The 72089-nt window shown below is 42.5% G+C and overlaps 3 protein-coding genes across 4 annotated transcripts; 2 read left to right on the forward strand and 1 right to left on the reverse strand.

The window, feature by feature from the left end:
- The first annotated feature begins 24804 nt into the window (after window positions 1–24804).
- Window positions 24805–29839, forward strand: LOC123044695 (uncharacterized). Of its 2 annotated transcripts, none has more exons than XM_044467524.1 (3): window positions 24805–25465; window positions 26156–26224; window positions 28920–29839. In XM_044467524.1, exons 1-3 carry the CDS (start codon window positions 24851–24853, stop codon window positions 28947–28949), a joined length of 714 nt encoding a protein of 237 aa, XP_044323459.1. In that variant the 5' UTR covers window positions 24805–24850; the 3' UTR covers window positions 28950–29839. The 2 variants fall into 2 exon arrangements, with proteins under 2 accessions (XP_044323459.1, XP_044323460.1); XM_044467525.1 differs by having other exon boundaries at window positions 24808–25440.
- On the reverse strand, window positions 26557–29080 carry LOC123044696 (uncharacterized). Its single transcript, XM_044467526.1, has 2 exons — window positions 28884–29080; window positions 26557–27966 (listed from the first exon to the last, which is right to left on the reverse strand). Exons 1-2 carry the CDS (start codon window positions 28969–28971, stop codon window positions 27350–27352), a joined length of 705 nt encoding a protein of 234 aa, XP_044323461.1. The 5' UTR covers window positions 28972–29080; the 3' UTR covers window positions 26557–27349.
- A 376-nt stretch (window positions 29840–30215) lies between the features above and the next one.
- LOC123044697 (formin-like protein 16) lies at window positions 30216–34641 on the forward strand. Its single transcript, XM_044467527.1, has 4 exons — window positions 30216–30754; window positions 30860–30957; window positions 34218–34301; window positions 34395–34641. The coding sequence occupies exons 1-3, from the start codon at window positions 30232–30234 to the stop codon at window positions 34296–34298; spliced, it is 702 nt and encodes a 233-aa protein (XP_044323462.1). The 5' UTR covers window positions 30216–30231; the 3' UTR covers window positions 34299–34301; window positions 34395–34641.
- The last annotated feature ends 37448 nt before the right edge of the window (window positions 34642–72089 follow it).

Here is a 72089-nt window from a genome sequence, read left to right on the forward strand (position 1 = left end):
TCACATGGTTAGTCATAAAATCCTACGTAAAACTTATAGATCACTGAATATGATATGTTTGATTCCTTGCAATAGTTTTGCGATATAAAGATGGTGATATTAGAGTCATGCTAGTGGGTAGTTGTGGATTGTAGAAATACTTGTGTTGGAGTTTGTGATTCTCGTAGCATGCACGTATGGTGAACCGTTATGTTACGAAGTTGGAGCATGAGGTATTTATTGATTGTCTTCCTTATGAGTGGCGGTCGGGGATGAGCGATGGTCTTTTCCTACCAATCTATCCCCCTAGGAGCATGCACGTAGTACTTTGTTTCGATGACTAATAGATTTTTGCAATAAGTATGTGAGTTCTTTATGACTAATGTTGAGTCCATGGATTATACACACTCTCACCCTTCCATCATTGCTAGCCTCTTCGGTACTGTGCATTGTCCTTTCTCACCTCGAGAGTTGGTGCAAACTTCGCCGGTGCATCCAAACCCCGTGATACGATACGCTTTATCACACATAAGCCTCCTTCTATCTTCCTCAAAACAGCCACCATACCTACCTATCATGGCATTTCCATAGCCATTCCGACATATATTGTCATGCAAATTTCATCATCATCATATATATGTCTTGAGCATTTATTGTCATATTGCTTTGCATGATCGTAAGATAGCTAGCATGATGTTTTCATCGCTTGTCCATTTTTTGATGTCATTGCTACACTAGATCATTGCACATCCCGGTACACCGCCGGAGGCATTCATATAGAGTCATATCATTGTTCTAGTATCAAGTTGTAATATTGAGTTGTAAGTAAATAAAAGTGTGATGATCATCATTATTATAACGTTATCCCATGTGAGGTTATCAAAATAAAAGTGGCCAAAGAAGCCCCAAAAGAACAAAAAAGAAGAAAAAGGAAGAAAAAGAAGCAGAAGAAAGAGAGAAAAGAGAGAAGGGACAATGTTACTATCCTTTTACCACACTTGTGCTTCAGAGTAGCACCATGTTCTTCATAAAGAGAGTCTCTTGAGTTATCACTTTCATATACTAGTGGGAATTTTCATTATAGAACTTGGCTTGTATATTCTGATGATGGGCTTCCTCAAATGCCCGAGGTCTTCATGAGCAAGCAAGTTGGATGCACACCCACTTAGTTTCTAGTTTGAGCTTTCATACACTTATAGCTCTAGTGCATCCGTTGCATGGCAATCCCTACTCCTATCCCTACTCCTTGCATTGACATCAATTGATGGGAATCTCCTTAGCTCGTTGATTAGCCTCGTTGATGTGAGACTTTCTTCCTTTTTTGTCTTCCCCACACAACCTCCATTATCATATTGTATTCCACCTATAGTGCTATGTCCATGGCTCACACTCATGTATTGCGTGAAAGTTGAAAAGGTTTGAGGACGTCAAAAGTATGAAACAATTGCTTGGCTTGTCATTGGGGTTGTGCATGATTTGAATATTTTGTGTGGTGAAGATGGAGCATAGCTAGACCATAGATTTTGTAGGGATAACTTTCTTTGGCCATGTTATTTTGAAAAGACATGATTGATTTATTAGTATGCTTGAAGTATTATTGCTTTTATGTCAAAAGACAGACTATTGCCTTGAATCACTCGTGTCTTAATATTCATGCCATGATTAGATTACATGATCAAGATTATGCTAGGTAGCATTCCACATCAAAAATTATCTTTTAATCATTTACCTACTTGAGGACGAGTAGGAATTAAGCTTGGGGATGTTGATATGTCTCCCTCGTATCTATAATTTTTTTTATTGTTCCATGCCAATATTATTCAACTTTCATATACTTTTGGCAACTTTTTATACTATTTTTGGAACTAACATATTAATCTAGTGCCCAGTGCCAGTTCATGTTTGCTGCATGTTTTATGTTTCGCAGAAATCCCATATCAAATGGAGTCCAAACGGGATAAAAACGGACGTAGAATATTTTTGGAATATTTATGAATTTTGGGAAGAAGAATCAACGTGAGACGGTGCCTGAGGGGGCCACAAGGCAGGGGGCGCGCCCCAGGGGGACAGGCGTGCCCCTGACCCTCGTGGGCACCCCGTAAGGCGGTTGCTGCTCTTCTTTTGTCGCAAGAAAGCTAATTTTCAGAAAAAAAATCATCGCGAAGGTTTCAATCCAATCGGAGTTACGGATCTCCGGTTATAAAAGAAACGGCGAAAGGGTAGAATCCAGAACGCAGAAACAGAGAGAGACAGAGAGACAGATCCAATCTCGGAGGGGCTCTCACCCCTCCCACGCCATGGAGAACATGGACCAGAGGGGAAACCCTTCTCCCACCTAGGGAGAAGGTCAAGGAAGAAGAAGAAGAAGGGGGGCTCTCTCCCCCTCTCTTCCGGTGGCGCCGTAACATCGCCGGGGGCCATCATCATCACCGCGATCTACACCAACACCTCCATCATCTTCACCAACATATCCATCACCTTCCCCCATCTATCTACAGCAGTCCACTCTCCCGCAACCCGCTGTACCCTCTACTTGAACATGGAGCTTTATGCTTCATATTATTATCCAATGATGTGTTTCCATCCTATGATGTGTGAGTAGATTTTTGTTGTCCTATCGGTAATTGGTGAACTGCTATGATTGGTTTAATTTGCTTGTGGTTATGTTGTTGTCATTTGGTTCCCATCATATGAGCGCGCGCGTGGATCACACCATAGGGTTAGTTGTATGTTGATAGGACTATGTATTGGAGGGCAAGAGTGACAGAAGCTTCAACCTAGCATAGAAATTGATGCATACGGGATTGAAGGGGGACCAATATATCTTAATGCTATGGTTGGGTTTTACCTTAATGAACGTTAGTAGTTGCGAATGCTTGCTAATAGTTCCAATCATAAGTGCATAGAATTCAAGTCAGGGATGACATGCTAGGAGTGGCCTCTCCCACATAAAACTTGCTATCGGTCTAGTAACGTAGTCAATTTCTTAGGGACAATTTCGCAACTCCTACCACCACTTTTCCACACTCGCTATACTAACTTTATTGCTTCTTTATCTAAACAACCCCTACTTTTTATTTACGCATTCTTTATATTCTTGCAAACCTATCCAAAGACACCTACAAAGTACTTCTAGTTTCATACTTCTTCTAGGTAAAGCGAACGTCAAGCGTGCGTAGAGTTGTATCGGTGGTCGATAGAACTTGAGGGAATATTTGTTCTACCTTTAGGTCCTCGTTGGGTTCGACACTCTTACTTATCGAAAGAGGCCACAATTGATCCCCCATACTTGTGGGTTATCAGGGATGCTTGATACGTCTCCAATGTATCTATAATTTTTTATTATTACATGCTATTATATTATCTGTTTTGGATGTTTAATGGGCTTTATTATGAACTTTTATATTATTTTTGGGAGTAACCAATTAACCGAAGGCCCAGTGCAAATTCCTGTTTTTTTTCCTATTTCAGTGTTTCGCAGAAAAGGAATATCAACCGGGATCCAAACGGAAAGAAACCTTCGGGAGAGTTATTTTTGGAACTAATGCAATCCAGGAGACTTGGAGTGACGTCAAGGAAGCAACGAGGCGGCCACGAGGTAGGGAGGCGCGCCCAGGGGGGTAGGCGCGCCCCCACCCTCGTGGGCCCCTCGTGGCTCCACCGACCTACTTCTTTCGCCTATATGTACTCATATACCCCGAAAACATCCAAGAGCACCACGAAACACTATTTCCACCGCCGCAACCTTCTGTACCCGTGAGATCCCATCTTGGGGCCTTTTTCGGTGGTCCGCCGGAGGGGGAATCGATCACGGAGGGCTTCTACATCAACACCATAGCCTCTCCGATGATGTGTGAGTAGTTTACCACAGACCTTCGGGTCCATAGTTATTAGCTAGATGGCTTATTCTCTCTCTTTGGATCTCAATACAAAGTTCTCCTTGATTAACTTGGAGATCTATTCGATGTAATTCTTTTTGTGGTGTGTTTGTCGAGATCTGATGAATTGTGGGTTTATGATCAAGATTATGTATGAACAATATTTGGTTCTTCTCTGTATTCTTATATGTATGATTTGATACCTTTGCAAGTCTCTTTGAATTATCAGTTTGGTTTGGCCTACTAGATTGATCTTTCTTGCAATGGGAGAAGTGCTTAGCTTTGGGTTCAATCTTGCGGTGTCCTTTCCCAGTGACAGTAGGAGCAGCAAGGCACGTATTGTATTGTTGCCGTCAAGGATAAAAAGATGGGGTTTATATCATATTGCTTGAGTTTATCCCTCTACATCATGTCATCTTGCCTAATGCGTTACTCTGTTCTTATGAACTTAATACTATACATGCATGCTGCATAGTGGTCGATGTGTGGAGTAATAGTAGTAGATGCAGAATCGTTTCGGTCTACTTGTCGCGGACGTGATGCCTATATACATGATCATGCCTAGATATTCTCATAACTATGCATTTTTCTATCAATTGCTCGACAGAAATTTGTTCACCCACCGTAGAATTTGCTATCTTGAGTGAAACCACTGGTGAAACCTATGCCCCCTGGGTCTGGTCTATCTTCCATCATTTTAATCTCCCTTTAAATAGCTATTTCTATCGCAGTTTATTTTGCAATCTTTACTTTCCAATCTATATCATAAAAATACCAAAAATATTTATCTTATTATCTCTATCAGATCTCACTTTTGCAAGTGGTCGTGAAGGGATTGACAACCCCTTTATCGCGTTGGTTGCAAGGTTCTTATTTGTTTGAGTAGGTACGAGGGACTTGTGTGTAGTCTCCTAGTGGATTGATACCTTGGTTCTCAAAAATTGATGGAAATACTTACGCTACTTTGCGGCATTGATAACCCACAAGTATAGGGGATCACAACAATTTTCGAGGGTAGAGTATTCAACCCAAATTTATTTATTCGACACAAGGGGAGCCAAAGAATATTCTCAAGTATAGCAGTTGAGTTGTCAATTCAACCACACGTGGATAACTTAGTATCTGCAGCAAAGTATTTAGTAGCAAAGTAGTATGATAATAATGGTAACAGTGGCAAAAGTAATAATAGCAGTTTTGTAGTAATTGTAACAGTAGCAACGGAAAAGTAAATAAGCAAGGCACAATATGTGAAAAACTCATAGGCATTGGATCAGTGATGGATAATTATGTCGGATGCAATTCATCATGTAATAGTTATAACATAGGGTGACACAGAACTAGTGCGACTTCATCAATGTAATGTAGGCATGTATTCCGAATATAGTCACACGTGCTAATGGAAAAGAACTTGCATGACATCTTTTGTCCTACCCTCCCGTGGCAGCGGGGTCCTAATGAAAACTAAGGAATATTAAGGCCTCCTTTTAATAGAGTACTGGACCAAAGCATTAACACATAGTGAATACATGAACTCCTCAAACTACGGTCATCACTGAGAAGTATCCCGATTATTGTCACTTCGGGGTTGTCGGATCATAACACATAATAGGTGACTATAGACTTGCAAGATAGGATCAAGAACTCACATATATTCATGAAAACATAATAGGTTCAGATCTGAAATCATGGCACTCGGGCCCTAGTGACAAGCATTAAGCATAGCAAAGTCATAGCAACATCAATCTCAGAACATAGTGGATACTAGGGATCAAACCCTAACAAAACTAACTTGATTACATGGTAAATCTCATCCAACCCATCACCGTCCAGCAAGCCTACGATGGAATTACTCACGCACGGCGGTGAGCATCATGAAATTGGTGATGGAGGATGGTTGATGATGACGACGGCGACGAATCCCCCTCTCCGGAGCCCCGAACGGACTCCAGATCAGCCCTCCCGAGAGAGATTAGGGCTTGGCGGCGGCTCCGTATCGTAAAACGCGATGAAACTTTCTCTCTGATTTTTTTCTCCGCGAAACGGAATATATAGAGTTGGAGTTGAGGTCGGTGGAGCATCAGGGGGCCCACGAGACAGGGGGCGCCCAGGGGGAGGGGGCGCGCCCCCACCCTCGTGGACAGGGTGTGGGCCCCTGGTCTTGATTCTTTCGCCAGTATTTTTTATATTTTCCAAAAGTTATCTCCGTGGATTTTCAGGTCATTCCGAGAACTTTTGTTTTCTGCACAATAAACAACACCATGGCAGTTCTGCTGAAAACAGCGTCAGTCCGGGTTAGTTTCATTCAAATCATGCAAGTTAGAGTCCAAAACAAGGGCAAAAGTGTTTGGAAAAGTAGATACGTTGGAGACGTATCAACTCCCCCAAGCTTAAACCTTTGCTTGTCCTCAAGCAATTCAGTTGATAAACTGAAAGTGATAAAGAAAAACTTTTACAAACTCTGTTTGCTCTTGTTGTTGTAAATATGTAAAGCCAACATTCAAGTTTTCAGCAAAGATTATGAACTAACCATATTCACAATAACACTTAGGTCTCATGTTTACTCATATCAATGGCATAATCAACTAGTAAGCAATAATAATAATCTCGGATGACAACACTTTCTCAAAACAATCATAATATGATATAACAAGATGGTATCTCGCTAGCCCTTTCTGAGACCGCAAAACATAAATGCAGAGCACCTTTAAAGATCAAGGACTGACTAAACATTGTAATTCATGGTAAAAGAGATCCAGTCAAGTCATACCCAATATAAACTAATAGTAATGCATGCAAATGACAGTGTGCTCTCGAGCGGGTGCTTTTTAATAAGAGGGTGATGACTCAACATAAAAGTAAATAGATAGGCCCTTTGCAGAGGCAAGCAAGGATTTGTAGAGGTGCCAGAGCTCGATTTTAAAATAGAGATGAATAACATTTTGAGCGGTATACTTTCACTGTCAACGCAACAACTATGAGATCTCGATATCTTCCATGCTACATACATTATAGGCGGTTCCCAAACAGAATGGTAAAGTTTATACTCCCCCACCACCAACAAGCATCAATCCATGGCTTGCTCGAAACAACGAGTGCCTCCAACTAGCAACAGCCCTGGGGGAGTTTTGTTTAATTATTTTGATTTGCTTTGATCTTTTTGATCATGGGACTGGGCATCCCGGTTACCAGCCATTTTCTCGTGAATGAGGAGCGGAGTCCACTCCCCTTGAGAATAACCCACCTAGCATGGAAGATACAGACAACCCTAGTTGAAACATGAGCTGCTCGAGCATACAAAACAGAATTTCATTTGAAGGTTTGGAGTTTGGCACATACAAATTTACTTGGAACGGCAGGTAAATACCGCATATAGGAAGGTATGGTGGACTCATATGGAATAACTTTGGGGTTTATGGAGTTTGGATGCACAAGCAGTATTCCCGCTTAGTACAGGTGAAGGCTAGCAAAAGACTGGGAAGCGACCAACTGAGAGAGCGACAACAGTCATGAACATGCATTAAAATTAATCAACACTGAGTGCAAGCATGAGTAGGATATAATCCACCATGAACATAAATATCGTGAAGGCTATGTTGATTTGTTTCAACTACATGCGTGAACATGTGCCAAGTCAAGTCACTCGAATCATTCAAAGGAGGATACCACCCTATCATACCACATCACAACCATTTTAATAGTATGTTGGCACGCAAGGTAAACCATTATAAGCTCCTAGCTAATTAAACATGGCATAAGCAACTATAATCTCTAATCGTCATTGCAAACATGTTTATTCATAATAGGCTGAATCAGGAACGATGAACTCATCATATTTACAAAAACAAGAGAGGTCGAGTTCATACCAGCTTCTCTCATCTCAATCAGTCCATCATATATCGTCATTATTTCCTTTCACTTGCACGACCGAATGGTGTGTATAATAATAATAGTGCACGTGCATTGGACTAAGCTGGAATCTGCAAGCATTCAATTCAAGGGAGAAGACAAAGTAATATGGGCTCTAAGTTAAATCAACAATCATGTAGATGAGAGCCACTAAACATTTTCAATATGATCTTCTCCTCTGGACCCCCAAAGGAAAGAAAAGAAATAAAACTATTTACACGGGAAAGCTCCCAACAAGCAAAAGAAGAACGAGAAATCTTTTTGGGTTTTCATTTTAATTACTACTACAAGCATGGAAATTAAACAAACTAATTTTTTTGGTTTTCTTAAGGTTTATCAAACACACAAGAAGAAAGCTAGAAAAAGAAATTAAACTAGCATGGATAGTACAATGAAAGAGTATGAGCACCAACAACTAGAATGAGTGTGTGAACATGAATATAAAGTCGGTGAGAAATACGTACTCCCCCAAGCTTAGGCTTTTGGCCTAAGTTGGTCTATGCCCAAGGATCGCGGCTACTCTCCCCGGTGTACTGAGGAGTGCCATCTGGATACCACTGGCTGGCGATCTCCTCCGGATCCCACTAATAACAGGATGGACGATAAGGGTCCAATGGAGGTTCCGGCTCAGGCTCTGGAGCGGATGTCTGGCCTCGATGCGCGTACACAGCCTTCGGCAAGACAAGGTAATGGCCTACAGTTAAATCAAACAAAGAAGGCGCAGGCAGGGTAATAATCTCATTGTGTTTCTTATTAAGTCTCAGGTTATACAGAAGCATCTTATCATCGTTGTCAACAATAAACTCATGCGCTACCATGCTCCTGGAATCTAAAAAGGTAGGGGGCAGCAGTGTCTCCTCTTTCTCATCATGCCTAATAGGTATCTCAAAATGTTTAGCAAGGCGTGCAGACCTCCAAAGATGGGGCCCTTTGTACGGTTTAGGCTTAACCGTTTAGCAATAACGACACCCATACTAAAAGTGTTATCACCGAATAAGACATGGAGCAGAATATAATATCAGGAACACTGAAGTTTCCACTATTTCCACGACCAATTAAGCATCGACTAGCAAATATGGAAAAGTAGCATAAAACAGGAAAATGTATGCTAGTGATTCTCGCATCGGAACCCTTCCTCGATTCCCCTACAGTAATAGTGTCAATAAAACCTTCCACATCTTTACGATGTGGTTCATCTAAGCTGCCCTCAAAGGGTATTCTACAAGCCGCACAAAAATTACGTAATGACATTTCCTTAGCCTCATCATATAAATGAAAAGATACTGAAGGAGGTGAATTCTTAGGAAAATAGTAAAAGTTTTGCACGAAAGTATTGGTAAGTAAGAGATACTGTTCGATCTGGTCGTGGAGGAAGTCGGTGAGGCCCGCATTTTCAGCCAAAGAATAAAAGTCTTCATAAATCCCGGCTGCTCTCAAGAAATTATCACATGGCCACTCACAAGGCCTTACTTCCACTATGCGAGGAAGATTATACTTGGCCTTTTCTTTCTCCTTAGCATGTTTATCCTTAGAGCTTTGACTAGAAGAGCCCCTCAATAATCTCCTCATCATTTTCTAAAAAATTCTGAAATTTTTAGTAACTTCAAAATAAAAGTGAATCAAACTAAACAAGATTGATAGCAACTACTCCCACAAGTGCCTAGAGCCTATATCATGCATTAGAATTACTTGGGACCTCATAAATTTGACATGCAAGCTCAAGAACAGGGTCACCTAGGCAGCAAAAATTTGCAATGAATAAAGCACTAGAACAAAAACTAATTGGACCAATGGAGGAGTCACATACCAAGCTACAATCTCCCAAAGCAGTTTTGTGAATGGAGCTTTGAGCAAGGAGATCGAAAATCGCAGCAAAATGAGCTAGAACTCGTGCTTGAGCTGGATGGGGATTTTTTGGAAGGAAGATGGAGTGTGTGGGTGCAGGAATAAGTGGAGGGGGACCACCATGGGCCCATGAGGCAGGGGGCGCGCCCAGGGGGAGTGGGCGCGCCCTGGACCCTCGTGGCCAGGTGCTTGCCCCCCTGCTGTGTTCTCAGTGCCTAAAATCCTCAAATATTCCATAAAAAATCATACTAAATTTGCAGGGCATTTGGAGCACTTTTATTTTCGGGATATTTTTTATTGCATGGATAATTCAGAAAATAGACAGATAATAATATTTTTGGTTTATTTATTCTAAATAACAGAAAGTAAAAAGAGGGCACAAAAGGTTGTTCCTTCTAGTTTCATCCGTCTCATGATCATCAAAATGAATCCACTAACAAGGTTGATCAAGTCTTGTTAACAAACTCATTCCGAATAACATGGAACCGGAGAAATTTCGAATAACACTAGGTTACCTCAACGGGGATATGAACATCCCCAATAATAAGAATATCATACTTTTTCTTGACAGTAGGAAGAGGAAATTCAAAACCTCCAATAATGATAGTTGGAATTTTTCCAATAGAATTGATACTATGAACTTGAGGTTGTTTCCTTGGAAAGTGTACCGTATGCTCATTACCATTAACATGAAAAGTGACATTGCCTTTGTTGCAATCAATAACAGCCCCTGCAGTATTCAAAAAGGGTCTACCAAGGATAATCGACATACTATCATCCTCGGGAATATCAAGAATAACAAAGTCCGTTAAGATAGTGACATTTGCAACCACAACAGGCACATCCTCACAAATACCGACAGGTATAGCAGTTGATTTATCAGCCATTTACAAAGATATTTCAGGTAGGTGTCAACTTATTCAATTCAAGTCTACGATATAAAGAGAGAGGCATTACACTAACATCGGCTCCAAGATCACATAAAGCAGTTTTAACATAATTTCTTTTAATGGAGAATGGTATAGTTGGTACCCCTGGATCTCCATGTTTCTTTGGTATTCCACCTTTAAAAGTATAATTAGCAAGCATGGTGGAAATTTCAGTTTCCGGTATCTTTCTTCTATTTGTAATGATATCCTTCATATATTTAGCATAAGGATTTACTTTAAGCATATCAGTTAAGTGCATACGTAAGAAGATAGGTCTAATCATTTCAGCAAAGCGCTCGAAATCCTCATCATCCTTTGTCTTGGATGGTTTAGGAGGAAAAGGCATGGGTTTCTGAACCCATGGTTCTCTTTCTTTACCATGCTTCCTAGCAACAAAATCTCTTTTACCATAACGTTGATTCTTTGATTGTGGGTTATCAAGATCAACAGCAGGTTCAATCTCTACCTCATTATTATTGCTAGGTTGAGCATCAACATGAACATTATCATTAACAGTATCACTAGGTTCATGTTCATCACCAGATAGTGTTTCAGCATCGGAAATAGAAATATCATTGGGGTTCCCAGGTGTGTCTACAACAGGTTCACTAGAAGCATGCAAAGTCCTATCATTTTTCTTTTTCTTCTTTTTAGAAGGACTAGGTGCATCTAAATTATTTCTCTGAGAATCTTGCTCGATCCTCTTAGGGTGTCCTTCAGGATACAATGGTTCCTGAGTCATTCTACCAGTTCTAGTAGCCACTCTAACAGCAAAGTCATGTTTATTATTTAATTCATCGAGCAAATCACTTTGAGCTTTAAGTACTTGTTCTGCTTGAGTGGTAACCATAGAAGCATATTTGCTAATGAGTTTAAGTTCACCTTTAACTCTAGACATATAATCACCCAAGCGTCCTATCATGAAAGCAGTACTCTTTAACTCTCTACCAACATAAGCATTAAAACTTTCTTGCCTAGCCATAAAGTCATCAAATTCATCTAAACATTGGCTATGAAATTTAGTAGACGGGATTTCAACTTTATCATATCTATAGAGAGAATTTATCTTTACTACCTGTGTCAGGTTATCTTCAACAGGCGGTATATTAAGACCATGTATTTCTTTAATAGGAGGTAAATTCTTAACATCTTCAGCTTTAATACCTTTTTCTTTCATTGATTTCTTTGCCTCTTGCATATCTTCAGGACTGAGAAATAGAATGCCCCTTTTCTTTGGAGTTGGTTTAGGAATAGGCTCAGGAGTTGGCTCAATTGGCTCAGGAATTGCCTCGGGAATTGGCTTAGGAAGGTCCAATTATTTTCATTAGTCAACATATTATTCAATAACAATTCAGCTTGGTCGACTGTTCTTTCCCTGAAAACACAACCAGCACAACTATCTAAGTGGTCCTTGGAAGCATCGGTAAGCCCATTATAGAAGATATCAAGTATTTCATTTTTCTTAAGAGGATGATCAGGCAAAGTATTAAGTAATCAGAGAAGCCTCCCCAAGCTTGTGGGAGACTCTCTTCTTCGATTTGCACAAAATTATATATTTCCCGCAAGGCAGCTTGTTTCTTATGAGCAGGGAAATATTTAGCAGAGAAGTAATAAATCATATCCTGGGGACTGCGCACACAACCAGGATCAAGAGAATTAAACCAAGTTTTAGCATCACCCTTTAATGAGAATGGAAATATCTTAAGGATATAATAATAGCGAGACTTCTCATCATTAGTGAACAGGGTGGCTATATCATTCAACTTGGTAAGATATGCCACAACATTTTCAGATTCATTGCCATAAAAAGGATCAGATTCAACCAAAGTAATTATCTCAGGATCAATAGAGAATTCATAATCCTTATCAGTAACAAAGATAGGTGAAGTAGCAAAAGCAGGGTCATATTTCATTCTAGCATTCAGAGTTTTCTGGTTAAGTTTAGCTAGTAATTTCTTAAGATCAGATCTATCATTGCAAGCAAAAAGATCTCTAGCAGTTTCTTCATCCATAACATAACCCTCAGGAACAACAGGCAATTCATACTTAGGGAGAGAACCTTCATCATCACTATCATCAATGATTTCATCTTCAATAATTTCATTCTCTCTAACCCTAGCAAGTTGTTCATCAAGAATTCACCTAATGGCAAAGTAGTATCAAGCATAGAAGTAGTTTCATCATAAGTATCATGCATAGCAGAAGTGGCATCATCAATAACATGCGACATATCAGAATTCATAGCAGTAGCAGGTTTAGGTGTCGCAAGCTTACTCAAAACAGAAGGAGAATCTAGTGCAGAGCTAGATGGCAGTTCCTTACCTCCCCTCGTAGTTGAGGGAAAAATCTTAGTTCTTTCGTCTTTCAAGTTCTTCATAGTGATCAGCAGATATAAATCCCAAGTGACTCAAAGAATAGAGCTATGCTCCCCGGCAACGGCGCCAGAAAATAGTCTTGATAACCCACAAGTATAGGGGATCGCAACAGTTTTCGAGGGTAGAGTATTCAACCCAAATTTATTGATTCGACACAAGGGGAGCCAAAGAATATTCTCAAGTATTAGCAGTTGAGTTGTCAATTCAACCACACCTGGATAACTTAGTATCTGCAGCAAAGTATTTAGTAGCAAAGTAGTATGATAGTAATGGTAACAGTGGCAAAGTAAGATAGCAGTTTTGTAGTAATTGTAACAGTAGCAACGGAAAAGTAAATAAGCAAAGCACAATATGTGAAAAGCTCGTAGGCATTGGATCAGTGATGGATAATTATGTCGGATGCGATTCCTCATGTAATAGTTATAACATAGGGTGACACAGAACTAGCTCCAGTTCATCAATGTAATGTAGGCATGTATTCCGAATATAGTCATACGTGCTTATGGAAAAGAACTTGCATGACATCTTTTGTCCTACCCTCCCGTGGCAGCGGGGTCCTAATGGAAACTAAGGGATATTAAGGCCTCCTTTTAATAGAGTACCGGACCAAAGCATTAACACATAGTGAATACATGAACTCCTCAAACTACGGTCATCACCGAGAAGTATCCCGATTATTGTCACTTCGGGGTTGTCGGATCATAACACATAATAGGTGACTATAGACTTGCAAGATAGGATCAAGAACTCACATATATTCATGAAAACATAATAGGTTTAGATCTGAAATCATGGCACTCGGGCCCTAGTGACAAGCATTAAGCATAGCAAAGTCATAGCAACATCAATCACAGAACATAGTGGATACTAGGGATCAAACCATAACAAAACTAACTTGATTACATGGTAAATCTCATCCGACCCATCACCATCCAGCAAGCCTACGATGGAATTACTCACACACGGTGGTGAGCATCATGAAATTGGTGATGGAGGATGGTTGATGATGACGACGGCGACGAATCCCCCATCTCTGGAGCCCCGAATGGACTCCAGATCAGCCCTCTCGAGAGAGATTAGGGCTTGGCGGCAGGTCCATATCGTAAAACACGATGAAACTTTCTCTCTGAATTTTTTCTCCGTGAAAGGAATATATAGAGTTGGATTTGAGGTCGGCGGAGCATCAGGGGGCCCACGAGACAGGGGGCGCACCCAGGGGGAGAGGGCGCGCCCCCCACCCTCGTGGACAGGGTGTGGGCCCCCTGGCCTTGATTCCTTCGCTAGTATTTTTTATATTTTCCAAAAGTTATCTCCGTGGATTTTCAGGTCATTCTGAGAACTTTTGTTTTCTACATAATAAACAACACCATGGCAGTTCTGCTGAAAACAACGTCAGTCCGGGTTCGTTTCATTCAAATCATGCAAGTTAGAGTCCAAAACAAGGGCAAAAGTGTTTGGAAAAGTAGAAATGTTGGAGACGTATCAAGCATCACCCTTTCCTCTTCAAGGGAAAACCAACGGATGCTCAAGAGGTAGCACACCCCGGCACGCTGGACCCTCCACGTTGCTGACCGAATGGAATGCGCTTCGTCTTGCATTTTCACTCGCTTGTGGGACCACAGTTGAGAGCAACCGACGTCCCTCCCCCTCCCCCGCCCGCGTCATTTATACTACCACTCCCTTCGTTTTATGCGGAGTAAATAAAAATAGAGGGAGTATACTACGAATGAGGATCCCCTGATGTGGCCGAACCCGTTGAGTGACTGACATGCGGGGCCTAGCAAGCATGGGGTCCGCCAGTAAGTGAACAAAAGGGAGGGTAAGGCAGGGATACCTACGTCAGAGGATCCACTTCCACTACTACTCCCTCCTTCCATCTACAAGGCCTAATGCGTTTTTTGAGGTTAACTTTGACCAAATGTTAGAGTAATAATATATGACATGCAACTTACACAAAGCATACAGTCAAATTTGTATGTGAAAGGAGCTTCCAATGATATATTTTTCACATTATACATCTCCATTTTCCAACTTATACAACTCTTTGGGGTCCAAAGATACTCGCCAGACATGGAGCTTAAAAAAGTTACTATTGGACTGGCTATATGTGGCGAAATCCTAGTAGGAAGAGCATGCGCGAGAACAAGCACATTCACGTGGTTGAAAACAAATTGGAAACCATGTCTGTTTGAATACAAATCTAGGAGTACGTACGAATCTAACAATATTGATTGGGCGTTGTTGAATGTTGATACTTTTTTTTGTAAGTTTGATCAAAGTAGAGATACTTTGACTACACATAAAACTTATATGTAAACTACTAGAAAGGATCGGAGGGAGTATATTGTATGTTCAAGAGCGAAACGAACATTGAATACCCTTTATATATGATTTGTGGATGCTATGATCACCGGTTCAAAAATTTGAATCCGCCTTACGTATCACACATGCACCCACTCATTCTCTCGATTTCATCTCGGGGTCCAGAGATCGATTGAAAGAGGACTAGGGTGGGTACAATACGTTCGTTTCGCTTATGAACATACAATATACTCCCTCTGATCCCCACAGACACTGCCCCCCCCCCCTCCCCGATCATTTCTATCATAGAAATAGACCAAACCTTTATCTCCTTGCACGACATGCAAATTGATCTCTCAACATCAATCGATCTCGTCAAGATGTGTCGGGGCATGAACCGAATGGGATGTCAAAACTAAGACGGGAAGCGACACGTAGTGGAGGCAAAGTGAAACTTTAAACGAACCATTTGTTTGTATGCATGTCGGATAAATTACAACATTGGAAATATAAGCATGGTCTAGGCCCACATGCGAATGATACTCGGCGGAATGTTCAAATGAGGCATGAGGGAGCGACACGCTCATCGTCGCTTTACACGGTGGGTTTTAGTGTGCTGAGGGTGGTGTTAGTGATGTGGCTCGACCAGCAGATCAACACTCGGCTCGTCAAGGATGCACGGGGCGCCGAAGTGCGCGCGCGCCGCGGCGCGTCCGTGGAGTGGTGTAGCGCGGCCAACTGCATCCCCAAGACCTGAGACCATGCCAGGTCATCTTGCTTTTTGATGACATGTGGGGTCGCATGTGATAAAAGGGTATCTCCAACGTTGCCACGACCGCAACTGACTACCCTGGCACACCAAAAACCCTCGTCCCTCGCGCCGTCACGCGGTGCGTTCCCAGCCAGCGCCAGCTGCCCGCATTCATGTCATCCATCCGTATGCCGTCGTTAAGAGGCTCGGTGCTCGAGGAACCAACTCCGGCGACTTAATGACGCACCCGGACGCTTGGCCTCACCAGAATGCGCTACTTAAAGCGGCAACGCCTAGCTAACCTCCACATCATAGCGCATCATCCTGCTACCTGGCACGACATCCGCCATGACCATGAGCGTGAATGCTCTGCGGGAGAGCTTGTCTTCGGGGATGAAGCCCGAGGTCGCCGCCCTCGCTCAAGTCGCCGCACAAGCGGTGGCCATGCTGGCAGACAACGACGGGAGCACCGTCAGCCACGCGTCCTACTTGCCTCCGTCCAACGCCTGGCACCGCCGAGGTTGGGGACTCCTCCGAGGACGAGTAGGGCATGGGAGGCGACAGGGCATGGTGTGCCAACTAGCCGGTCCGTCTCCCATGTTCTACTTTTCCTCGCCGGAGACCGCACCTTCACTTCACGGGTCTTGAACCCCGCTCCCGTACATGGAGATCACAGATGGAGGACGTCGATCGCCGCCGTAGAATAGGTTTAGGGTCGGGTTTCTTTTATTTTTCTGTTCTATAAAAGTTTGAAATGTAATGAAAATCTGCCATGTTTGCATTAATCTTGGCCGGTGTATATGAACTTTCACAATAATATAGTATATTGTAGGAGTACTATCAAGATGCCCGTGCGTTGCACGGAACATCAAGATCTTGTGGGAGAAAAGGATGAACGAGAGAAGGCCTTATCTGCAAATGTGGAGAGGAGTGTGAGTAAATTGTCATAGTTTCCTTCCTATCCATTAGATATAGATCGGACGGCCTATGTTGCAGGATGGCAGGCACATCATCATCACCAACTTTGCTTTTTATTGAACCGAGACAAAGCTAACATGCAGAGTAAAATAAACATATAGTCTACATACACAATTTATCTTAGGCACTCCAATAGTACGTCCACTACACATTCACGCATTTCACATCTTTCTACATCTACAGGAACCTACAAAAGGGTTAACGTAAATTGCCTCTCTCTCTCCTCCTTGATTTTCATGGTGGTGGGCCCCTCCCTCCCCCAATCTACAATCAGCAGCTCACACGTTTCACATTACGTTAATTACGTAATGGGGATTACGTAGGTGTAGCATTACTCGTCCTAAAAAACCCAACTAAGCCAACCTCCCAGCATATCGCGCGGGAAAAGACCCGGCCGCGCCATTTTAGTCAGGATTACCGGATTACTAGTAGTAGTATCGATGGATCGCGCGAAGCACCAAGTTTTTTTTCTTTAGGGGGCGAAGCACCTAGTTTATTAAAAGGAAAAAAGGCGGTACACTAACAGCACACCTGTCGCGGTCGCATTGCAACCCATACACGTTCGCTCCTGCACACGACTCACGCAAACGGAACGCGCTTCGGCTTGCCTCTTCACTGACACGTGGGACTGCACTTGGAGAAACCGACCATGTGCCAAACTCTCCCCCGCCCACCGCATGGAAATCCCCCCCCCCCGAAAAAATCACCCCCAAATCCCAAATTCAAACCGCCCTTCGGCCAACTAGCTAATAATATTCCCCAAACCCCCCTCCCCCCGTCCCCCTCCACTCCATTCGCTCCGCCAAAGCTGCCCTCCCCGCCGCGCCGATACGTCGGCGCCGCGGTTCGTCGAGGGGACGCACGACGATCCTCTCGCTCCCACAGTACACTCTCATAGACGGCCGTCCTCTAGCCGCACCGCCATCGGTGGCGACGTTCTTGTGGAGGCGCACGACGGTCAGCGTCGCCACCGCTGGCGATGTTCGTGTGGAGACGCACGACGGTCAGCTTCTCCCACGGTACGCGCATTCTAGACTGAGGCCCCGTGCATGTCGGTGTAGCGCTGAATGTTAGCTGATAGACGCTGTTAATCTCACTGTTTGCCGAAGTAGTTTACAGTTGATATGCTCTGCTTAAGAAGATTCCTTGCCCTGTTCTGCACTCAATCTGCTTAGCTGAGATGGCATGCCAAACCCGATTAGTTGCTAAAATATCCTGCCATATATGTATTGTGACGTAGATTGCCATGGTCCAGTACCAATCTATTAGGTGAAATAGTTGTACACCGTTTTATACTCGATCTTTGTTGCTGGATGGCCTTCGATAGTTCGATGGTTGTGTGCTCGGCCTCATTGCCTGCTGAAATAGCCTGCCATAATTTAGCACTCAAATCTGTTTGCTGAATTAGCTTTTACATATATCTCGTTACTTATATCTACTCGTCCAAATATCTTGCCATAGCTTTAGACATCGACCTAGGTATTTTTTTCTGGACTTCATAAAAAAATATGTTTTTCCTGTAATATCTAGTAGAAGAACTAATTTGTATGTCTAATAGATGGACAGGACTTGGATAACTTCTGCTCGAAGATTCTCTGTTGCATATGTCAAGGGGGTTGAAAACTTCATGAGCTTTATCAGAGCTGAGTACGGTGGTCCAAAATCAGATGTGCTCTGCCCGTGTAGCAGTTGTATGGATTCAGTTACAAGACCCCAGTCAACTGTGCAAAATCATCTACACTTGTATGGTATGTCGGTCACATATACTAGGTGGGTTCATCATGGTGAAGCTGTGAATGTCAACGTTACTGACTACGTGGAAGCAGCAGATCACCATCTTGATCTGCCTGATGCTCAGGTGGAAGAGGAGGAGGAGGTGGTGGTGGCAGAGCCAGTGAGTTTGACCAACATTGAAACAATGCTACGAAATGCTCGTGCATTTTGTGAAATTTCACCCGCAGAAGAGAAACTGTGGGCCCGCATGTTGGAATAATGCAACATGGATGTCACCCCAAGAAATAAGTTATCAGTATTCTCAGCTATGGTCACCTTTCTTCAGGTGAAGACATCTGAGTGGATGACCAACAAATCATTCGATGTGATGTTGGCTGCTTTCCGCAAATCTTTCCTAGATGCGTCTGAGCTACCACACACCTACAGTAAAATGAAGAATTTCCTTCGTGCAGTTGGAATTGGATATGATATGATCCATGTTTGTAAGAATAATTGTGTTCTGTTCCGGAAGGATTATGCCAACTTAAGTGAATGCCCAAAATGCAAATCATCAAGATGGAAAGATGGCGATGCTGTGAAGAGGGTTACTCATAATGTTCTGAGACATTTTCCAATTACACCAAGATTGCAGGTTGTTTCATGATGCTGAAACAAGAGAGGATGTATTGTGGCATTCTAGGAACCAAGAGTACAGAGATCAGAATGTAATGAGCCATCCATCTCATGGTAGTGAGTGGCAAAGCTTCAATCAGAAACACAAAAAGTTTGTTGTTGACCTGAGAAACATTAGACTTGGCTTAGCTTCAGATGGATTTAACCCATTTGGCCACCAGAGCGCCACATATAGCATGTGGCCAGTGCTTATTATCCCTTACAACATGCCTCCAAATGTCTGCACCAAAGAATCAAACTACATGATGGCCTTGCTCATCCCAGGTCCAAAAAGTCCTGGAAAGGATTTTGATTTATTCATGGAGCCTCTTGTGGAGGAACTTCAACAGCTATGGAAGGGTGTTCTCACTCCAGACCTATATAGTAGCCCACCAGCTGATTTCTTTTTGTGTGCTGTTATAATTTGGTGCATCCATGATTATCCAGCTTTGGGCACTATGTCAGGGCGAACGACACGTGGTTACAATGCATGTGTTCGCTGTGACAGGAATCCGCTGTCATACGCAATACTTAGCAAGATCTGTTACATTGGACACCGCCGTTTCCTTGCCAAGGACAAGCCGCGTCCTACAAAATACTGAAGACATGTGTTCAATGCAAAGCATGAAAACCGTGATGCGCCAAGGAGGTTCACCGCCAATGAGTTGCAAGTGGAATTAGAGAAGGTCATGCATATTACACCAGGAAACCATCCTGGTAATGGTAGCGGGAAAAGGAAGCGTGGCAAGGCAGAAGAGAGATTATTGTTTACCCGCAGGTCCACTTTGTGGGACTTGGAGTACCGGAAAGATTTGGATCTGCGGCATAATCTTGATGTGATGCACATCTAAAAAAATATATGTGCCAGCATTGTCGGCACACTTCTTAATATTGAAGGCAAGACGAAAGATACCTTAAAATCTAGGATTTATTTGACACATCTGGGTATCAGAAAGGATTTGTAGGTGCAAGATGAAGGTAAACCACGGGATATGGCACCAGCTATGTACGTCTTGGACAAGGTAAAAAGAAAAGAATTCTGCGAGGTCCTGTCATGTGTGGGATTCCCACATGGATTTGCTTCCAACCCTGAAAGGAGAGTCAGTGCAGATGGAAACAAGGTACAAGGGTTGAAAACTCATGACTGCCACGTCCTACTTCAAAGGGTTTTACCTGTTATCCTTAGAGGATTGGGCCGCCCCGACTTATACATAGCAGTTGCAGAGTTGGGACAATTCTTCAAGGAACTCTGCAGTAGAAATATCAGGATAGATGCTTTGGAGCGTCTTAGAGACAAGATACCAACTATCCTATGCGACCTTGAGAAGATATATCCTCCAGCCTTCTTTGATGTGATGGTGCATTTGGCTGTTCATCTACCTGATGAGGCACTACTTAGAGGTCCAGTACAGTATGGCTGGATGTACCCTATTGAAAGGCAGCTAGGCACTTTCAAGGGCTATGTCAGGAACAGAGCTAGACCTGAGGGTTCCATTGCAGAGGCCTACATTGCTACAGAAGCGTTGACATTCTGCTAAAAACACATTGAAACAGTCGATCAGCTTAGCAAAGAGGTGGGTGAAGACAATCCTGGGCTCAATGTTTTCGATTATTCTGTTTGAGTTACAAGGAAGAGGCGACAAGAGGACAAACCTAAAGATTTGGACAAAATGGTTTGGTATGTGTTGAATAACTGTCCTGAGATACTGCCTTATATCAAGTAAGTGCTAAGTACTGCAGCTTATACATCGTAATCTACTAAACTTGCAGCACATTCTTATATATTTAGATGTTTGACGCGATCACTATGTTGTGAAGCATCTACAAAAACGAGTTACTACCGCAAAATCCAAGAAACATTGACAAACTGGTTATGGCAGGATTTGCGAAATGGTTCAAGAGCCATGTAAGCTATTGAATTGCATTGTCAGTTTTTTTAATATATTGAGTACATAAGCTGATCAGCTTGTCTATTTTCTAAACATAGGTTAAGAAGATGCGGGAGGATGGGTAGGCAGTTGATGATGCCCTTTACGCACTAGCAATGGGTCCTGATACTCGGGTAAGACATTATGAATCTTGCGTTGTTGGAGATGTGCGCTACAACACCCTTACACGCGATGAAGGCGGGAAGACACAAAACATTGCCATCATGAGCACGGATACGTATGGCAGAGAGACAACTAAAATGTATGCTAACATAACAGACATTGTTCAGTTGCACTATATCTCCAGTTTCGAGGATCATCGGTGTGTGGTTCTATTGTGCTGTCATTGGTATAACCTGTTTTCTAGGATCGCAAAACCCAGAGCTGATGATTATTTCAAATCCATCAATGTCAAGGCGGCGTGCCAGACCAACGAGCCTTTTATTTTGGCAAATCAAGCAACACAGATATTTTTCTTGGAAGACACATTTGCACGTAGCGATGACTGGAGAGTATTGCAAAGATTTGAGCAGAGGAATTCGTTTAATGAAGTTGCACAACAAGATGATGCTTACACAGCTCTAATGTACAAGATTCCATAGATGCTCCTAATATCTTTGAGAACCATCATGTCAATGACGTTGGCAAAAAGATTGCCTGTCGTGCTGTGGACATACAAGAGTTGATCAAGAAGCCAACGTTCGAGGACATTGAGGATGAAGAAGAAGATGACACTCTGGGGAATTACGATTCAGACTGATACACATGGTGAAGATGTTGATGTTGCCGCTGCGGATGATGATTAGATTGCTTTTGTCGTATTTGCCTGTCAGGAGACATTTTTTATCTACTATGTGAAATTGTGCTTGCTATGACAACTGAAACCTGATGAACATGTTGTTTAGTATTTTGCTGTGAGAAGTCACTTGTTATGTATGTTGATTTGAGTTTGGTGATTGTATGCGAGTAAAACATGATGACATTGTTGTTTAGTTGTACTCATATTTGGCTGTGAAACTTGAATTTGATGACATAGTTTGCCGTTGGACTGCAATTTGCTCGACGTCTTCGAATGGGAACAAAGCTGACCCGACAGGGCATCTTCTAATTTATTTATTTATTACCAAAAGGGCCTCTGCTATTTATTTATTTATGAGCAAAAGGGGATAGCCCCCGATTTCTGTTAATAGAAATCATTAGATGTTCACAACACTACGCCCAACCTGCTACACAAGTTTCATTCATTACTAGTTTCAGCAAAGTGCTCATGTCATAGCCACTGAATACATCACGAGTGCTACATACACTGCAAATAAAGAGACAATCGTCCTATAGAGCACATCGATTTTGCCCATTATCTTCACAAGCTCTTTCATCTCTTCATTGCTGTCAAGCAAGTAAATGATAATGTGTATGAAGGGACCATGAGAGTTTGATGAAGTCTCCCCGGCAATGGCGCCAGGAACTCTTTCTTATATTTGTGAGCTACATTGGGATTTTCCTCGAAGAGGAAGGGTGAAGCAATATAGTAGCGGATAGTATTTCCCTCAGTAGAGAACCAAGGTTATCGAACCAATAGGAGAGTCACGCAAACAACCTTAGTAGTACCTAAACACACAGGAGCAAATACTTGCACTGAACGCGGGCAAGAGGGTTATCAATCCCCTTGTACTCATTAATTGCAATGATTAAATCTGATACTAGTAGATAGATAAATCACAAAGTAAAATAAAAGTAATAAAACTGGAGCAAGGTATTTTTGGTTTTTGTAATATGATTAAAATAGACCCGGGGGGCCATAGTTTTCACTAGAGGCTTCTCTCTCATAAAAATAGCATATGGTGGGTAGACAAATTACCGTTGGACAATTGATAGAAAAGCGCATAGTTATGATGTTATTCATGACATGATCATGTACATAGGCATTATATCCGTGACAAGTAGACCGACTCATGCCTGCATCTACTACTATTACTCCATCAATCGACCCCTATCCAGCATGCATCTGTGATATTAAGTTCATGAAAAATAGAGTAATGCTTTAAGCAAGATGACATAATGTATACAGAATAAAACCAAGCAATATGATTAAAATCCTTCATTTTCTCCATAGTAGCAACAACACAATACTTGCCTCTCTATCCATTCTATCACTGTGTGAGGACACCGCAAGCTTGAACCTACTACTATGCACCACTTCCATTAAAGATCTACAAATCAACTTGGCCAAAGAAAACCCATAGATCGGAAAGTATTACATAGCTATAACAATCATACATAACAAAGTTAAGAAAGACTCAATTACTTTCAATGAATAATCCAATCATAAACCCACAATTCATCGGATCCCAACAAAGACACTGCAAAAGAAAATTACATAGAATAGAACTCTGAGGAGAACATTGCATTGAAGATCAAAGAGAGGGAAGAAGCCATTTAGCTAATCACTATGGACCCGTAGGCCTGTGGTAAACTACTCATACATCATCGGAGGTGCGGCAAGGTTGATCTAGATGCCCTCTATGATCGATCCCCCTCCGACAAAATACCGGAAAATGCATCGAGATGGGATCACGAAAGAACAGAAGCTTGCAGCGGCGGAATAATTGTTTCGTGTGTCTCTCTGGTGGTTTTGGGATTTATGGAAATTTACAGAAGTGGAATTAGGTCAAAGAAGGCACGTGAGGTCCACAAGCTCAGGTGGCACCCACCTCGGGGTGTGCCGTGTGAGCTTGTGGCTCTCCCGTACATCTTCTGGCCTCCTCCCGAATTTTATAGGGTCCCTTCCAGTCTAGAAAAAATCACCGTAAAACTTCATTTTGTTTGGACTTTGTTTGATACTGTTTTTCTGCAAAACAATAAAATAGGTAAAAACAGGAATTGACACGGGCACTGAGTTTATAGGTTAGTTTTAGAATTAATATAAAATTGCATATAAAGCATATAAGATTAATAATATAATAGCATGAAACAATAAAAAAATATAGATACGTTAGAGACATATCAATATATCAAAGGAAGTTGAAGGCACGGGCGGATTGATAGTAGAGATCGAGGGCATTTTGTCTAGTTTAGAATACTTAATTTGTTTTCGGATTTCCTCCCGTTTCGGCATTCTTAATTTGTTCTTCCTTTTGTCCATCCACACTATTCTTCCATACTCTCGAATTTATTTCAAGATTTCCGACGATGCACATTCAGTGGGAGGAGACGTTCCCGTCGATGACGAGGTGCCTACGGTGACTTTGTAAATTTTAAGATGATATGCCGGCTCAGTCTTTCGAAGATGCTCATAGAGATAGGGATGAATGTATGCGCATGTATATGAACGCTTGCGTTTGTACTGTATTAAAAAATATTATCTGTCTTTTATTACCTACTTATTTTCGAGCGCACATATGTGCATGAATCACGACGCGGTTTACTCCAAGCAGAGCATTTCTGCTCAATCACAGTGCACGAGGTCTCGGAAAACGCGGCGTGTTCGCTCGTATGGACCAGCGCGCATTGTTCAATTAATAGTACTCCCTCCGTTCACTTTTGTAAGACACGGAGCGAAATCGTGTGCACACTTGCTCGCTCGCGCACGAAAAGGATGTTTTCCATTTTTACCCCCGTGTCGGCCGGGGACACGGTAGCGAAACATCTGCATCCCTTCCCTCACACGCTCGCCCGCATCCCTCCCTCTCTCACGCTCGCCCGCATCACCGGCGCCGGCGTCCTCTCCCTTGCACCTCTCTCGCCCGCGCCGCCTCTCCCCGAGCTCCTCGCTCGCCCGCGTCGTCGGCACCCTCTCCCTCGCGTGCGTCGCCGGCGCTCTCCAACACCAGCTCCATTGTTAAAAATGCGATTTCCCCCCCTCCGGCCCTCCGATCTGCAGTGGCGGTCCTCGATCTGCTGCGGCGACTATCAAGACGGCACGACGGAGCTGTTACTGCCTGTCGCCTGCCCAGAGCTTCTGTTGCCGGTTGCCTACCCGGAGCTGTTGCTGTCGGTCGTCTGCCTGGATCTGCTTCTTCAGGCGATGCCCACATCGCCGTCTCCCTCCCGCTCCTCTTCCTCCTCCTCGTCGGTTACTTCACCACCTCAGCATCACCGGCGGGGGGCTGGGAGGGGGAGGGGTGGATGGGCCCTTCTTCAAGGCCTACAACCATCACAGAGCAGAGCAGGAAGCTCGTCTTCGAGGCGAGGATTTACTGTAGCCGCTTCAGTTAAATGCATCTGGTTCATCCTCTGTAGTCTGTATTCTGCTCTTCTCACCTCACCTTCAGTTAAATGCATCTGGTCAGTGATATGATTCAGAGCATCAGATTCACAAGCATGATGGATGGAGGGATCTCTCAAATGGTGTGGCTCCTAGTACTACAACGGCAGTGACATGCCGGCCTCCCACACGCGCATAGCATGCACTGATCGACACCTACGATCGAGTTGTGACCAACTGTACAACTGTACATGCATACATGATATATACAGTACCACGAGTAGATAAGCATGCATGATATGTGCAACAAATTTAGAGGAAACGCATGCCAATCATGATACTCCATCAAAATTAAGTTTGGAGTATGTGCAAAAGATTCACGGGAGTAGCTAGCTTTGCATGTATGTGTCAAATGTGTGTGTACTAAGATGAGACAGTTATCAAATTAAGTGCCTTCTGAAAGCAACAAACAATGATGATGATTCAGGGGAGTAACAATTATGGAGTAGTACAAACTTGTAAGCAACAACAAGCTCTGCTTCTGCAAAAAATAGAAAACAACTCTGCCTCTGTTTTGGAGAAAAAAAAGTGAAGGAGAAAGATTGTGTGTGTGGATGGAAATCAAGAAGAGGCAAATAATGTCCAGGCCACTTTAGTGTTCACCACCTAATCCTATCCACCTAATTTGCCTTGCAGATTAACAGGTATGGTGCAGATGTGGTGGAGTATATCTTTTGGAATGGGCATGAACCGGCCAAAGTTCAGGTAATCTACTTACTGCAGTTGGAATAGTTGCCCTTCTATTTACTCAACTGAAAGAAATACTCCATAATTTAAATATCATGTGCCAAATATGCGACCTCGTTAGAAATACTCCATAATTTAACCCAACAGAAAGAGTTGATCAACATGAATTTTTCTGGAGTAGTTCGTCGACAGTACATTGAATCTAAAAAATTCAGTTAAGCAAGCATGCTACTCCTATTTTTGGAGTAAAAATTCAGTTTAATATTCATTAAAAGAGCTTGGCATCTCTGTTTGCATCTAGGAGTACATCTGGATATTCTTTGCTGAAGAGAATATATACTCCTAGAAAACAAGTAAAGAATATACTCCAAGTTCACACATAAACACATACTCCTTTTCTTGTAAACACGGAATACACAAGTACTCCCAACAAACTGGAGTAGAATACACAACAAACTGGAGTAGGATCAGCGTCCAAGCATCTCTAGTGCCATTGCATACACTTCAGGAGGAACTGAGATCCTGGGCGGTAGCAGTTGTAGCCTTTCTAGCCTATCCTTGTTCATGTGCGGGATTTTGTATTTATTGGCTCCACCATTCTTCATTACTTCAACCATGCAAGTCTGCAGAGTTATAATACTCTGTTCAGTTTTGAAACTTCATATCCATCGAACTCCTCTTGAACACCTTTAATCAGCTTTGGAATAGTTTTTGGACTTTTGCAGTCTGTTAGCGACTGAATAGAGCTGAAGAACCCAAGGTCCAGGGCGTTCATGTCCGGAGAATTTGGAGGCTGATACATTATTCTAATGTCCAGGCCACTTTCGTCCACAGCTTCTGCGAATGCTTGATCATTAGGTAGGATATGTGTTCTCGCGTTATCTTGCTGGATAAAAATGGGTCGTCCATCATCATCTGCAGGCCACAATGCTTGAATCGCTGGCACAACCTTCTGTATAATGTACTCTCTCATCACATCCCTCGTCACTATGACAGGCTTTGTTTCCAATGTCCCCTTTTCCCTATTCTTGCTTCTTTTTGCTGCTGCAGTCACTCTCACGAATGGCCATACCCCAATTTTTCCGGAGAATGTCATGTTCCCATCTTCATCAAACCGTGGTCTTGCTACCGCTGTGAGAAACATCACTTTTCCAATAGAGTTTTTGACAGGTCTTTTCGGGTCCTCTTCGTCAGGCAGCAGATAGTAGTTCTTTTTTTCTTGGTCATGGAGAACCATTTCTCATCGATGTGAACAATATTATGCATACTCCTGAAACTTGGGCTTACATCTCCTAATGTTGCCTCATCTAGCATAGAGAGGCAAAAATCCACCCTATCTCTCTTATTTTTCTTTGTCAGTCCCGGCTTAACCCTGTTGGAGTGTTTCCTTATCTTGTTCAACTTGAACTTCTTGTATAGTGTAGTAGGGCTTACACCCAGTGCCTTGGCTAGAGATCGAATAGTTGACCTCTTGTTCAAGGGAATTGTCGGAATGAGAGATAGGATATCATCATAAGATTTTCTTCCACAATTTTCCTTTCTTTTGTTTGAAACATCCACCTCCTGACCAAGGCCTTTCTGTTTCATTGCCGTCTCCCATATTCTTTGAATAACTCGAACATGTGCTCCAAATATTGCAGCCACATCCTTCTTATCAGTTCTCTTGAACTTGCCTCCTCTACTCTTATGGAGGGTTTCCAAGGACATGTAAGCGGCATATCTCTGTGCATCAGTGAGCCAATTCCTTTGCCTTTGTACTCCTACAATAGCAATAGAATAATAAAATTAATTATTGCAAGAATATTACAAATTGGTTGCTGGAAATGTAAACAAGAGGCCAACAATAGCATTAAATTCCATGGGATAGGAGTATTGCTTGCTTTGCTTGCTGTAAATATAAACATAAATGCTGGTTGCTGAAAATATAAATGTAAACTAAATTTGTAAATATAAACTAAACTTTATACTCCATGATTGACCTCTATTGCAGGCAAGCAAGCAAATTACTCCATAATTTGTTTTTGCATTGCTTTTTCTTTTTAATTTGGAGTAGTATGAAAATATTTTGAGGTACACCGCTGTTCTTGCAGCAGTTTCTTTTCCATTCCTAGCTGTCAGAGTATATGTTTATTTACACACATACATGATGTCAGAGTATATGTTGTTTGATGTACACAATGGTTCTTGCGGAGTTTGTTCAGTTTGCCTATAAGCAAATGAGGCAAAAACTGAAATACCCCCGTAGTTGTCCAGGAGACCTCTGTTGCTTGTTGAAAATATAAATGTTGCTTGTTTGCTGAAAATATAAATGTAAATGTTGCTTGCTGAAACTAATGTTGCTTGTGTTATCTCCTTCTTTCTAGTATGCCTTGTGTACCATGACATTTCTTTGTTGTAATTTTAATTACTCCATACAGAAAGAAAGAAAGGCAACACCAAATTTGCTTACTCCACTAAAATGTTAATTACTCCATTCTAGTGGAGTAATCTTTTTCAGCCTTCCATAGAGAAAACTGTGATATCCATTTCATTTGATTTAGCCACTTTACTACTCCATAGCGTAGTAGTGTTGAATAACATGTGAACAAAATGAAGCTTCCTCATATGCACTATTCAATCTTAGCAATCCCTTCTCTGTTACTTCTCTGAGGCATAATTTGATGCAAGATCGGAGTACCTGAATTTTGACCAGCATTGTTGCCTTCTTCTTCAGGTTCTTCGTTGCCTTCTTCGGGTGGAGTGAAATTGAGGTCTAGGACTACCATGCTTGCAATTGGGCCAACGATTTGCTGCTATTGCTGTTGAGGATCTGCTGCCGTTGCTTCTGTTGAGGGCCAGTGATTTGCTACTGTTGATATTGAGGATCTGCTGCTGTTGCTTCTATTGAGGGCCAATGATCTGCTGTTGTTTCTTCTGTTGAGGATCTGCTATCGAAGGGAAGGAGCTACAGTTGAGGATCTGCTACTGTTGCCAGGGGACAAGCCGGCAAGGAGCACCGAGCCTGGAGGTGGTCACGCATGAGAGGAGCTCCTGATCTTCTCCCCTGGCCCCCGGCGAGCTGGACCTTCTGGCGACACGGGGAAGAAGGGAGGTGGTTCTGGGCGAGCTTAAGCTTGCCGGCGAAGTGCTGCTGGGGCCGGCGGCCGGCGAGGTGCCCTCCTGGGGCCGGCAGCGAGGTTCCTGGATGAGCAGGAAGCTGGGCAGGGAGGAGGAGATCCTGGGCGGAGGAGAATCTGGGCGAGGTGGGAAGGGAGGAGATCCTGGCGAGGAGAATCTGGGCGAGGTGGGAAGGGAGAAGCTGGGCGGCGAGGTGTGCGGTGAGCCGGCGACGCGCTGGGAGGCGACGCACTTGGCGAAGCGATCCCGATGGTTTTTGAATTTCAAATTGATCGAAGGGTATTGTTGTCCATTAGCGATTTTTGGGGCTGTCGGAAATCTCCTTCCGCGCCTTACAAAAGTGAACGGAGGGAGACGTTCCCGTCGATGACGAGGTGCCTACGGTGACTTCGTAAATTTTAAGATGATATGCTGGCTCAGTCTTTCGAAGATGCTCATAGAGATAGGGATGAATGTATGCGTATGTATATAAACACTTGTTGTACTGTATTAAAAAATATTATCTGTCTTTTATTACCTACTTATTTTCGAGCGCACATATGTGCATGAATCACGACGCGGTTTACTCCAAGCAGAGCATTTCTGCTCAATCACAGTGCACGAGGTCTCGGAAAACGCGGCGTGTTCGCTCGACCAGCGCGCGTTGTTTAATTAATAGTACTACCTCCGTCTCGGTGAATAAGTCATTCGTGTAATTCTAGATGACGATTTAACTATCTAAATATGTATTATATGTGACAAAAAATATATATTTAGAAATTACATCCGTGTAGAAATATAGTGATATACTTTTTATGACATATAACACATATTTAATTGCTCAAATCGATGATTTAGAACTATGCAAATCACTTATTCCTCCAGACTGTACTAATAATTAATTAGGAGAAAAGGATAAAACAAAAGAGATGCGGGCCAACATTTTACTACTCCCTACTCCACTGCCAACAAAACCTCCACTGCCATTGTCTGCAATGGCGTCTCGGCCTTTCCCACGGGAGTCCCCTCGCTCCCGGCCTCCTAGCTCTAGCTCTCTCTCCGCCTCCGTTCAAATGGGATCCTCGCCTGCGCCTTCGCCTTCGCCTTCGACTTCGCCGCCGATGCCGATGATAGGGAGGGCCGGCAACCTCACCGTCTTCATCACGCCGCCGTCGCCGGCCAGCACCCCGCGCTCCTCGCGCCCGTCCGACTCCCCAAGGCCGGACTTCTCCACCCCTACCTCCCGCACGGGTACGGCACCGCCTCCGCCGCAGAAGAGCGCTAGCCCGCCCGCGCCGCCGGTCAAGTTCTCGCCCCCTGCACCGCCCGTGAAGGTGTCCCTGCCTCCTGTGCAGGTGCCCCCGCCGCAGTACGGAAAGGCTTCTGCGGGGGGCAAGCACGACGGATCGGTGTTCGGCTTCTTATGGGACGCCGTCGCGCGCGTGCAGGAAGGTGATGGGGGAAAACATTTTCGTCAACTCAATTGCATCTCAGTTTTCTCTTCACATTTCCTGGATTGCGTGTTCTGATGCGCGGGATTCTTCTGGGTTGCCGCAGCGCACGCGAGCCTGGACGAGTACGTCGCCAACTGGTTCGGATTGGATCAGTCTAAGTACCAGTGGGCTCTCAACGACTACTACGATACCACCGGCAAGGTTCGTGCTTTTCGATTTCTCCTCTGCAGTTTCCCTCTAGCTTTGAGGAATCGGATTCCATGCGTGTCCACTTGGTTCTCTTTTTCATTCATGTTCTTAACTGGATCTGCGACTGCATGTGAGAACAATTTGAGAGTAGAGTTTCATACTCCCTCCGTTCGGAATTACTTGTCTCGGGAATGGATGTATATAGAACTAAAATACGTCTAGATACATCCATTTTCACGACAAGTAATTCCGAACGGAGGGAGTACGTACTAATTTTGCAGTCTTTATAATTATGATAATTATTGTGATGAAGATTTGGTGGGTGAATTGCATCTGTGGTTGCGCTGCTCTTGTTATCAGTTGAGGTTCAAGTGTTGATTAGGCAGTACTGGTTCCTAGTGCTTACTGCAAAACTAAAGTCAATCTCATCTTGTTATAGTATCTGTAAAGCTGGAAAAGGAAGATAGAAACACAAGGCAAGAATAGATGCCTAATCACACCTTTTAGCTCCTATAGAAATGATGAAGAATTTCCCTGGGCACAAAATGTGCACTAGGCTTGTCATATGTCTAGAGTAGCATACTTTCACTTTGAAGCTTTTGTAAAGTTGTTCCCTTGTTCTAGCTTTGAGTGCACCGGCTGTTTGAATTGATTATAGCCTCTCAACATACTTGTGTCCGCCTTATGTTTATTCTTGACAATCATCACTGGCAAGCAGGTGAAATAACAGACCTTGTCTTTGCTGTTATGTTATTTGCATCATTCAAGTGCTCATGTCATTAATCTAATTCTACCCTTTAACCTTTAACCATATGTTCAAACGCAGAAATGGCACTAGAGTGATAGGAGGTTTGATTGGGGATTGGAGAGAAACAAGCATAATACTACTAGCGTGTTGCTACAGTTGAAAATAGTTGTCTTTGGTACCATACTTGATGTGTAATTAGTGTATCTATACTTGCGTCATTTCATACTTTGGCCTATATATTGCATAATTTCACATTCATAATACAATTTGGGGTTGAAGGTGGTTGGCGTTAGATTTTGTAATGGTTGGAGTATTTCTAATTGTAGGAGATGTCATCATGTTACAATAATGATATAGCGAATTGGTAGAAGCCTTAGGTCGTTACAAATATAATATTCAGAAAGGATTTGTTGAACCTTTTACCATGGAGATAGTGTTACTATGCCCTCCAGTTCAAAAGGGTAAGTTGTAATGTAATATACTTAAAGTCTCCGTTACTATAATACTTTGAAGGCAAGACACGATATAAATGTTTAAAAAGATATCGATAGCCAGAGTGCACATAATCTAAGAGCATCTACATCCGGATCCCTCAAATTCCCCTATAGGTCCGGGCGGACGGCCCTGTCACTGCCCGGTCACGAAATTGCCACCCAACTGGACCACTCAAAACCCCCCATACGCCCAGGCTGTCCGGCACCCCCCAAACCCAGCCCGTATGTGGGACGGATATGGGGAGACCCTGTCGCGTTCGCCACGTCAGACTGGCCCACCCTAAACCCACAAATATGCGCCCCTAGCCGCATCCCGGACCAAACCCTAGCCACTCGACTCCACTTCCAATCCGCTTCCCCCAGCTCCTCTCCAGCATGGCGGGCATCGGATCTGAGTCCGGCAACTCTGGATCCGACGGGTGACGGATCTGAGTCTGGCAACTCCGGATCCATCGACTGGGACCTCGTCCCATGCAAGGAAGAGGAGTTGGCTGTCCAGCTGGTTGTCCGCTGTTCTAGGGAGGAAACCCGTGCTCCGCCATCAGAGTCACTTGGTGGGAATCCATTGCATCCGCGCAAGTGGGGCCTGTATCCGGCAGCTTGGGGCGCATGACCGCGGCAGAACCGGAGGCGACGAGCAGCGGCTGGAGGTACCCGCGCGCCTAACCGGACGGCTCCGGGCTGGCAACACAACCCTTGTGGTGGAGCCTCGCCCCCGTGACGTCGGGCTCTAAGTCCAAGGTCAACGCCGTCATACGGCACGACCACTGATGCGTCAAGGAGCGGCGTGCCCGCCGTACGAGGGAGAAGTTGCGCCATGCTGCAAAGGACAAGAGCGTTGATGCCCTCCATGCCTGCATCCTGGCAAAGCGGCAAGCCCAGACGGCGTGCTCTCGCACTGGAGCAAACCCGGGCACTCCATGCCCTCGGCGGCCTCCCCCCCAAAGAGTAGATTTAACTTGACCCATAGTGCATCTTCGACCGCTACTTATGCGACGAAGAGGGCAAGGGCAAGGGAAGGGCGGCCGTGGGTGAACTTCCTCCATAGCCATAGTTTATAGCTAGTAGAACATGCCAATTTTTGGTAGTCCGATGGCATGTATGAGAACTCTCCAATGCTATGTGTGTTAATCTAGATGAAATGCGTATGCTGGTTTGAACTTTGCATGAAGATTGTTGGAATTGGGGGTTTTCGTGTGAGGGGGACGGCTGTGGACGCGGACATTTGAGGGGTGGCCGGGCGCTGTCCGCGGACGCATCCGGGCACTTGTGACGTATGGGGGGGGGGGGGGTCACATTTGTGAGTTGCGGTTGTAGATGCTGTAAACTATTTATTTCTGTGGATGGGAGGGAATATGGTGCAGCATTTCTGTTTCAAAATAAAATCATCCTCAAACCTAGCTATTTTAATATTGTCAAGGCTTAAAGAAAATTGTTGCTTAGATTAGCGGAAATGGGTATATGAAAATATATTCAATGGTGCCCTTTATTGTATCTCTTGGCACTTAGAGCATTGTAAGGCATGGTATGCAAACACATTCTTATGGCTTCTGCAACTGGATTAGCTATATCTAGTGATGAATGCATGTGTGCATTCAGTTCCAGTGATCCGGTCTAACTTCCATTGTCACACACCCCATGCCCCACGGTTCTATCTGCCCCATTGAACTTGGGTTCTGTAGCTGCAATTTAGAAGAATGCTGGATATGATTTACAGTGTAAATATTATTTGATATAAGAATAGGGTTACTAGTTTCCCATCTAGGATTCTTTTTTTTTTTTATCGACTTGATGAATGCGTTCTTCAGGGTTATCAGCCCTTGTGTCTCCAAATCATACCTCCATGCATATGCGGAAGCAATTTCTCAAGGGGTGTCACTCAGACGCCCTGTGGCTGTGGAGTTGTATTTTTTAACCCACTTGTTGCTCCATTCAGTAAAATCTGATCATTTATTACTTGGACCAAATCAGTGAGATGCTTATTTCAATGGACAAAGGTTACATGTTGCATCTTTCTGATGTCGCTGTAGGAAGTGGAATATGGCAAAGCTGGGAAGCCAAAGGAGCTTACTACTACTACTACTACTACTAATAAAGTGCAGAAAGTTTAGAAGGTTGGTCCATATGGTTAAACATTCACTCCTTTTTGTTTCTCATCCTTCTTTTTTCTTTTTGCTGATCGGCTGCATGTTTAATCCTGTTGGCAGCAAACTTCATTCCAGGTTGTGTGTGTAGTGAAGCGAAGTTCTATTTGTTAGATCTTGTCATTGGGGCTTCAAGAGTTTTTGCCTCTTTATCTACCTGATGAAGTAGGGTCTACATTTGACACAAGGGGCACTTGGATCATCGAGAGTCTGAAGTTATTGTTTTTTGTTGGCTCCTTTCAGGGTCTGCTGTAATCTGAGACGCAAATTGCGTATTTGCAGTGGCTAAATGTTGCAGTTCAACATCTTATCACATTGTCTTGCATTGCATATCGATTGCACGGCATAAATTTCCCTCATCATTTCACTTTACCCCTGCTGGGTCTGGATCCCCTCGGCGAGTGATCATATCTCATTGCATATACTTGTCCTAAATGACCCTTTTTAGTGCTCACTTTACTTCTCTCTCTCAAAACTTATTGAGCTCCTTTTCGGTACACCCCCTCACTAAACACGTATAATAAGGGCAGTATGGCCTTTCCACAAGAACGTATACCCACTTCTCTTTATTTTTTTTTTGAGAAGGAAAAACGTATACCCACTTCTGTATGGTCTTCCGGGACGAGCGGTATGTACATGTAGAAGTTTGCCCACCTGATCCGCCGGCACCACCTTGTCTATGAAGATGTTTCTATTCGTTCACAGAAAAAGTGTCCCGATGGCTGGCCCCATAGGGCGGCCGTGCCAGAACACAAGGGGTAAGAGCAACTCCCATGGGGTGGGGTGACCCATTTCGTCCGCTTGGCGTCCGTTTGGGTCGGCGCGGACACAAAAGTCGGCCCAACGCGCCGACCCAAACGGACGCGCGTCCGCCTGCCGACCCGTCCCCAGTCCATTTTTGAGCGGATTTGCGTCGGCGCGGACACGAGAGGGACGCGCGCGCTCGTCTACTCCTCTCCCCAGACCCGTCGGTCGGTGGCAGCCACTACCATTTCTCCTCATTTTCCTCCAAAAACCCTCCCGCCCGCGCTCTCCCGCCCCACACCCCGCCATGAAGGACACCATCGACCTCGACGCCGCCGCCGGCCTCGCCTCCCTCGCCTCGTCCGGTGCCCCCGCCCCCGTCGGGAAAGGCAAGCCTCGTGCCCCTTGCAAGACCGCTGCCGCGGCCAAGCCAAAGAAGCCGCTGACGCCCGCACAACGGGCAAGGGAGTCGACCAAGAGGAAGGACCGGAGGCACGCCGCAGACGCGAGGGATGAGGCTGCCGCGCAGGCCGCCGTTGCCGCCGCCGCGCAGCAGGAGGTCACCAACGCCCACGTCACGGCGGCAACGAGGGAGGCGCTCTACATGCTAGGGTTAAACCCTGGCTAGCACGGCCTCCTCAACGCCACCGTCGCCGCGACCAGCACCGGCTCATCGGTGTTTCCTCGGATGATGCTGCCCGACTCGCCCCGCGCATCGGCTTGCAACCCGGTGCCCGGCTTCCACGTATACCCGCAGGCCTCCCGCCTCTCCGGGGAGTGCTCGCCCGATGTGAGCATGGTCGCCCCTTCCACGCCCGCGCCCGCGCCCATCGACCTCAACGCCACCCCGGTGGCCGGTGGCTCGTCATCCGGTGGCGCGAGGTGATACGTCTCCAACGTATCTATAATTTTTATTGTTTCATGCTATTATATTAACTGTTTTGGATACTTAATGGGCTTTAATATGCTCTTTTATATTATTTTTGAGACTAACCTATTAACCGGAGGCCCAGTGCTAGTTTCTGTTCTTTTTGCCTATTTTAGAGTTATGCAGAAAAGGAATACCAAACGGAATAAAACCTTCGTGAGGATCTTTCTTTGACCGAAAGCAATCAAGAAGACTTGGAGTCGAAGTTTGGAACTCCACGAGGAAGCCACGAGGCAGGAGGGCACGCCCAGGAGGGGTAGGCGTGCCCCCATCCCCGTGGGCCCCTCGTAGCTCCACCGACGTACTTCTTTCGCCTATATATACCCTTCTACCCTAGAACATCAGGGAGTGCCACGAAACCACTTTTCCACCGCCGCAACCTTCTATAGCCATGAGATACCATCTGGGGGCCTTTTTTGGCGATCTGCCGGAGGGGGAATCGATCACGGAGGGCTTCTACATCAACACCATTGCCTCTCCGATGAAGCGTGAGTAGTTTACCACAGACCTTCGGGTCCATAGTTATTAGTTAGATGGCTTCTTCTCTCTCTTTGGTTCTCAATACAAAGTTCTCCTCGATGTTCTTGGAGATCTATTCGATGTAATACTCTTTTGCGGTGTGTTTGCCAAGATCCGATGAATTGTGGATTTATGAACAAGATTATCTATGAATATTATTTGGTTCTTCTCTGAATTCTTATATGCATGATTTGATATCTTTGCAAAGTCTCTTCGAATTATCGGTTTAGTTTGGCCTACTAGATTGATCCTTCTTGCATTGGGAGAAGTGCTTAGCTTTGGGTTCAATCTTACGGTGTCCTTTCCCAGTGACAATAGGAGTAGCAAGGCACGTATTGTATTGTTGCCATCAAGGATAAAAAGATGGGGTTTATATCATATTGCTTGAGTTTATCCCTCTACATCATATCATCTTGCTTAATGCGTCACTCCGTTCTTATGAACTTAATACTCTAGATGCATGCTGGATAGCGGTCGATGTGTGGAGTAATAGTAGTAGATGCAGAATCGTTTCGATCTACTTGACATAGACGTGATGCCTATATTCATGATCATTGCCTTAGATATCTTCATAACCATGCGCTTTTATATCAATTGCTTGGCAGTAATTTATTCACCCACCGTAATACATGCTATCTTGAGAGAAGCCACTAGTGAAACCTATGACCCCCGAGTCTCTTTCCTATTATATTACATCTCTTTTGTTTACATCGCATCTCGCTTAGTATTTTGCAATCTTTACTTTCCAATCTATACAACAAAAATACCAAAAATATTTACTTTACTATCTCTATTAGATCTCACTTTTGCGAGTGACCATGAACGGATTGACAACCCCTTTATCGCGTTGGTTGCAAGGTTCTTGATTGTTTGTGCAGGTACTAGGTGACTTGTGCGTTGTCTCCTACTGGATTGATACCTTGGTTCTCAAAACTGAGGGAAATAATTACGCTACTTTGCTGCATCACCCTTTCCTCTTCAAGGGGAAACCAACGCATGCTAAAGAGGTAGCAAGAAGGATTTCTGGCACCGTTGCCGGTGAGATCTACGCCAAGTCAAGACATACCAAGTACCCATCATAAACTCTTCTCCCTCGCATTACATTATTTGCCATTCACCTCTCGTTTTCCTCTCCCCCACTTCTAAAACGATTTTCGAAAACCTTTGCCTTTTCCTCGCCCCTCTTCCGTTCGCCTCTTTTCGCTTGCTTCTTGTGCGTCCGTGTGTTAGATCGTTTGTTTCGCCTTCATGGCTAGTCCTCCTATCATTGTTAATACTCCCGATAATGAAGTTCATAATTTATAACAAAGGGAAGGAGAAAATCTAAAAGATGCTTGGTATAGAATTTGCAATGCTCAAAATAGATCTACTAGAAAGCAATCCACTTCTGTTCTTCTTCGCGATTTTTACGTAGGCATCACTCCTTGGAATAAATATGTTCTTGACACCATTACCGGAGGGAATTTCTTGGAAAGCCATACTTTTGATTCTTATAATGCTATGATAGATTTGTTAGTCCCACCACCTCTTTTGGTCAATGGAACTATTTTAACTTTGGAACATGTGATGCAAAGGCTTGATATTATTGAAAATAAAATTGCCACTGTAGAGTTAATCAAAAATTTGGATAAAAACATCCACAACCAAACCAATATGGATCTAAGGTAGGAGTTACTCTGAAAATCTTATGGAGAAGAAACCCATAGTTAATGAGAAGATAGATCAAGATTCCACTAGAATTGAGAAACTCGAAGATATTATTACCAACTTGGGGTCCGCTTTTTCTGCCGTTAAAAATACCTCAAATCCTCCTCCTACCAAAGTTGCCAAGTTTATCTACGTTCCTAAAAACATGGGTGAATCTTCTAGTAAGGAAAATGAAGACCTCAAATCAATAAGTGTTCACCCCAACTTTTTTGATATCGTTAAGGAACCTTTTGCTACAAATGAATTTCTTGATTTCTTGCCTACGAGTTTGATCATTAACAAAACCAAAGAACCTCCTAAGGGTTATGTGTGTGTTCAATTGAAGAATTTCATACCAAAGATGGCAATACCTAGATCTATTCTTGTTTTTATGCCTAGCTAGGGGCGTTAAACGATAGCGCTTGTTGGGAGGCAACCCAATTTTATTTTTGTTCTTTGCTTTTTGCTCCTGTTTAGTAATAAATAATTCATCTAGCTTCTGTTTAGATGTGGTTTTTTGTTTTTATTAGTGTTTGTGCCAAGTAGAACCTTTGGGAAGACTTGGGTGAAGTCTTTGCAATCTTGCTGTAAAAAACAGAAACTTTTGTGCTCACGAGATTAGCTGCCATTTTTTTTACTGGAAAGTGCTTTTAGGTTGATTCTTTTTGCAGATGATTAATAGACAAATTCCTCACGTCCACCAATGTATTTAAGAATTTTTGGAGTTACATAAGTACTCGAACAAATCAGATTGCTACAGACTGTTCTGTTTTTGACAGATTCTGTTTTTCGTGTGTTGTTTGCTTATTTATATGAATCTGTGAGTAGTATCGGGGGGTATGAACCATAGAGAAGTTGGAATATAGTAGGTTTAACACCAATATAAATAAAGAATGAGTTCATTACAATACGTTAAAGTGGTGGTTTATTTTCTTATACTAACAGAGCTCATGAGATTTTGTGTTGAACTTTTGTGTTGTGAAGTTTTCAAGTTTTTAGGTAAAGATTTGATGGATTTTGGAATAAGGAGTGGCAAGAGCCTAAGCTTGGGGATGCTCAAGCCACCCAAAGGTAAAATTCAAGGACAACCAAAAGCCTAAGCTTGTGGATGCCCCGGAAGGCATCCCCTCTTTCGTCTTCGTCTATTGGTAACTTTACTTGAGGCTATATTTTTATTCATCGCACGATATGTGTTTTGCTTGGAGTGCCTTGTATGATTTGAGTCTTTGATTTTTAGTTTACCACAACCATCCTTGCTGTACACACCTTGTGGGAGAGACACGCATGAATCAAAATCTATTAGAATACTCTATGTGCTTCACTTATATCTTTTGAGCTAGATAATTTTGCTCTAGTGCTTCACTTATATCTTTTTAGAGCACGGTGGTGGTTTTATTTTATAGAAATTATTGGTCTCTCATGCTTCACTTATATTATTTTGAGAGTATTTTAGAACAGCATGGTAATTTGGTCTAGCTATAAAACTAGTCCTAATATGATGGGCATCCAAGATGGGTATAATAAAAACTTTCATATAAAGTGCGTTGAATACTATGAGAAGTTTGATGCTTGTTGATTGTTTTGAGATTTGAGGATGGTGATATTAGAGTCATGCTAGTAGAGTAATTGTGAATTTGAGAAATACTTGTGTTGAGGTTTGCAAGTCCCGTAACATGCACGTATGGTAACCTTTGTGTAACAAATTTGAAGCATGAGGTGTTTCTTTGATTGTCTTCCTTATGTGTGGAGGTCAGGATCGCGCGATGGTTAACTCCTACCAACCCTTCCCCTAGGAGCATGTGTGTAGTGCTTGGTTTTGATGACTTGTAGATTTTTGCAACAAGTATATGAGTTCTTTATGAATAATGCTGAGTCCATGGATTATACGCACTCTCACCCTTTCACCGTTGCTACCCTCTCTAGTACCGCGCAACTTTTGATGGTACCATAAACCCACCATTTACCTTCCTCAAAACAGCCACCATACCTACCTATTATGGTATTTTGATACGTCTCCGTCGTATCAACTTTTCCAAACACTTTTGCCCTTGTTTTGGACTCTAACTTGTATGATTTGAATGGAACTAACCCGGACTGACGCTGTTTTCAGCAGAATTGCCATGGTGTTGTTTTATGTGCAGAAAATAAAAGTTCTCGGAATGACCCGAAACTTCACGGAACACCTTAGAAAAAACAATAAAAAATCCTCACAAAAGATGAAGACCAGGGGGCCCACACCCTACTCACGAGGGTGGGGGCGCCCCCTGGGCGCCCCCTACCTCGTGGGCCCCCCGGTGGCCCTCCGACGCCAACTCCAACTCCATATATTGGCTTTCGGGGAGAAAAAAAATCAGAGAGAAGAAATCATCGCGTTTTACGATACGGAGCCGCCGCCAAGCCCTAATCTCTCTCGGGAGGGCTGATCTGGAGTCCGTTCGGGGCTCCGGAGAGGGGGATTCGTCGCCGTCGTCATCATCAACCATCCTCCATCACCAATTTCATGATGCTCACCGCTGTGCGTGAGTAATTGCATCGTAGGCTTGCTGGATGGTGATGGGTTGGATGAGATTTATCATGTAATCGAGTTAGTTTTGTTAGGGTTTGATCCCTAGTATCCACTATGTTCTGAGATTGATGTTGCTATGACTTTGCTATGCTTAATGCTTGTCACTAGGGCCCGAGTGCCATGATTTCAGATCTGAACCTATTATGTTTTCATGAATATATGTGTGTTCTTGATCCTATCTTGCAAGTCTATAGTCACCTACTATGTGTTATGATCCGGCAACCCCGAAGTGACAATAATCGGGACCACTCCCGGTGATGACCATAGTTTGAGGAGTTCATGTATTCACTATGTGCTAATGCTTTGTTCCGGTTCTCTATTAAAAGGAGGCCTTAATATCCCTTAGTTTCCAATAGGACCCCGCTGCCACGGGAGGGTAGGACAAAAGATGTCATGCAAGTTCTTTTCCATAAGCACGTATGACTATATACGGAATACATGCCTACATTACATTGATGAACTGGAGCTAGTTCTGTGTCACCCTATGTTATGACTGTTACATGACGAACCGCATCCGCATAATTATCCATCACTAATCCGGTGCCTACGAGTTTTCCATATACTGGTTCTCGCTTATTTACTTTTCCGTTGCTACTGTTACAATCACTACAAAATACCAAAAACATTACTTTTGCTGTCTTTACTTTTGTTACCGTTACCACCACTATCATATTACTTTGCTACTAAACACTTTGCTGCAGATACTAAGTTTCCAGGTGTGGTTGAATTGACAACTCAGCTGCTAATACTTGAGAATATTCTTTGGCTCCCCTTGTGTCGAATCAACAAATTTGGGTTGAATACTCTACCCTCGAAAACTGTTGCGATCCCCTATACTTGTGGGTTATCAAGACCTTTTTCTGGCGCCGTTGCCGGGGAGCATAGCTCTATTCTTTGAGTCACTTGGGATTTATATCTGCTGGACACTATGAAGAACTTGAAAGATGATCGAACTACTATTTTTCCCTCAACTACGAGGGGAGGTAAGGAACTGCCATCTAGCCTTGCACTAGATTCTCCTTCTGTTATGAGTAAGCTAGCGACACCTAAACCTGCTACTGCTATGAATTCTGATATGTCGCATGTTATTGATGATGCCACTTCTGCTATGTATGATACTTATGATGGAACTACTTCTATGCTTGATACTACTGTGCCCCTTGGTGAATTTCTTGATGAGCAAATTGCTAGGTCTAGAGAAAGAGAAATTATTGCACCTGAATACGATGATATTAGTGATGATGAAAATATGCCTGCTATTCCTGAGGGTTATCTTTTTGATGCTGAATCTTCTGTAGCTATTCTTGCTTGCCAGGATAGATACGAACTTAAGAGGTTGCTTATTAAATGGAGTAAAGAATCTTTTAGAGATAGAATGAGACCCGACCCTGCTTTTGCTACTTCACCTATATGTGTTCCTGATAAGGATTATTATGATTTTTCTGTTGATCCAGATATAATTACTTTGGTTGAATTTGATCCTTTTTATGGCTATGAATCTGAAACTGTTGTGGAACATCTTACTAAGTTAAATGATATAGCTGCCCTGTTTACTAATAATGAGAGATCGCGCTACCTTTATTTACTCAAAATATTTCCGTTCTCATTAAAGGGTGATGCTAAGATATGGTTTAATTCTCTTGATCCTGGTTGTGTGCAAAGTCCCCAGGATATGATTTATTACTTCTCTGCTAAATATTTCCCTGCTCATAAGAAACAAGCTGCCTTGAGGGAAATATACAACTTTGTGCAAATTGAAGAAGAGAGTCTCCCACAAGCTTGGGGGAGGATTCTCAAGGTACTTAATGCTTTGCCTGATCATCCTCTTAAGAAACCTGAAATATTTGATATCCTTTATAATGGACTAACTGATGCTTCCAGAGATTACCTGGATAGTTGTGCTGGTTCTCTTTTTAGGGAAAGAACACCGGATGAAGCTGAAATTCTATTGAATAATATGTTGGCAAATGAAAATAATTGGGCACCTCCTGAGCCACCTCCTGAGCCAGTTCCAGAGCCAATTACTGAGCCTATCCCTAAACCAACTCCGAAGAAGAGAGGTGTTCTATTTCTCAGTCCCGAAGATATGCAAGAGGCAAAGAAATCTATGAAAGAAAAAGGTATTAAAGCTGAAGATGTTAAGAATTTACCTCCTATTGAAGAAATACATGGTCTTAATTTACCGCCTGTTGAAGAAGTATACGATCTCAATTACTTATTCACTGAAGAACCTCCTGCCCGATATCCCGACACAGGTAGTAAAGGTAAATTCTCTCTATAGATATGATAAAGCTGAAGTCCCTCCTACTAAAATTGCTAGTCAGTGCTTGGATGAGTTTGATGACTTTATGTTTAAGCAAGATGACTTTAATGCTTATTTTGGTAGACAATTAAAACAGAATACCTTTATGATTAAACGCTTGGGTGATTATATGGCTGATATTAGAGGTGAACTTAAACTTGTTAGCAAACATGCTTCTATGGTTACCACTCAAGTAGAACAAGTACTTAAAGCTCAGAAAGAAGTGCTTGATGAAATGAATAGTAAGAAAAATGATTATGCTGTTAGAGTGGCTACTAGAACTGGTAGAATGACTCAGGAACCTTTGTATCCTGAAGGCCACCCTAAGAGAATCGAGCAAGATTCTCAGAGAAATAATATTGATGTACCTAGTTCTTCTAAGAGGAAGAAAAAGAAAAATGATAGGACTTTGCAAACTTCTAGTGAACCTATTGCTGAACCACCTGAGAATCCAAATGATATCTCTATTTCTGATGCTGAAACACAATCAGGTGATGAACATGAACCTAGTGATAATGTTAATGATAATGTTCATGTTGATGCTCAACCTAGTAATGATAATGATGTAGAAGTTGAACCTGCTGTTGATCTTGATAACCCACAATCAAGGAATCAATGTTATGATAAAAGAGACTTCGTTGCTAGGAAACATGGTAAAGAAAGGGAACCATGGGTTCAGAAACCCATGCCTTTTCCTCTGAAACCATCCAAGAAAAAGGATGATGAGGATTTTGAGCGCTTTGCTGAAATGATTAGACCCATCTTTTTGCGTATGCGATTAACTGATGTGCTCAAAACAAATCCTTATGCCAAGTATATGAAGGATATCATTACTAATAAAAGAAAGATACCTGAAGCTGAAATTTCCACCATGCTTTCTAATTATACTTTTAAGGGTGGAATACCAAAGAAACTTGGAGATCCAGGAGTACCTACTATACCATGCTCCATTAAGAGAAATTATGTTAAAACTGCTTTATGTGATCTTGGAGCCGGTGTCAGTGTTATGCCTCTCTCTTTATATCATAGACTTGATTTGAATAAGTTGTATCTTTGCAAATGGCTGATAAATCAACTGCTATACCTGTCGGTATTTGTGAGGATGTGCCTGTTGTGGTTGCAAATGTTACCATTTTAACGGACTTTGTTATTCTTGATATTCCCGAGGATGATAGTATGCCTATTATTCCTGGAAGACCTTTCCTTAATACTGCAGGGGCTGTTATTGATTGCACCAAAGGCAATGTCACTTTTCATGTTAATGGCAATGAGCACATGGTACATTTTCCGAGGAAACAACCTCAAGTTTATAGTATCAACTCTATTGGAAAAATTCCATCAATTATATTTGGAGGTTTTGAATTTCCTCTCCCTACTGTCAAGAAAAAGTATGATATTCTTATTGTTGGGGATTTTCATATCCCCATTGAGGTAACTTAGTGTTATTCGAAATTTCTCTGGTTTTGTGATTATTCGGAATGAGTTTGTTAACAAGACTTGATCAACCTTGTTAGTGGGTTCATTTTGATGATCACGAGATGGATGAAACTAGAAGCACAACCTTCTGTACCCTCTTTATATTTTCTGTTATTTAGTAGAAATAAAGTAAAATAGTATTTTTCTGCCTGTTTCCTGACTTATCCGTGCAATATAAAAATACCCCGAAAATAGAAGTCCTCAGAATGCCATGCCAATTTAATATGATTTTTTCGGGAATATTTGAGGATTTACTGTGCAAAAATTACCACGGGGGGAGCTGCCACCTGGCCACGAGGGTGGAGGGCGCGCCCTACCCCACTGGGCGCACCCCCTACCTCGTGGGCCCATGGTGGCCCTCCTCCACTTATCCCTGCACCCATCTTCTTCCTCTGCCTCACACAAACACGAAAAACCAACTCAAGCACGAGTTCCAGCCCCCGTTACTGTGATTTTCGATCTCCTTGCTCAAAGCACCTCTCGCAAAACTGCTTGGGGAGATTGTTCCTTGGTATGTGACTCCTCCATTGGTCCAATTAGTTTTTGTTCTAGTGCTTTATTCATTGAAAATTTGTGCTGCATAGGTGACCATGTTCTTGAGCTTGCATGTCAAATTTATATGGTTCCAAGTAGTTCCAATGCTTTATATAGGCCCTAGGCACTTATGGGAGTTGTTGCTATCAATTTTATTGAAGTTGGTTCACTTTTATTTGAAGTTACTAAAAATTTCAGATTGTTTCAGAAATAATGAAGAAATTTTTGAGGGGCTCGTCGAGCCGAAGCTCTAACGAAAAACAAAAGGAAGAAGAGCAGAAGCCCAAATTTAATTTGCCCCGCACCGCGGAGGTCCGGCCATGTGAATGGCCTTTCGATGACTTCTTGAGGAGAGCTGGGATTTATGAAGATTTCTATCTATTGATTGAGAATGCTGGCCTCACCAACTTCCTCCACGACCAACATCATCAGTATCTCTTACTCACAAATACTTTTGTGCAAAACTTCTACTTTTTCCCTAAGAAATCACCTCCGACAGTAGAGTTTCATTTATATGACGTTGTTAAAGAGATGACATTAGCTGAATTCTGCAAGGTTTGCAGAATACCCTTTGAGGGCACCTTAGATGAACCCCACCGTAATGAAGTAGAAGCTTTTATTAACACTATCACTATGGGAGAAACCAGGAAGGTTTCTGATGCAAGGATCACTAGCATACACTTCCCCGTTTTACGCTACTTCGCTTTATTTGCTAGTCGTTGCTTGATTGGACGTGGGAACTTTGGGAACCTTAGTATTCCCAATATTATTATTTTGTTCCATGGTTTATACCGCAATAACTCTGTTAGTATGGGTGGAATTGTTGCTAGACGGTTAAGTCTGAACTGTACTAAGGGCCCCATCTTTGGAGGCATTTATGCTTCACACCTAGCTGAACATTTTGAAATACCTATTAGGCATGAGGAGAAAGAAGAAACAGCGCTGCCTCGTGCTTATTTAGATTATAAGAGTATGATAGCGCATGACTTTCTTGTTAAGAGTCGCGAAGGGGAGCTCAAATACAAATTATACTTTGATAAACATCACCCTGAGACTATTACTTTGCCTGCTCCTTCTTTGTTTAACTTATCTATAGGTCCTCACATCATTCCGTGGTCAGCTGTTCCAGCCTATCGGAATCCTGCACCAGCCCCGGAACCGGAGCCACAAGATGAGCCTCCACGACTATCTGTTTATTCTTGGGATCCAGAGGAGGCTGCCAGCCAGTGGCAGTCAGAGTCTTCTTCATCACAGTATGACCCCAGCTTCACCTACGGGTATCCGCCAGTCTATCCCTGGCAATAGACCAACTTAGGCCAAAAGCCTAAGCTTGGGGGAGTACGTATTTCCCACCGACATTACATTCATGTTCACACACACTCATTGCTAGCTGTCGATGCTCATACTCTTTCACTGTAATATCCATGCTAGTTTATTTTATTTTTCCTACTTTCTTCTTGTGTGTTTAATAAACCTTAATAAAAAACAAAAAAATAGTAGTAGTTTACTTCTTTGCTTGTAGTAGAAATTAAAAAAGAAAACCCAATAATATTTCCCGTTCTTCTTTTACTTGTTGGGAGCTTTCCCGTGTAAATAGTTTTTATTTTCTTTTCTTTCTTTTGGGGGTCGAGAAGACCATATTGAAAATGCTTAATGGCTCTTATATGCATGATTGTTTATTTAACTTAGAGCCCATATTACTTGTCTTTCTTTTGAGTTGAATGCTTGCAGATTCCAGCTTAGTCCAATGCACATGCACTCTTATTATTATACACATCCTTCGGTCATGCAAGTGAAGGGCAATAATGATGATATATGATGGACTTATTGGGATGAGAAAAGTTGGTATGAACTCGACCTCTCTTGTTTTTGTAAATATGATGATTCATCGTTCCTGAGTCAGCTATTATGAAGTAAACATATTTGCAATGACATTTAGAGATTATAGTTGCTTGTGCTATGCTTGATTAGCTATGAGTTATAATGGTTTATCTTGCGTGCCAACATGCTATTAGAATGATTATGATGTGGTATGATGGGATGGTATCCTCCTTTAAATGAATTGAGTGACTAGACTTGGCACATGTTCACGCATGTAGTAGAATCAAATCAACATAGCCTTCATGATATTTATGTTCATGGTAGATTATATCCTACTCATGCTTGTACTTGATGTGAATTAATTTTAATGCATGTTTACGACTGTTGTCGCTCTCTCAGTTGGTCGCTTCCCAGTCTCTTGCTAGCCTTCACCTGTACTAAGAGGGAATACTGCTTGTGCATCCAAACTCCTTAAACCCCAAAGTTATTCCATATGAGTCCACTATACCTTCCTATATGCGGTATTTACCTGCCGTTCCAAGTAAATTTGTATGTGCCAAACTCTAAACCTTCAAATAAACATTCTGTTTTGCATGCTCGAATAACTCATATGTCAACTAGAGCTGCCCTTATCTTCCGTGTTAGGCGGGTTATTCTCAAGAGGAGTGGACTCCGCTCCTCATTCACGAGAAAATGGCTGGTATCTGGGATGCCCAGTCCCATGCTTTATGCAAACTAAATCAAAATAACTGCAAACAAAACTCCCCCTGGGACCTGTTGAATGTTGGAGGCACTCATTGTTTCGAGCAAGCCATGGATTGATGCTTGTGGAGGAGGGGGAGTATAAACTTTACCATTCTGTTTGGGAACCGCCTATAATCTATTTAGCATGGAAGATATCGTCGTCTTTTAGTTGTTATGTTGACAATGAAAGTATGCCGCTCAAAATATAATTTATCTCTATTTCAAAACCGAGCTCTGGCACCTCTACAAATCCCTGCTTCCCTCTGCGAAGGGCCTATCTATTTACTTTTATGTTGAGTCATCACCCTTCTTATTAAAAGCACCCGCTAGAGAGCACACTGTCGTTTGCATTCATTATAATTGGTTTATATTGGGTATGATTTGACTGGATCTCTTTTACCATGAATTACAATGTTTAGTCAGTCCTTGATCTTTAAAGGTGCTCTGCATTTATGTTTTGCAGTCTCAGAAAGGGCTAGCGAGATACCATTTTGTTATATCATGTTATGATTATTTTGAGAAAGTGTTGTCATCCGAGTTTTATTATTATAGCTCGCTAGCTGATTATGTTATTGATATGAGTAATTGTGAGACCTACGTGTTATTGTGAGTATGGTTAGTTCATAATATTTGCCGAAACTTGAATGCTGGCTTTTCATGTTTACAACAACAAGAGCAAACAGAGTTTGTAAAAGTTTTTCTTTTTCTCTTTCAGTTTGTCTACTGAATTGCTTGAGGACAAGCAAGGGTTTAAGCTTGGGGGAGTTGATACGTCTCTATCGTATATACTTTCCAAACACTTTTGCCCTTGTTTTGGACTCTAACTTGTATGATTTGAATGGAACTAACTCGGACTGACACTCTTTTCAGCAGAATTGCCATGGTGTTGTTTTATGTGTAGAAAATGAAAGTTCTCGGAATGACCTGAAACTCCACGGAACACCTTAGAGAAAACAATAAAAAATCCTCGCAAAAGATGAAGACCAGGGGGCCCACACCCTGCTCACGAGGGTGGGGGACGCCCCCTGGGCGCGCCCTCCTACCTCGTGGGCCCCCTGGTGGCCCTCTAACGCCAACTCCAACTCCATATATTGGCTTTCAGGGAGAAAAAAATCAGAGAGAAGAAATAATCTTGTTTTACGATACGGAGCCGCCGCCAAGCTAATCTCTCTCGGGAGGGTGATCTGGAGTTCGTTCGGGGCTCCGGAGAGGGGGATTCGTCGCCGTCATCATCATCAACCATCCTCCATCACCAATTTCATGATGCTCACGGCCGTGCGTGAGTAATTGCATCGTAGGCTTGCTGGACGGTGATGGGTTGGATGAGATTTATCATTTAATCGAGTTAGTTTTGTTAGGGTTGATCCCTAGTATCCACTATGTTCTGAGATTGATGTTGCTATGACTTTGCTATGCTTAATGCTTGTCACTAGGGCCCGAGTGCCATGATTTCAGATCTGAACCTATTATGTTTTCATGAATATATGTGTGTTCTTGATCCTATCTTGCAAGTCTATAATCACCTACTATGTGTTATGATCCGGCAACCCCGAAGTGACAATAATCGGGACCACTCCCGGTGATGACCATAGTTTGAGGAGTTCATGTATTCACTATGTGCTAATGCTTTGTTCCGGTTCTCTATTAAAAGGAGGCCTTAATATCCCTTAGTTTCCAATAGGACCCCGCTGCCACGGGAGGGTAGGACAAAAGATGTCATGCACGTTCTTTTCCATAAGCACGTATGACTATATACGGAATACATGCCTACATTACATTGATGAACTGGAGCTAGTTCTGTGTCACCCTATGTTATGACTGTTACATGACGAACCGCATCCGGCATAATTATCCATCACTAATCCGGTTCCTACGAGTTTTCCATATACTGGTTCTCGCTTATTTACTTTTCCGTTGCTACTGTTACAATCACTACAAAATACCAAAAACATTACCTTTGCTGTCTTTACTTTTGTTACCATTACCACCACTATCATATTACTTTTCTACTAAACACTTTGCTGCAGATACTAAGTTTCCAGGTGTGGTTGAATTGACAACTCAGCTGCTAATACTTGAGAATATTCTTTGGCTCCCCTTGTGTCAAATCAATAAATTTGGGTTGAATACTCTACCCTCAAAAACTGTTGCAATCCCCTATACTTGTGGGTTATCATATATCCATAGCCATTCCGTGATATATTGTCATGCAACTTTCCACCGTTCCGTTTATTATGACATGCTCCATCATTGTCATATTGCCTTGCATGATCATGTAGTTGACATCGTATTTTTGGCAAAGCCACCATTCATAATTTTTTCATACATGTCACTCTTGGTTTATTGCACATCCCGGTACACCACCAGAGGCATTCATATAGAGTCATATTTTGTTCTAAGTATCGAGTTGTAATCCTTGAGGTGTAAATAAATAGAAGTATGATGAATATCATTATTAGAGCATTGTCCCGTGTGGGGAAATAAAAAAAGATGCCAAAGAAGCCAATGAAAAAAAGGCCAAATAAGCCCAACAAAAAAGAGAGAAAAAGAGAGAAGGGACAATCCTACTATCGTTTTTCCACACTTGTGCTTCAAAGTAGCACCATGATCTTCATGATAGAGAGTCTCTTATTTTGTCACTTTCATATACTAGTGGGAATTTTCGTTATAGAACTTGCCTTGTATATTCCAATGATGGGCTTCCTCAAAATGCCCTAGGTCTTTGTGAGCAAGAAAGTTGGATGCACCCCCACTTAGTTTCTTTTGTTGAGCTTTCATACATTTATAGCTCTAGTGCATCCGTTGCATGGCAATCCCTACTCACTCACATTGATACCTATTGATGGGCATCTCCATAGCCCATTAATATGCCTAGTTGATGTGAGACCATTTTTCTCCTTTTTGTCTTCTCCACAACCACCATTATATTCCACCTATAGTGCTATTTCCATGGCTCACGATCATGTATTGCGTGAAAGTTGAAAAAGTTTGAGAATACTAAAGTATGAAACAATTGCTTGGCTGAACCCGAGGTTGTGCATGATTTGAATATTTTGCATGACGAAGATGGAGCATAGCCAAACTGTATGATTTTGCAGGGATGAACTTTCTTTGGCCATGTTATTTTGAGAAGACATGATTACTTTGTTAGTATGCTTGAAGTATTATTATTTTTATGTCAATATTAAAATTTTGTCTTGAATCTTTCAGATCTGAACATTCATGCCACAATAAAGAAAATTACATTGATAATTATATTAGGTAGCATTCCACATCAAAAATTCTATTTTTATCATTTACCTACTCGAGGATGAGCATGAATTAAGCTTGGGGATGCTTGATATGTCTCCAACGTATCTATAATTTTTGATTGTTCCATGCTATTATATTATCTATTTTGGAGGTTTAATGGGTTTTAATATGCTCTTTTATATTATTTTGGGGACTAACCTATTAATCGGAGGCCCAGTGTCAGTGTCTATTTTTTTGCGTATTTTTAGAGTTTTGCAGAAAAGGAATACCAAACGGAGTCCAGATGGAATCAAACCTTTGCGAGGATCTTTCTTGGACCGAAAGCAACCCAGAAGACTTGGAGTCGAAGTCTAGAACTCCACGAGGAAGCTACGAGGCAGGAGGGAGCACCTAGGAGGGTAGGCGCACCCCCACCCTCGTGGGCCCCTCGTAGCTCCACCGACGTACTTCTTTCGCCTATATATACTCTTATACCCTAGAAACATCAAGTAGTCCCACGAAACCACTTTTCCACCGCCGCAACCTTCTGTACCTGTAAGATCCCATCTTGGGGCCTTTTTTGGTGATCTGCCGGAGGGGGAATCGATCATGGAGGGATTCTACATCAACACCATTGCCTCTCCGATGAAGCGTGAGTAGTTTACCACAGACCTTCGGGTCCATAGTTATTAGCTAGATGGCTTCTTCTATCTCTTTGATTCTCAATACAAAGTTCTCCTTGATGTTCTTGGAGATCTATTCGATGTAATACTCTTTTGCGGTGTGTTTGTCAAGGTCCGATGAATTGTGGATTTATGAAAAGGATTATCTATGAATATTATTTGGTTCTTCTCCCAATTCTTATATGCATGATTTGATAGCTTTGCAAGTCTCTTCGAATTATCGGTTTAGTTTGGCCTACTAGATTGATCTTTCTTGCAATGGGAGAAGTGCTTAGCTTTGGGTTCAATCCTGCGGTGTCCTTTCCCAGTGACAGTAGGGGCAACAAGGCACGTATTATATTTGTTTCAATCTAGGATAAAAGATGGGGTTTATATCATAATGCTTGAGTTTATCCCTCTACATCATGTCATCTTGCTTAATGCATTACTCCGTTCTTACGAACTTAATACTCTAGATGCATGCTGGATAGTGGTCGATGTGTGGGGTAATAGTAGTAGATGCAGAACCGTTTCATCTACTTGACACGGACATGATGCCTATATCCATAATCATTGCCTTAGATATCTTCATAACTATGTGCTTCTATCAATTGCTCAACATTAATTTGTTCACCCACCGTAATACATGCTATCTTGAGAGAAGCTACTAGTGAAACCTATGGCCCCCCGAGTCTCTTTCCTATTATATTACATCTCTTTTATTTACATCGCATCTCATTTACTATTTTGCAATCTTTACTTTCCAATCTATACAACAAAAATACCAAAAATATTTACTTTACTATCTCTATTAGATCTCACTTCTGCGAGTGACCTGAACGGATTGACAACCCCTTTATCGCGTTGGTTGCAAGGTTCTTGATTGTTTGTGCAGGTACTAGGTGACTTGTGCGTTGTCTCCTACTAGATTGATACCTTGGTTCTCAAAACTGAGGGAAATACTTACACTACTTTGCTGCGTCACCCTTTCCTCTTCAAGGGAAAACCAATGTTGGGGAACGTAGTAATTTCAAAAAAATTCCTATGCACACGCAAGATCATGGTGATGCATATCAATGATAGGGGAGAGTGTCGTCCATGTACCCTCGTAGACCGTAAGCGGAAGCGTTATGAAAACGCGATTGATGTAGTCGTACGTCTTCATGATCGACCGATCCTAGTACCAAACGTACGGCACCTCCACAATCTGCACACGTTTAGCTCGGTGACATCCCACGAACTCACGATCCAGTAGAGCTTCGAGGGAGAGTTCCGTCAGCACGACGGTGTGATGACGGTGTTGATGAAGCTACCGATGCAGGGCTTCGCCTAAGCACCGCTACGATGTGATCGAGGTGGATTATGGTGGAGGGGGGCACCGCACACGGCTAAAAGATCAACTGATCAATTTGTGTGTCCATGGGGTGCCCCCTCCCCCGTATATAAATGGGTGGAGGGGGGAGGGCCGGCCCTCCTATGGCGCGCCCTGGAGGAGTCCTACTCCCACCGAGAGTAGGATTCCCCCCTTCCCTAGTTGGACTAGGAGAGAAGGAAGGGGGAGAGAGGGAGGAAGGAAAGGGGGGCGCCGCCCCCCTTCTAGTCCAATTTACCAAAGGGAGAGGGGGCGCGCGACCTGCCCTAGGCTCCTCTCTCTCTCTCCACTATGGTCCAATAAGGCCCATATACTTACCGGGGGGTTCCGGTGACCTCCTGGTACTCCGGTAAAATTCCGATTTCACCCGGAACCATTCCGATGTCCAAATATAGGCTTCCAATATATCGATCTTTATTTCTCGACCATTTCGAGACTCCTCGTAATGTCCGTGATCATATCCGGGACTCTGAACTACCTTCGGTACATCAAAACACATAAACTCATAATACTGATCGTCACCGAACGTTAAGCGTGCGGACCCTACGGGTTCGAGAATCATGTAGACATGACCGAGACACGTCTCCGGTCAATAACTAATAGCAGAACCTGGATGCTCATATTGGCTCCTACATATTCTACGAAGATCTTTATCGGTCAAACCGCATAACAACATACATTGTTCCCTTTGTCATCAGTATGTTACTTGCCCGAGATTCGATCGTCGGTATCTCAATACCTAGTTCAATCTCGTTACCGACAAGTCTCTTTACTCGTTCCGTAATACATCATCCTATAACTATCTCATTAGTTATATTGCTTGCAAGACTTATAGTGATGTGCATTACCGAGAGGGCCCAGAGATACCTCTTCGACAATTGGAGTGACAAATCCTAATCTCGATCTATGCCAACTCAACAAGTACCATCGGAGACACCTGTAGAGCACCTTCATAATCACCCAGTTACGTTGTGACGTTTGGTAGCACACAAAGTGTTCGTCCGGTATTCGGGAGTTGCATAATCTCATAGTCATATGAACATGTATAAGTCATGAAGAAAGCAATAGCAATATACTAAACTATCAAATGCTAAGCTAACGGAATGGGTCAAGTCAATCACATCATTCTCTAATGATGTGATCCCATTAATCAAATGACAACTCATGTCTATGGCTAGGAAACTTAACCATTTTTGATTCAACGAGCTAGTCAAGTAGAGGCATAATAGTGACACTTACTTTGTCTATGTATTCACACATGTACTAAGTTTTTGGTTAATACAATTCTAGCATGAATAATAAACATTTATCATGATATAAGGAAATATAAGTAACAAATTTATTATTGCCTCTAGGGCATATTTCCTTCAGTCCCCCACTTGCACTAGAGTCAATAATCTAGATTACACAGTAATGATTCTAACACCCATGGAGTCTTGGTGCTGATCATGTTTTGCTCGTGAGAGAGGCTTAGTCAACTGGTTTGCAACATTCAGATCCGTATGTATCTTGCAAATCTCTAAGTCTCCCTCCTTGACTTGGTCGCGGATGGAATTGAAGCGTCTCTTGATGTGCTTGGTTCTCTTGTGAAATCTGGATTCCTTTGCCAAGGCAATTGCACAAGTATTGTCACAAAAGATTTTCATTGGACCCGATGCACTAGGTATGACACCTAGATCGAATATGAACTCCTTCATCCAGACTCCTTCATTTGCTGCTTCCGAAGTAGCTATGTACTCCGCTTTACATGTAGATCCCGCCACGACGCTTTGCTTAGAACTGCACCAACTGACAGCTCCACCGCTCAATATAAATACGTATCCGGTTTGTGACTTAGAGTCATCCGGATCAGTGTCAAAGCTTGCATCGACGTAACCATTTACGACGAGCTCTTTGTCACCTCCATAAATGAGAAACATATCCTTAGTCCTTTTCAGGTATCTCAGGATGTTCTTGACCGCTATCCAGTGATCCACTCCTGGATTACTTTGGTACCTCCCTGCTAAACTAACAGCAAGGCACACATCAGGTCTGTTACACAACATTGCATACATGATAGAGCCTATGGCTGAAGCATAGGGAACACCTTTCATTTTCTCTCTATCTTCTGCAGTGGTTGGGCATTGAGTCTGACTCAACTTCACACCTTGTAACACAGCAAGAACCCTTTCTTTGCTTGATCCATTTTGAACTTCTTCAAAACTTTATCAAGGTATGTGCTTTGTGAAAGTCCAGTTAAGCATCTTGATCTATCTCTATAGATCTTGATGCCCGATATATAAGCAGCCTCACCGAGGTCTTTCATTGAAAAACTCTTATTCAAGTATCCTTTTATGATATCCAGAAATTCTATATCATTTCCAATCAACAATATGTCATCCACATATAATATTAGAAATGCTACAGAGCTCCACTCACTTTCTTGTAAATACAGGCTTCTCCAAAAGTCTGTATAAAACCATATGCTTTGATCACACTATCAAAATGTTTATTCCAACTCCGAGATGCTTGCACCAGTCCATAGATGGATCGCTGGAGCTTGCACACTTTGTTAGCATCCTTTGGATCGATAAAACCTTCAGGTTGCATCATATACAACTCTTCTTCCAGAAATCCATTCAGGAATGCAGTCTTTACATCCATTTGCCAAATTTCATAATCATAAAATGCGGCAATAGCTAACATGATTCAGACAGACTTAAGCATCGCTACAGGTGAGAAAGTCTCATCATAGTCAACTCCTTGATCTTGTCGAAAACCTTTCGCAACAAGTCGAGCTTTGTAAACAGTAACATTACTGTCAGCGTCAGTCTTCTTCTTGAAGATCCATTTATTCTCGATGGCTTGCCGATCATCGGGCAAGTCAACCAAAGTCCACACTTTGTTCTCATACATGGATCCCATCTCAGATTTCATGGCCTCAAGCCATTTTGCGGAATCTGGGCTCATCATCGCTTCCTCATAGTTTGTAGGTTTGTCATGGTCAAGTTACATGACCTCCAAAATAGGGTTATCGTACCACTCTGGTGCGGATCTTACTCTGGTTGACCTACGAGGTTCGGTAGTAACTTGATCTGAAGTTACATGATCACCATCATTAGCTTCCTCACTAATTGGTGTAGGAGTCACGGGAACAGATTTATGTGATGAACTACTTTCCAATAAGGGAGCAGGTATAGTTACCTCATCAAGTTCTACTTTCCTCCCACTCACTTCTTTCGAGAGAAACTCCTTCTCTAGAAAGGATCCATTCATAGCAACGAATGTCTTGCCTTCGGATCTGTGATAGAAGGTCTACCCAATAGTCTCCTTTGGGTATCCTATGAAGACACATTTCTCTGATTTGGGTTCGAGCTTATCAGGTTGAAGCTTTTTCACATAAGCATCGTAGCCCCAAACTTTAAGAAACGACAACTTTGGTTTCTTGCCAAACCACAGTTCATAAGGCGTCGTCTCAATGGATTTAGATGGTGCCCTATTTAACGTGAATGCAACTGTCTCTAAAGCATAACCCCAAAACAATAGCGGTAAATCAGTAAGAGACATCATAAATCGCACCATATCTAGTAAAGTACGCTTACGACGTTCGGACATTACGCTGTGGTGTTCCGGGTGGCGTGAGTTACGAAACTATTCCGCATTGTTTCAAATGAAGACCAAACTCGTAACTCAAATATTCTCCTCCATGATTAGATCGTAGAAACTTTATTTTCTTGTTACGATGATTTTCCACTTCACTTTGAAATTCTTTGAACTTTTCAAATGTTTTAGACTTATGTTTCATCAAGTAGTTATACCCATATCTGGTCAAACCATCTGTGAAGGTGAGAAAATAATGATACCCGCCGCGAGCCTCAACATTCGTCGGACCAGATACATCAGTATGTATGATTTCCAACAAATCTGTTGCTCGCTCCATTGTTCCGGAGAACGGCGTTTTAGTCATCTTGCCCATGAGGCATGGTTTGCAAGTGCCAAGTGATTCATAATCAAGTGATTCCAAAAGTTCATCAGAATGGAGTTTCTTCATGCGCTTTACACCAATATGACCTAAACGGCAGTGCCACAAATAAGTTGCACTATCATTATCAACTCTGCATCTTTTGGCTTCAATATTATGAATATGTGTATCACTACTATTGAGATTCATCAAAACCAGACCACTCTTCAAGCATGCATGACCATAAAAGATATTACTCATATAAATAGAACAATCATTATTCTTAGATTTAAATGAATAACCGTCTCCCATCAAACAACATCCAGATATAATGTTCATGCTCAACGCTGGCACCAAATAACAATTATTTAGGTCAAAAACTAACACCGAAGGTAGATGTAGAGGTAGCATGCTGACCGCAAACACATCGACTTTGGAACCATTTCCCACCCGCATCGTCACCTCACCCTTAGCCAATCTTCGCTTAATCTGTAGTCCCTGTTTCAAGTTGCAAATATTAGCAACAGAACCAGTATCAAATACCCAGGTGCTACTATGAGCATTAGTAAGGTACACATCAATAACATGTATATCACATATAGCTTTGTTCACCTTGCCATCTTTCTTATCCGCCAAATACTTGGGGCAGTTCCGCTTCCAGTGACCAGTCCCTTTGCAGTAGAAGCACTCAGTCCCAGGCTTCGGTCCAGACTTGGGATTCTTCACTTGAGCAACAACTTGCTTGCCGTTCTTCTTGAAGTTCCCCTTCTTCCCTTTACCCTTTTTCTTGAAACTGGTGGTCTTGTTGACCATCAACACTTGATGCTCCTTCTTGATTTCTACCTCCATAGCCTTTAGCATCACGAAGAGCTCGAGAATTGTCTTATCCATCCCTTGCATATTATAGCTCATCACGAAGCTCTTGTAGCTTGGTAGTAGTGATTGAAGAATTCTGTCAATGACACTATCATCCAGAAGATTAACTCCCACTTGAATCAAGTGATTGTTATACCCAGACATTTTGAGTATATGCTCACTAACAGAACTATTCTCCTCCATCTTGCAGCTGTAGAACTTACTGGACACTTCATATCTCTCAATCAGGGCATTTTCTTGAAATATTAACTTCAACTCCTGGAACATCTCATATGCTCCATGACGTTCAAAACGTCATTGAAGTCCCGGTTGTAAGCCGTAAAGAATGGCACACTGAACTATCGAGTAGTCATTAGCTTTGCTCTGCCAGACGTTCATAACATCTGGCGTTGCTCCTACAGCGGGGTTGGCACCTAGCAGTGCTTCCAGGACGTAATTCTTCTATGCAGCAATGAGGATAATCCTCATGTTACGGACCCAGTCCGTGTAATTGCTACCATCATCTTTCAACTTTGCTTTCTCAAGGAACACATTAAAATTCAACAGAACAACAACACGGGCCATCTATCTACAACAACATAGACATGCAAAATACTATTAGGTACTAAGTTCATGATAAATTAAAGTTCAATTAATCATATTACTTAAGAACTCCTACTTAGACAGACATCCCTCTAATCATCTAAGTGATCACGTGATCCATATCAACTAAACCATGTCCGATCATCACGTGAGATGGAGTAGTTTTCAATGGTGAACATCACTATGTTGATCATATCTACTATATGATTCACGCTCAACCTTTCGGTCTCAGTGTTCCGAGGCCATATCTGCATATGCTAGGCTCGTCAAGTTTAACCCGAATATTCTGCCTGTGCAAAACTGGCTTGCACCCGTTGTATGTGAACATAGAGCTTATCACACCCGATCATCACGTGGTGTCTCGGCATGACGAACTTTCACAATGGTGCATACTCAGGGAGAACACTTATACCTTGAAATTTAGTGAGAGATCATCTTATAATGCTACCGTCGATCTAAGCAAAATAAGATGCATAAAAGATAAACATCACATGTAATCAATATAAGTGATATGATATGGCCATCATCATCTTGTGCCTTTGATCTCCATCTCCAAAGCACTGTCATGATCACCATCGTCACCGGCGCGACACCTTGATCTCCATCGTAGCATCGTTGTTGTCTCGCCAACTATTGCTTCTACGACTATCGCTACCACTTAGTGATAAAGTAAAGCAATTACATGGCGACTGCATTTCATACAATAAAGTGACAACCATATGGCTCCTGCCTGTTGCCGATAACTCTGTTACAAAACATGATCATCTCATATAATAAAATTTAGCATCATGTCTTGACCATATCACATCACAGCATGCCCTGCAAAAACAAGTTAGACGTCCTCTACTTTGTTGTTGCAAGTTTTACGTGGCTGCTACGGTTGAGCAAGAACCGTTCTTACCTACGCATCAAAACCACAAGGATATTTCATCAAGTATGTGCTGTTTTAACCTTCTCAACGATCGGGCGTAGCCACACTCGATTCAACTAAAGTTGGAGAAACTGACACCCGCCAGCCACCTGTGTGCGAAGCACGTCGGTAGAACCAGTCTCGCGTAAGCGTATGCGTAATGTTGGTCCAGGACGCTTCATCCAACAATACCGCCGAATCAAAGTATGACATGCTGGTAAGCAGTATGGCTTGTATCGCCCACAACTCACTTGTGTTCTACTCGTGCATATAATATCTACGCATAAACCTGGCTCGGATGCCACTGTTGGGAATGTAGTAATTTCAAGAAATTTACTATGCACACACAAGATCATGGTGATGCATAGCGATGATAGGGGAGAGTGTCATCCACGTACCCTCGTAGACCATAAGCGGAAGTGTTATGACAACGCGGTTGATGTAGTCGTACGTCTTCACGATCGACCGATCCTAGTACCGGATGTACGACACCTCCGCAATCTGCACACGTTCAGCTCGGTGATGTCCCATGAACTCACGATCTAGTAGAGCTTCGAGTGAGAGTTTCGTCAACTCGATGGCGTGATGACGGTGTTGATGAAGCTACCGACGCAGGGCTTCGCCTAAGCACTGCTACAATATGACCGAGGTGGATTATGGTGGAGGGGGCACCGCACATGGCTAAAAGATAAACTGATCAACTTGTGTGTCCATGGGGTGCCCCTCCCCCGTATATAAAGGAGTGGAGGAGAGGGGAGGGCTGTCCCTCCTATGGCGCGCCCTGGGGGAGTCCTACTCCCACCGGGAGTAGGATTCCCCCGTTCCCTAGTTGGACTAGGAGAGAAGGAAGGGGGAGAGAGGGAGGAAGGAAAGGGGGACGCCACCCCCCTCCTAGTCCAATTCGGACCAGAGGGAGAGGGGGCGCGCGGCCTGCCCTAGTTTCCTCTCTCTCTCTCCACTATGGCCCAATAAGGCCCATATACTTACCGGGGGGTTCCGGTAACCTCCCGATACTCCGGTAAAATCCCGATTTCACCTGGAACCATTCTGATGTCCAAATATAGGCTTCCAATATATTGATCTTTATGTCTCGGCCATTTTGAGACTCCTCGTCATGTCCGTGATCTTATCCGGGACTCCGAACTATCTTCGGTACATCAAAACACATAAACTCATAATATCAATCGTCACCGAACGTTAAGCATGCGGACCCTACGGGTTCGAGAATCATGTAGACATGACCGAGACACGTCTCTGGCCAATAACGAATAGCGGAACCTGGATCCTCATATTGGCTCCTACATATTCGACGAAGATCTTTATCGGTCAAATCGCATAACAACATACATTGTTTCCTTTGTCATCGGTATGTTACTTGCCCGAGATTCGATCGCCGGTATCTCAATACCTAGTTCAATCTCGTTACCGGAAAGTCTCTTTACTCATTCCGTAATACATCATCCCGCAACTAACTCATTAGTTAGATTGCTTGCAAGGCTTATAGTGATGTGCATTACCGAGATGGCCCAGAGATACCTCTCTGACAATCAGAGTGACAAATCCTAATGCCGATCTATGCCAACTCAACAAGTACCATCGGAGACACCTGTAGAGCACCTTTATAATCACCCAGTTACGTTGTGACGTTTGGTAGTACACAAAGTGTTCCTCCGGTATCCAGGAGTTGCATAATCTCATAGTCATAGGAACATGTATACGTCATGAAGAAAGCAATAGCAATATACTAAACAATCAAATGCTAAGCTAATGGAATGGGTCAAGTCAATCACATCATTCTCTAATGATGTGATCCCGTTAATCAAATGACAACTCATGTCTATGGCTAGGAAACTTAACCATCTTTGATTCAACGAGCTAGTCAAGTTGAGGCATACTAGTGACACTTAGTTTGTCTATGTATTCACACATGTACTAAGTTTCCGGTTAATACAATTCTAGCATGAATAATAAACATTTATCATGATATAAGGAAATATAAATAACAACTTTATTATTGCCTCTAGCGCATATTTCCTTCAACCAACGCATGCTCAAGAGGTAGCACGAGGAAATGCGCGCGGCAGACGCCGGGCGGCGTGCTCCCGGAGGCCCACAACCTGTTCGAGGGAATGCCGGTCGCCGTCGACAAGGACTACATGCAGAACCTCATCTTCGAGGGCGGTGCGCCGACTGCTGGCTACGATCCCGACGAGACACAAAGCCAGGACGGCCATGGGGCGTTCACGCCGGCCGCTGGCTATGATCCTGATCAGGGGGCCTTCATGCATGATCAGGTCGGCATCGACCTGGACGGCTTCCCACTCGACCACGAGTTCCCAGACGACCACGGGCTAGAGAAAGAGGACGAGTGCGACATCAAAGTGGAGCCCTTGTTCGAGGACGAGCTCACCAACCAAGCTGCCGGTCCTAAGCCGAAGCACAAGAGCAAGCGCACAAAGGCATACACGGCGGCCGAGGACAAGCTTCTTTGCAAGTGTTGGCGATACATTAGACAAGACCCCAAGATGTGCGCCGAAAAAAGCATTCAACCTTTTGGATTGGTGTCCATCAAGAGTTTCATGAGCGCAAGAAGTTTCCGCCTTACCAACTTGTGAGCACGTGCGGGTGGTTGTCCATTTCCAAGCGATGGAGGGTGATCCAACAAGAGTGCAACAAGTTTTGCGCCACTCCTGAGAGCGTTAAGGCCCGCCCCATGAGCAGCATCGGCATGAAAGACATGGTATGCTAGCAAGCCACCCTCTTTTGTGTCATGAAGTTCATGATTGCGTGTTCATTTGCATATCATTTGCCCATATGCTTGCATGGAAACATTTTGTAGGCATTTCAAGCTTTGGAGGCATTCAAGGTTCAACACAATGGCAAGTGCTTCAACCTCTCCCATTGCTTTCGGGTCATAAAGGACGAGGAGAAGTTCAAGGCGCAATATGCCTCCCTCAAGTCGCATGGGGGGAAGCAAGCCATGGAGGAGGTTGGGAGGGAGAGCTGACACGGGCGCGGGGGAAGACCAACTCCCAGAAGGAGGACAAGCGAGATGCGACATCCAATGCCTTGATCGCAAGCGTGGAGGGCATGATGAACAAGAAAGACTCAAGGGAGGAGGAGCGCCAATATTTCAAGGCGGAGCAAATGGACGCTTTCATGGAGATCCAAAGGAGAAGGCTTGATATGGACGCTGAGAAGCAATCCAAGATGTTCGAGCTCGAGGCGGAGAAGCAAGCCAAGATTCTAGAGATCGAGGCCGCCAACGCCAAGCCAATGCCAAAGAAGTGGCTCTCACGAGCATGATGACCGGGGTGGATATCATGAAGGTGGATCTCAACACCGTGTCGCCAAGGAAGAGGCCGTGGTTTGAGAAGATGTAGGCCGACATGCTCAAGTTCGACAACGAGTGATCTATGGCGGCGAGCGCCATCTTTTTTATATGCCGGCAGGTGTGCTGGCATGACCACGGGGGCCGCGATGGCGTGGTCGGACTCAAGTCCCACCCTTTTTTGTGTGCTGGCATGTGTGCCGGCCGGCTGGCGAGTGCGCCAGCATGAACTGTGGTGATATTTTCTGAAGCCGGCATTGTATGCCGGCGTTGGCATGGTGCCGGCATGATCGGCTGCGGGCCTTTTTTTTCAGTTGATGCGGACATGAAATGGGTCGGCGCGTTGGGCGCACTGCTGACCCAAATGCAAAGCTGGGTGGATGCCGGGCGGGCGGCCGACCCAAACGGACAAAAAGCGAACAAATGCGTCATCCATTTGGGTTGGTCCATCGGAGTTGCTCTAATATTTAGAGTAGCTCGACGTGGTGGGGCGCGGCTGGCTATTTAAGGCGGTTGACACGTCCCTAGCATGGCGAGGTGGTACTAAACCTCGGGGGTACGCGGGGCGCGCTAAGAGCATACACAATGTATGCCATAGCCAAATCTGGCACACAACCACATATGACATTGATTCTAAATTTACTTTTAAAATGGGATCCACTGCGGAGTAAAAAAATGTGTTTTCTCTTTTTAAAATGTTCTCTCTTCAGCATGCACATGAATCATGAGCCTTCTCAGCCATGAAGTGGGGGTAGCATGCAAAGCAAATACTCCCTCCGTTCCAAAATAGATGACTCAACTTAGTACAAAGTTGAGTCATCTATTTTGGAACGGAGGAAGTATTTGTTTATTGTCACTTTGGATTTGGCATTGGCGCTCCTAGCGTCTCCGGCTCCCTCTTTTGTCTGATTTGGCATTCTTTTCTTTGGTTTGGCAATACCTCCACAATGTTGAGAACCTTTGCCAAAAGCTATTTTAGCATTTGACACTACCATTTGGTCATACATTATGGGTGCCCTAAGGTGATGCGCGTTGGGCCGGCCGAGTAAGCACCCAAGGCATCAACATTGGGATCCGCCAGCCCCACCTTGTCTATGACAAAATTTCTAATCCTTCACAAAAAAGTGTCCTGATGGCCGGGCCCCATAGGGTGGCCATGTCAGAACACGAGGGGTAATATTTAGAGTAGATCAACGTGGTGGGGCGCGACCGGCTATTTAAGGTGGTCAATGCACCCCTCGCACGGCGAGGTGGTATTAATCCTCGGGGGTATGCAGGGTGCACTAAGGCAACATACCCTGGGCCGGCCCAGTAAGTGTCCAGGTGTTAGCTTTGGGGAAACGCTCGCTGGGCTGGCGCCGGGGCGACACGTGGTTGGGCCTGACGCCGTTGGTGTTTTTCCTTTAAGAAAAGTCATTTACTATTTTAAACATTTTCCTTTTGTCTTTATATTTGTGTTATAGTTAACTTAAAAGAATTTAAGTCCTGTTTTAAATTGTCATCTTAAATATATTTTTCATTAAATATTTCTTTAAATTTTGACTTTATCACTTCTATTAATAACTTAAAATAACAGTTTCAAGTTACTTGTTTTTGGACATTAGTGGAATGGCCCCATTTTTTTTCTTGACCTAAGATGACCAATTCATGGCATTATGCCAAAATGGTTTTGGTTTTCGTCAACTTTTGCATTTTCTGGATTTATCTCGATGAAGAAAGGTCGATAAATGGACGCTTGTGTCACAACGTGCAAACAATGTCAAAGGTCATTCAGAGTAGACATGGGGGCCTACCATGGGCATTACCCCCTTTGACAAAAGTTAGGGTCATTTCTCATAAGTAAAACAAATTATGTTCAGAAGACAATGTCCAGGTAGGCAAGAATGGTGTTTGGGAGCACGTCCTTTTTGACATCCATGAAATGGACCTACTTTTTTCCCAATGTGCTTTTATGACCAAAACAAGAGTCCATGCCAGGTGGTTTTGGTTTTCAAGTTTTGCATTTTTTAGAATTATCTCCACGGAAAAAGGACATTAAAGGACACATGTGTTGCAACGTGTAAATGGTCTCAAAAGTTGTTCAAACCAGGCATGGGGTGCATACTATGGGCTTGCCCCCTTGGGGGAAAATTTTGGGGTCTTTCCTCATAGGTAAAAAACATGTTCAAAAGACGGTGTTTGGGTAGGGCAGAAGGGTTCATTTGTGAGCACGTTGTTTCCCAACATCCTAAAATGGCCCCAAAATTTTCCATGGACTACCATGACCAACTCATGGAACCATTCCAAGCGTTTTTTTTCACGTTTGCATTTTCTAGAAATTTTTCAGAGAAAATAGTCTGATATAATGCCCACATGTATCGCAATGTGCAAACGGTCTCAGAACTCGTTCAAACCAGACATGGATGCCCATCATGGCCATGCCTTTGATGGCAAAAGTAGGGGTCATTCCAGAGATGTCCAAAAAAGATCATGTTCAACAGAAGGTGTCCGGATAGACTTGAAGGATCCGTTTGTGAGCACGTCGTTTTTCAACCTCTGCAAAATGGCCCCAACTTTTTTGATGGACTACCATGACCAATTCATGGCACCATGCCAAGTGTTTTTTGTACATTTGCATTTTCTAGAATTATTTTGGTGAAAATACTTGGATAAAATGCACACACGGGTCACATCGTGCAAACTATGTCGGCATTCGTTCAAACCAGGCATTGATGCCTACCATGGGCATATGCCCCCTTGGTGGCAAAAGTTGGGGTCATTACTCACATGTCCAAAAAACACCATGTTCAACACACGATGTCCGGTCGTCCAGAAGGGTCCATTTGTGAGCACGTCGTTTTCTGACATCCGCGAAATGGTCCCAATTTTTCCCATGGACTACCATGACCAATTCATGGCACCATGCCAAGTGGTTTTGGTTTTCAAGAAGTTTTGCATTTTGTCATTTTTTTGGTAAAATAGTCCAATAAAATGCCAACACGTGTCGCTACATGGAGATGGTGTTAGAACTCGTTAAAACTAGGCATAGATGCCTACCATGAGCATTCCTCCCTTGGTGGTCAAAGTTGAGGCCATTCATCAGATTAAAAAAACATGTTCAACAGACGGTGTCCAGGTACGCCAAAATGATCCGTTTGTGAGCATGTCATTTTTTTGACATTTGTGAAATGACCCTAATTTTTCTCCATGGACTACCATGAACAATTCATGGCACCATGTCAAGTGTTTTTTTCTTTCAACTTTGCAGTTTCTAGCATCCTTTACATGAGTAATTAGGGGCGGTGTATTACGATTTTTTCTATTGTTATTGTTTTCTTTGTATTTGTTTGTTAGTCCCTCGGCTTCTCTGTTGTCTAGGCCTTTTTATTGTGTATGTGGCTAGCCATAATTTGCCAATATAAGGAACATTGATGCAACCATAGGTTGAGCTCCACCTAATAACAATGGCAACAACATTAACTGAACACATGAAAAACATGTGCGATAATGCTTGAAGGCAAGCGGTGCGGCAAAGCACACATATGCTTCTAGTTATTTTTGCGGTTGGCATACGCTTCTAATTGAGATGATATGGCATAGCTATCCATGTTATTTTGAAGTTTGCATAGATATCCATGCTAATTAGGTAATTTTAAACCCATGAAATCCGTGACATCCACTTATCATTTGCCTTAGTTGAGAAGAATGTTGAGATAGGTCAGAGTTTCTCTAAGTGGTGCTTCCTCTGTTCCATAGTATAGGGACTGTTTGGTCCTTGTTCCATAATGTATGGACTGTTTGGTTTTAGGCCTTACAATGCCACATTTTGTCAGACATTCTTTGCCAAACTTGTGTAAGATTAGTTCAACAGAATAGAAGCCACAAGTTGACAAATCTAAAGGAATCTTCTCACACTTTTGAGTGTATGTGTTGTAGGATCCTAGTGTGGCAAAAAGCATCTTGCCTATGATGAGGCTTGAACCACATGACTAGCTAAGTTGGTCAAAGTTACCTTACCTTAGATGTGGCAACCATAGTCACAAACCAAACAGTCCTGAGTGCGTACATACTTTTTGAAAACTCAAAGTTTACAAAATATGATCAATTTATAGAGAAAACTATTTATATCTACAATATAACGTATATAAAACATGAAACTACGCCTATGATAATTTTAATAATATATATTTGACACTCTAGATGTAAATGTTTTCTTCACAAATCAATGTTCGTGAGGTTTAACTTTTTTTACATATCTATATGCAGTATGCTTTTAGAGAGATATATGCATACAAACAATATTAAGATAAATATACCAAATCAATATAAATCTGTTCATCATTAGATATATTTTCGTAATGTATTTATTCAATATTATAGTTGTTGATATTTTATTCTATATATTTGGCTATGGAGGGAGTATAGTTTTACCTGTCATTGTTGTGCGCTATGTAATCAACAACGAACTACTACGCAAAACATATTTTCTATCAACAACCATCCAACTATACATTTCAATTTCGATACACGCTTAACATTATTAATCTTACGTTTGGGATCCTTGCAATTACTTTATTTTCCACTTGCCTCTCATTTTCATCTCCCCCACTTCTAAAAGTTTTTACAAAAATACAAAAATATTTTCCGTTTGCCTTTATGCTTGTTTGTTATCTTTGCTTGTGTTACCATGTGCCTTCTATTTGCTTGCATCTTCGCTTGCTAAAAATCTATTTTTATGGATCCTCACCCACTTGCTAATCTTTTGAAAAGATCCAATTATGATGAACCAATTGCTAGTGAATTGAGTTCACTATATTATCTTTATGAAGTTTTGCTTGAGATTCATGAATCTGAAAATTTTGAGGAAGTGTTGAAGAAGAAATTTATAAAGTGGTTCATGATATCTCCTTGAATGAAAAGGATGATTGCAATGGTGTTATTATAAACGCTTTTAATGTCAATTGTGCTAATAATATGCAAAACCCTAAGCTTGAGGATGCTAATTTTGCTATCCACTACTTATTGCAATAATCATGATTGGGATTCCTCTTATGATAAGCCTCATGATGAATATGTCACTGATAATAATGTTTGCAATAATATTGAAATTGGGATTGGAAGAGCGTCAACTTTAGGTAAAAATAATCTCATAAATTTGGAGAGTGTTAAATCTTATGATTTTTTTGATAAAAGTGGGTTCGGAGAGGTCATGACTTTATTTGATGATAATCCCACTATATTGGGAGTGTCAACTTTGCATGCATGTGGATCATGAAGAGAAAATTTTATATGATAGCTATATTGTTGAATTTGATTTGATCTTACATGTAGTTATTATGAGAGAGGAAAATATGGTTGTAGAAATTTTCATGGTACTAGATTACCTCTCATTATGTTAAAATTGTCAATGTTTTACTTCTCTCCTATGCATATGCTAGATATTTCTTGTCTTGATAATTTGTTTGACAGAAAAATTCCTATGCATAGGAAGTATGTTAGAATTATAAGTGATTTTCACATGCTTTATGACGCTCACTTTGTGTTTCAATTCTTCTCTTTCATGTGAGCATCATTAAAAATTATCGATGCCTAGCTAGAGGCTCTAAAGAAAAGCGCTTGTTGGGAGACAACCGGATATTTTTCTTTTCTATTTTTAATAGATATAGAATTATGCAACTGTTATGATTTTGTTTTAGTATTTTAATTAGTCTTGTGCCAAGTAAAGCCTTTAGGATGGTTTGGTGATAGTTGACTTGATTATGTTGAAAAACAGAAACTTTTGCGCCCAGTTCTAGAATTTTGGAAATTCACAGAAACACGATTTTGCTCTGAATTTTTTACACATGATTGATATAAAATTGCCCGCATTGTCCTAATTTTTTAGAATTTTTGGAGTTACAGAAGTATGGTTAAAGTTCAGATTACTACAGACTATTCTGTTTTTGACAAATTCTGTTTTCATTGCATTGTGTGCTTGTTTTGATGAATCTATGGATTGTATCGGGGGGGGGGGATATAATAAGCCATGGTAAAGTTAGAATACAGTAAGTATAATGCAATAATAAAATATGATTGGGTTTGTAACCGTAGCTGAAGTGGTGATTTGCTTTCTTATACTAAGGGATCTCACGAAAGTTTTGTTAAGTTTTGTGTCGTTGAAGTTTTCAAGTTTTGGGTGAGATCACGATGGATGAAGGAATAAGGAGTGAAAAGAGCCTAAGCTTGGGGATGCCCCGGAAGGCATCCCCTCTTTCTTCTAATGACCATTGGTAATTTTACTTGGAGCTATATTTGTATTCGTCACATATCATGAGTTTTGCTTGGAGCGCCTTGTATTATATGAGTCTTTGCTTGTTTGTTTTTAGTTTGTCATAATCATCCTTGCTGGACACACCTATTTGAGAGAGCCATAATGATGCTATGATTTGTTAGAATTGCTCTATGTGCACATGAATTTTTGAGCTATGGAATTGCTCTAGTACTTCACTTATATCTTTTTGAGCACGGTGGTGGTTTAATTTTTGAAGAAATGCTCTCATAGTTTACTTAGATTATTTTGGGAGTTAGATATTTTTTGAAGAAATGCTCTCATGCTTCACTTATATTAATCTGAGAGTTAGTAAAATTTTGAAGAAATATCCGATCACGCTTCACTTATATTATTTTGAGAGATGAAATTTTTGAAGAAATATTTACGCTCTCGTGATTCACTTAAATTTGTTTGAGAACTTGTTATTAGCAATGGTAATTTTCTTAAGATATGAAATTGGTCCCAAAGTGATAGATATTCAAGAGGGATATAATAAAAACTTTCATGAAAATCATTGGATATTAAAACTTGATTCCTTGCAATTGTTTTGTGATATGGAGATACTAATATGTGAGTCATGTTGGTAAATAATTATGCTTTAGTAAAAATATTGGTGTTAAGGTTTGTGATTCCCTATGCAAGCAGGAAAGTCAATAGTTATGCAACAAAGTTACATCCTACTTGTGGTGCATTATTCAATGTTAATTATGTGTAATGCTCGTTTATGATCGTCTTCGTTTCTTGGTTGGTCACTTTCCAATCTATTTGATAGCCCTCATGTTAGTTATGTGTAATACTGCTTGTGCATCCAACTCCTTAAACCCAAATCTGTGCCAAATGAGTGCGCCATACCTACCTATATGCGGTATTTCCATGCCGTTCCAAGTAAATTTGTATGTGCCAACTCTAATTTTCAAAATGATTTTTCTTTTTGTGTGCCCGTACCACTCATGAAGCGGCAGGGGGTGGCCAATATTTTCCATGCTAGGTATGCTATTCTCAAGATGAGTTTTTATTAACTTGTCATCACATGAGAGTGTGGCAGGTAATAGAGATGCCCAGCCCCGAAATAAAAAAATATTTATATGTTGTCAATAATAGATTCCTTGGAAAGTGTTGGTATGGAAGGCACTCATGGATACGACTAGCCATGGATTGTGAAAGAATGGTGGAAAGGAAATAAACTTTATTTTGTGTTTGGGAACCGCCTATGATCTATCTAGCATGGAAGACATTGGGAATTCTTGGTCGTTTTTGTTGACAGGAAAAGCATGCCTCTCAAAATAGTTTTATCTCTCAATTTAAGCTATGAGCTCTTGCACCTATACATCTCTGCTTCCCTCTGCGAAGGGCCTATCTATTTAATTTTATGCAATTTTTATTTTTATTGAGTCTCCATCTTCTCTTATAAAGCACCAACTAGGGAACACTATTATCATACTTGTGCATTGGATGTAGCTAATATTTGACTGTGCTTCATGAATGGATCAATGATTGAACATAATGGGCTAGGGATAGCTTTGTTTAGCGTTGACATTTTGAAAGAAATGGTTTCTTGTTAATATGCTTGAGTATTGATGTCTTCATGTCAAATTATAGACTATTGCTTTGAATCACTTAAAGTCCAAATGTCCATGCTACAAAGAAAAGAGTATGTGATGAATATGATAGGAAGCATTCCACATCAAAAATTCTATTTTTACATTTACCTACTCGAGGACGAGCAGGAATTAAGCTTGGGGATGCTTGATACGTCTCCAACGTATCTATAATTTTTGATTGTTCCATGCTATTAAAGTAGCAATCTTGGATGTTTTATATACATTTACTAGCAACTTTATATCATTTTTGGGGACTAACCTATTGACATAGTGCCCAGTGCCAGTTGCTATTATTTGCTAGTTTTTTACTTTGTAGAATATCAATACCAGACGAAGTCCAAATGCCAGGAAACTTTTTGGAGATTATTTTCTAGCAGTAAGAGACCCTGGAAGCTTTGTGAGGGAACCAGAAGAGGCTCATGGGGCCCACTAGGCACCAGGGCGCGCTACTCCATCGTGCCCTGGTGGGTAGTGGGGCCCACGAGCTCTGCCTTGACCTACCTCCACCTCTATAAATACTCTAAAATCCCCAAAACCCTAGGGGAGTCGATGAAATACTTTTCCAGCCGCCGCAAGTTCCAAAACCACAAGATCCAATATAGAGACATTCCAGCACTCTGCCAAAGGAGGCAACGATCACAGAGGGGTTCTTCATCATCATTGTTGCCCCTCCGATGATGCGTGAGTAGTTTACCTCGGACATATGGGTCCGCAATTAGTAGCTAGATGGCTTCTTCTCTCTTTTTGATCCTCAATACAATGTTCTCCTCGATATTCTTGGAGATTTATTTGATGTAACTCTTTTTTCCGGTGTGTTTGTTGGGATCCGATGAATTGTGAGTTTATGATCAGATTTATCCGTGAATATTATTTGAGTCTTCTCTGAACTCTTTTATGCATGATTGTTATAGCTTCACATTTCTTCTCCAATTTATTGGTTTGGTTTAGCCAACTAGATTGATTTATCTTGCCATGGGAAGAGGTGCTTTGTTTTGGGTTCGATCTTGCGGTGCTCAATCTCAGTGATAGAAATAGACATAACAATCTCAATTTGTGATGGGTTACGAGTATTTAAACTATCTCAATTTGTGATGGGTTCGATCTTGTGATAGGTTGCGAGTATTTAAACTATCTCAATTTGTGATGGGTTCGATCTTGTGATGGATTGCGAGTATTTAAACTATCTCAATTTGTTGTTTGTGTGCCGGTGATGTTTACAAAGTGTTGCTTGGTTCTCCTACTAGATTGATAACCTTGGTTTCATAACTGATGGAAATACTTACCTCTGTTGTGCTGCATCATCCCCTCATCTTCGGGGAAATACCAACGCGGATCACAAGTAGCAGCGCCCAGGGGGGTAGGCGTGCCCTGGTGCCCCGTGCCCCCCCCTTTGCTCTGTTTGACCTAATTTCGCCTCTATAGATTCTCTAAAATTGGGAAACCAACAGAGAGACACCCAAAAAAAAATTCCACCGCCGCAAGTTTCTGTCTCGCGATATCCTATCTAGAGGCCTTTTCCGGCACTCTGTCGGAGGGGAATCAATGAAGAAGGGCTTCTACATCAACCTTGATGCCCCTTTGTTGACGTGTGAGTAGTTTACCACAGACCTACGTGACCATAGCTAGTAGCTTGATGGCTTCTTC

This window comes from Triticum aestivum, chromosome 2B (assembly GCF_018294505.1).
Source record: "Triticum aestivum cultivar Chinese Spring chromosome 2B, IWGSC CS RefSeq v2.1, whole genome shotgun sequence".
Taxonomy (NCBI): domain Eukaryota; kingdom Viridiplantae; phylum Streptophyta; class Magnoliopsida; order Poales; family Poaceae; genus Triticum; species Triticum aestivum.

Coding starts and splice junctions, on each gene's coding strand:
- LOC123044695 (XM_044467524.1), top strand. CDS start 24,851: ATGTTTTCCATTTTTACCCCCGTGTCGGCCGGGGACACGGTAGCGAAA. Junction 25,466..26,155: donor GATTTACTGTAGCCGCTTCA/GTTAAATGCATC, acceptor TTTGCCTTGCAG/ATTAACAGGTATGGTGCAGA. Junction 26,225..28,919: donor ATGAACCGGCCAAAGTTCAG/GTAATCTACTTA, acceptor CTTCTTCTTCAG/GTTCTTCGTTGCCTTCTTCG.
- LOC123044696 (XM_044467526.1), bottom strand. CDS start 28,971: ATGGTAGTCCTAGACCTCAATTTCACTCCACCCGAAGAAGGCAACGAA. Junction 27,967..28,883: donor CAATGCTGGTCAAAATTCAG/GTACTCCGATCT, acceptor TTGCTATTGTAG/GAGTACAAAGGCAAAGGAAT.
- LOC123044697 (XM_044467527.1), top strand. CDS start 30,232: ATGCGGGCCAACATTTTACTACTCCCTACTCCACTGCCAACAAAACCT. Junction 30,755..30,859: donor CGTCGCGCGCGTGCAGGAAG/GTGATGGGGGAA, acceptor GGGTTGCCGCAG/CGCACGCGAGCCTGGACGAG. Junction 30,958..34,217: donor ACTACGATACCACCGGCAAG/GTTCGTGCTTTT, acceptor ATGTCGCTGTAG/GAAGTGGAATATGGCAAAGC.